Source organism: Amblyomma mixtum, chromosome 2 (assembly GCF_055824585.1).
Source record: "Amblyomma mixtum isolate Tamu chromosome 2, ASM5582458v1, whole genome shotgun sequence".
Taxonomy (NCBI): domain Eukaryota; kingdom Metazoa; phylum Arthropoda; class Arachnida; order Ixodida; family Ixodidae; genus Amblyomma; species Amblyomma mixtum.
This window is the reverse complement of record NC_143013.1, coordinates 295,587,067-295,656,122: the sequence shown is the minus strand read 5'-3', so window position 1 is coordinate 295,656,122 and position 69,056 is coordinate 295,587,067. Positions and strand designations below refer to the sequence as shown.

Sequence of the window (69,056 nt, the reverse complement as noted above, 5' to 3'; positions counted from 1 at the left end):
AATATAAGTAGAGATCGGGTGGTCTTTGGCGAGTGCAATGCTACCCAGTGTTGATGCGCTCCGAGGGAGACCTAGGCATGTGCGAAGGGCCTGACCCTGCACTGACTGGAGGGCACGCATGTTAGTTTTGCACGTGTTTGAGAGTACAGGTGTACTGTATACCGCAAGCATCCCACAAATAGAGCTCTGTACAACTCCAGCATTGACTGGACCGAGGAGCCCCATGATTTTCCTCCCAGAAATCGAAGTAAATGAGCGATAGATGTTATTTTTTTTTTTAGTGGAGTGCAATGCGGGCTCCATGATAAATTGCGGTCGATCAGGATCCCTAGGAAACGATGAGATTTGCTGTAAGAAATGACTTGACCGTCGATGCGTACCGGATATGGAGTCATACATTTACGTGTAAATGCCACTAGCGCGCACTTTTCCGGTGAAACGCTGAGACCTTTCTTCTGGAGATAGGAAGAAGTGATCGATGCTGCCCGCTGAAGTCTTGCCCGCACCTGGGGACGCGTCACAGAGGAGGCCCAAATGCAGATATCATCGGCGTACATACACACCTGGACGGTGTTGGGGAGGTTCTCAGGGAGGGCGATGAGAGTCACATTAAACAATGTAGGGCTAAGGACACCACCCTGGGGCACGCCACGGTAGGTGTAATGCGCAGGCGTCGGGCCATCATCACATTGGATAAAAAATGATCTTTTGGACAGATAGCTCTCTATCCACGCAAACATCCGACCACCGATGCCCACAGTTTCCAGCGCATCAAGGATGGCCTCATGGGTCACGTTGTCGTAGGCACCTTTTACATCCAGAAAGAGTGCCACTGACAAACGTTTCAAGTGCTTCTGTTGTTGAACCGTGGATACGAGGTCAACGACGTTGTCAATAGAGGAGCGACCCCGCCTGAAGCCGGCCATAGCGTCGGGGTATATTTTGTAGTGTTCGAGGTACCACTCAAGGCGCGACAAAATCATTTTCTCCATGACCTTTCCTACGCAACTGGCCAAAGCTATTGGCCTATACGATGAGAGCTCGAGTGGAGATTTCCCTGGTTTTAGTAGGGGTATCAATCGACTCGATCTCCATTCTTGAGGAACAGCACCGTCGAGCCAAGAGTCGTTGTAACGTTTGAGGGGCTCTTCTCGCGCGTCGTGGCCAAGGTGGGACAGCGCAGCATATGTGATTCCATCTGGCCCTGGTGAAGACGAACGCCGACATCCTGCAAGAGCAGCGTCGAGTTCCTCGCGAGAAAAAAGGACATCCATGGCTGAGACCCGTGAGGCAGGAGGAACACGCCGAGAACTCGAAGCAGTTGGTACACCAGCAATTTTTCTGCAGTAGTCCGTTGCTACTTCAGACTGCTGTCGATCTTGACAGACAGCCAACGCATAGAATGGTTGTCTTTGTTGCGGAAGCGTACGAAAGCCCCGCACAGTACGCCATATGAGGGACATGGGCTTGCGGGGATCCAAGTGCTGACAAAAGGACCTCCAGCGCTGGTTCGCCAGCTGATCCAATCTTCGTTTGATTTTTTTCTGCGTACGTCTCGCCTCCCGTAGATCATTTAAGCACTTGGTTCGTCTGTATCGCTTTTCTGCTCGCCGCCGAAGAGCACGCAGGCGTTCTAGTTCAATATCGAAATCACTGCGTATTCTTGAGGACGTGATGTGACATCTCGCAACGTTCATAGCATTAGCTATAGTGTGCTCCAGCCTGCCAGTGAGGGCTTCTTTGCTCGTCTCCTCCATATGTTTTCGAAATACTGCCCAGTCGATTCGCGCGAGTTGGGCTGGGGTGGACGCAACAAGGCCGTTTATTTTGAGGTAGGTAGGAATGTGGTCACTTCCATGGGTCTCCACATCACAAAACCAGCGAACACTCCGGTGCAACGACCTTGAAACTAATGTCAGGTCCAGGCTGCTGCTGTAGTGACAGCCGCGCAGGTATGTCGGACTGCCGTCATTCATAACATACAGATCATTGTCGGAAGCAAATAACGCCAGACACCTTCCTTTGGCGTTAATTCTGGTGCTTCCCCATAGCAAATGGTGGGCGTTAAAATCGCCAGTAATGATCCAAGGAGCACGGGTTTCTTCCATGATGGCCTTCAGCCTTTCGCAGTCTAATTGAGAGGAGGGTGACACATATGCTGCAATCAGTGTGAATTCTAGCGTTTTGGCCTTGATTAAGAAACACGCGTATTGATTATCATTGTGAGGTGGAACTGGACAGCAAACATACGTCATGTCAGTGCGGAGGTATACCAAGACTTGGCTGCGCTCCCCGCATGTAGGGGCGAAGAAAGATTCGTACCCGGAGAGCCTGATTGCTCCTGATAATTTGGGCTCGCAGATTACCAATATCGGGAAGTAGTTAGTGAATACGTAAGGACGAAAACTTGACATTCGCGACCTCAGACCTCTTGCGTTCCATTGGAAGATCGTGGCGCCTCTGACTTCCTCACGAAAGGTGGGAATGTGGCCAGCCATTATGGATTAAAGTCCTTGAAGTGCTGAACCCAGGGAGTCCAGCACTAGTAAAACGCTTCGAGCAGTTGGGGATTGCAGAGCCTGTAGGAGAGGCCGAATTGCGTTGACCACGGTCTTTAAAATCACAAGGGTTTGGCGGTCTTGCTCCGGGAGCCCGTCTGCAGCGGCCGACGTGCTCAGCGATGGGAGCTTACGTGGAGGGGCCTCAGGAGGACATAATGGCGGAAGCGCTGGCCAAGGATCGGAACCTGATGACATCTGGCCACCCTTGTCCACAGAGGGTGGACGGAGCACACTGGGGCGAGGAGGAACAGGAGGTGGAGGAGGGTGAGCAGGAGGCGCCAACAGCGCGTCGTTGCGGCTGTCATTGGCAGCAGCCTGTCTGGATTTCCTCTTGCGTCGGGCACGTCTCTTGCGAACGATCGCGGCGGCTTCGCGGTGCGTCGAGTTGTCTCGGACCATTTGTCTTAGGACAGCACGCTCTGCTTTTAGCCGCGGGCTGTCTCTAGATGAGGCGTCATGGGGACCGTTGCAGTTTGAACACCTGAGAATTTGTGCTGTGCATGTCTCAGAATCATGAGGCTCGGCACACCGGGAACACACACTCGCGTTGCCGCAGACTCCGCTAACATGGCCCAGTTTCATACAATTGGTGCATTGTAGGGGCTCTGGTATGAATGGCCGTACTGCGTGACGAAAAAGGCCTACCTTCACATGTGACGGAAGGCTGTCGCCTTTGAAGACAATCTTGACACAGCGAGATTTCCCAAGACGTGAAACTCGGAGAATCACGGTGCCTTCGTTTCCTGGCTTCACAAGTATGGGCAGATCTTCTTGCGTGATCGTCTCATCGACGTCATAGATGACGCCAGAAGAAACGTCCTCGCCGAGCGGGATAACTGTACGGACCGACATGCCTCCGAGTTCAGTAATGGCCCGCAGTGATTCGAGTGCTGGCGCATGATGGACGTCAACAGCAACAACGTTTTTGCGCGAGTTCACGCGAACGTCTTTAATACCTCCATTGTAAAGTCCGCCCATACATACCGAATCCGAGACGATGTTTCAAGTGCCAGCGCTTTGGACACAGCATGTTGGCCTGCCGAGGCAAACCCACTTGTGTCACATGCGCAGAAGACGCACATACAGAAGAAAGATGCGAACGCACACCAAAGTGCATCAACTGCAATGGCGCACATGGCGCGTACTCCAGGTCATGCCCAGTCTGGAAAACAGAAAAACAAATCATAACTTTGAAGACCACAGAAAACCTGTCCTACCTTGAAGCAAAAAAACGCGTCTCTTTCCAACAGAAAGGGACATACTCTGAAGCGGTGACGCGGGGACCGCCGCCGCCTTCAGTTTCTGTCGGCACACAGGTCGATCCGAAGGACCTGGGGTCGACAACCAAGTCCCCACCACAGAAGTCGGTGACACAGTCCACAGGGCTGAAAATTTCGCGGGAAGACCACGCGATCCTCGCCGGAGGCCCTCAGGCCCCACTTTCAGCAGCGGCATCCTCGGCGACAGACACCCAGAACAGCTCTGCTGAACTGGACCTGTTGCCCCACCCCTCTAAGAAGGCAACTGCTGACCCAAGAGACTCTGCCCCTGGAGCAGAGCATGGTTCACTGGTGCCAACAAAAAAGACGAATGCGAAGGCCACGGGCCATCGCAAACAAGAAAAATCCTCCACGTCCACCGTGGAGGAGACGGATGTCAGCGAAAGTCCGCTGACATCTAAAACACAAGTATCCGCGGATTCTCCGCGGAAATCCGGCGCCACGAAAGTGGCGATGGATACAACTCCTTGTTCGCCACCGCTGCAGCGGCGGCGAGACTCCCTAGAGAAAAAAGGGAAACCACGAATCACTGCCCCTGAGAATAGGTAACTTTCCCCAATCCCCAACTTATCACAATGGCGTATCTAATACAATGGAACTGTAGAGGTCTACACAGAAACCACACAGACATAACCGATATGCTCAAAACAATGGCACCTACAGCTGTGTGCCTGCAAGAAACGAACCTTGGGCCACAGCACACAAACATCTTAAAAAAATATAATATTTTCCGGAAAGACCGAGTACAAGCTAGCCGACTCTCAGGAGGCGTCGCTATCATAACGCAAAGCGATGTCCCTGCAAGAGAGGTATCATTAAAGACGAACTTAGAAGCGGTCGCAGTAAACATCATTAGCCATAAAACAATAACAATATGATCTGTGTACATACCACCACACAACACAATAGCCATGCATGACCTAGAAGAACTTCTGGAACAGTTGCCAGAGCCATATGTAATAATAGGGTATTTTAACGCACACTCCTCATTCTGGGGAAGTGAGCATACTGATTCCAGGGGTCAGCTCATCGAGGATTTTATTCTTTCGAATAACATATGTTTAATGAATACGGGAAAAGCCACGTACTGCTGCCCCAGCTCTGGAAAAATGACCTGCCTCGATTTAGCATTTACATCACCATCTGTTTTTAATGATTTTATTTGGGATGTTTTAGATGTCCCCCGGGGAAGTGATCACTTACCTACGGTTTTAAAACTAACATCAGCTACATTCATCCTCCCTACGAAGCCACGGCGATGGAAAATTCACCTCGCCGATTGGGCACTTTTCAGAACGAAGGCCACACTAGAAAAAGAATATGCCGAAACCCTTACTATAGAAGAACTAAATGAAAAATTTGTCACATGCTTAATATCTGCAGCAATAGAAGCCATCCCACAAACGTCTGAAATTTCACGAAAAACACATAAAGTTTGGTGGTCAAATGAATGCTCAATGGCTAAAAAGCAGCAAAACAAGGCTTGGGGCAACCTTCGCAGATATCCCACTGCAGAAAACTTGCTCATCTTCAAAAGGGCTAGAGCCAAAGCACGATACATTAGACGCAGCGCAGAAAGGGCATCATGGCAAGAGTGCATATCCTCCATAAACAGCTCAATATCATCAAAGAAAATGTGGGAGCAGGTGCGGAAATTCACAGGAAATTTCACTCCATTCACATTTCCAATGCTAACAACACCCGGTACTCAAACAACATTAGAAGAGCAGGCCAACATATTGGGTGAGCATTTTTCCACAGTTTCAAGCGCATCCAACTACACACACACACATTTCAAAAGCACAAAGCAATAGTAGAAAAACAAAGCCTGCCCTTTGGAACATGCATACATGAAGACTACAATCAGCTTATTACCATGCAGGAACTAAACACAGTACTAACATCCGGTAAAATGACAGCACCAGGCCCAGACAATATACATTATGCCATGCTTGCTCACCTCTCTGAGGCTGCCATAGAGGCTCTCCTAAAATTTTTCAATATAATATGGATGAGTGGAGAAATCCCCCAAGCATGGAAAGAAGCAATCATAGTACCCTTTCTAAAACCTGGCAAACCACAAACTAGTCCCACCAGTTACAGGCCAATAGCACTAACTAGCTGTATAGCAAAATCATTCGAAAGCATTCTAAACATCAGACTAACCTTCATACTTCAGTCCCAGCAACTTTTAGATATACACCAGTGCGGTTTTAAAAAGACATGTTCCACAACCGATCACCTTGTACGCTTTGAGAACACAGTCCGGGAAGCGTTCATCCACAGCCAACACTGTATCGGAGTCTTCTTTGATCTGGAGAAGGCTTACGATACCACGTGGAGGTTCGGTATCCTCCGTGACCTAGCGGACCTAGGTATCCGCGGCAGGATGCTGAGCTGTTTGAGCGACTTCCTGACCAATCGAACGTTCAGAGTCCGCCTAGGCGCAACCTTCTCCAAGACTTTTATCCAAGAAACTGGAGTGCCCCAAGGGTGCATCCTCAGCACGACCTTATTTGTCATCAAAATGAACTCCATAGGAAAAGTAATCCCAAAATCGATAATGTACTCAGTTTACGTAGACGACCTCCAAATAGCATGCACGTCTTCCAGCATACCTACCTGTGAGCGGCAAATACAAATAACAATAAATAAACTGGCTACCTGGGCAGATAGAAACGGATTTAGATTTTCCCCTCAGAAAACAGTAGCGGTTCTGTTCTCTTTGAGACCAGGCCTACAGGCCGACCCCACACTATATTTAAACCAAACCCCACTACCTGTCAAACAAGAGCATAAATTCCTAGGGATAACTTTCGATAAAAAGCTCACTTTCTTGCCACATATAAACAGCTTAAAGAAAAAAGCTTCCCTGGCCTTCAATGTGCTGAAAATACTATCAAGAAAACGCTGGGGGTCTGATAGAGCTTCCCTGTTACATATATATCGTTCTCTGGTTCGCTCTAAGTTAGACTATGGGTCCATAGTATATGGTTCAGCAAGACCGTCCTACATAAAACGCCTGGATCCTGTCCACAATCTTGGTTTAAGGTTGTCTTCCGGTGCTTACAGAACTTCACCAATAGCAAGTCTGTATGTGGAAACTAATGAACCTTCCTTAGAAGATCGAAGAACAGCACTAACTTGTACATACATCCTCAAAATCCTTTCTCAGCCCAAACATCTCTGTTACCCAATTGTCACGAAATGCCCATCCCGAATACTCTTCAACAACAAGCCCCATGCGATTAAGCCGTTGCTCTTGCGCTTCGAAGAAAAATGTCAAACTCTGAACATACTAAACGAAATCAAAAATATTGCCCCAAGACACGAAGCGCTACCACCGTGGTACACTCTCCCCACAGTGTGTGACGTCACACTAACACGCCTCAGGAAAACCTGTACACCACACGACCATATAATACAAGAATATCTAGCACTACAAGAAAAAAAAATTCAGGGGGCACTTTGACTGTCTAAAGTGCGTAGAGGCGAAAGCGTTTTCCGCACCACTTTGACTGCTTCTGTGGCACTTGTGGCGTCACATGTAATTGAGTACTAATTACTAAGTGACGACAAATCACTAATTAATGGTTAATTACTGATTTGTGCCTGAATACTAATTAACTGCTAATTAATGACGCTTAAGCTTCGCCTTTAGGAGTGGAACGCGACAGCGTGTTGTAGCGCTGCCAGGGAGTCCACGGAACGCCGCCACCCGTTCGGCGCGATGCCTTGCCCTTTGAACGATTTTTGAGGAAAGGAAATGGCGCAGTGATTCTCCGTCATCTCGGTGAACACCTGAACCGCACCGTAGAGGAAGGGAGGACGTGGGAGTGAAACAAGACAGAGGGCCCGTAATGAAGAAAATGAAAATTGTATTTGAGGAAAGGGAATTACGCAGTAACTGTCTCACACATTTCGGTGGACACCCGTCAAAATTCAGGGGGGCACTTTTTTGACCTAAAGTGCGGTCACTGATGTGTGGTTAAGATGTTAAGCTTCGCCTCTAAGAGTGGAACGCGACAGCGTCTTGCAACGCTTCCAGTAGTCCATAGAATGCCATCACCCATTCGGTTCTATGCCTCACTCGTCGGTAAATTGGATTTTGAGGAAAGGAAATGTATCTGTCTCTCATATCTCGGTGGACACCTAAACATCGCCTTAAGGGAAGGGAGGAGGATGGGAGTGAGCGAATACACCGTATTCACTAGACGCACCTTTGTTCTTCCCAAACCATCGAGCTGGCATGGCGGAGTGGATAGCATGCTCGTATCGCACTCCGAAGACCGGGGTTCGATTCCCGAGCTCGACCAATTTCTTACTCGGTTTCATTTCTTTATATGGCCTGACTAGAAAAGTTAATTAGGCTAATTGAGTAATTAAGCAATTAACTAAGCTCAGTCCCACTTACTTGGAGCATCACTATACGATCCCTTTAATTGGTTGCATGGTTACTAGCCAAAGTACAATTGGCCCCGTTTTAAATTCGCGCACTGTGACGTCACGACCGTTTCGACCAACTGAAAAGCGTGACATTTCTGTCGACAACTGCTGCTTACAACAATGAGACATTAAAGGCTTTCGCCTTAAAAATACAGAAATTACACGTCATTTTATACTGACGGGTCAAAAACTCATGCTCATGTAGGAAGCGCAGTAATACAAGGAGAAAATAAAAATGCAGTACGACTGCCGTCTTGTGCTACAGTTTTCACCGCTGAGTGTTATGCCATTTGTGTTGCGGTACAGAAAATAACAAATGAAAACATCAAAAACAGCGTCATTTATACAGATTCACTGAGCGTTCTTACAGCATTAAAATCCAAAAATGCCACGGAGCCACTGATAGGAAGCATCATACACAACATAGTAAAGATCACAACACAAAAACATGTTATAAAATTCTGCTGGGTTCCCAGTCAGGTTGGCATTAGGGATAATGAGAGAGCCGACATGTGTGCTGCACAAGCCGGAACCATGGAAATAAAACATGTGAATTTGCCTCCTAGGGATTACATGAAGTTAGTACGTAGCAAACTAAGAGCCAAATGGCAAGCCTCTTGGGAAAATGAAGGAAACAACAAGCTGTATACTGTAAAGCCCATTTTAAAAGAATGGAAATCATACCGCCATAAAGAGCGTTTTATCGAAGTAATTTTATGTCGTTTACGCATAGGTCACACACACATCACCCATAACTTCTTATTAACAAAAAAAGACAGACCTCTGTGTGAAATGTGTGGTGAGGAGCTCACAGTAAATCACATCTTAATTGCTTGTTCGCATCTCGAAGTACTTAGAAAAAAGTTTTTTACGGCATTTTACAATGAACACATTCCATTTCATCCCACATTGCTTTTAGGCGAGCAAACACTTGTCGAGTTTTCACTTGTTTGTAAGTTTCTAAAGAAAGCCAATGTTTTAAATCTATTATAATGTAACCTCTGTACACTTGACTTAACATCATCTAACCTTGTGTTTGGCGCATGATAGCCATAGTTGCTTATGCGCCATAAAACCCCATATAACGTAACGTAAGCTTAAAGGGCAGCTGCACCACTTTTTGAGAATTTCGCGATGTTCAAGGATTCAAATCTATATAGGCTGTAGGTAAAGCATGCCAAGTTTTTTTGCACTAGCATTTAAAATGATCACGTAATCGACGATTGAATTTTGCGCTTCTCCTCAAAGCACCAAAGGAGTGGGGGGAAGTTTAGCGTGACGTCACAGAAGGTATGATTTCAAGTTACCGCTGCCGTCAGCCACACACTAGCGTTCCTTGTTGAATGCTGCCTAACAACGTTCGGAGGGCATTGCCTTTGACGACGTTGGTTTTTTCCTTCAAATTGGGCGTGTATGCATTGAAAATGTACCGATACCTTCGATGACGTCATCATGCCCCCCCCCCCCCCCCCCCCCCCCTTGGCGTTGTGCTCTGCGGAGAAGCCCGAAGGCCGTCGCGATTTGAATCGGCGATTACTTCACCATTTCAAATGCTAGCCCAAAAGGACTACGCATGCTTTACCTGCAAGTTTCACACATCCGACCCATTTAAGCTCATCGATTTCTGAAACCAATGCAGTTGCCCTTTAACGACAACCGGTTATTTTGCTTTCGTATTACATGCCGTGCCGAAGGCCATTTTCTCCTCTTGATTTCGACTGGGATGTCCTTAACCAGCGTTTGTTCTTTCACCCACTCCGCCCGCTTCCGATCTCTTAACGTTACACCTATGATTTTTCTTTCCATAGCTCGATTCGTCGTCCTTAGCTTAAGCTGAACCCTTTTCGTTAGCCTCCATGTTTCTGCCTCATAGGTGAGTACCTGTAATATACATCCGTTGTATACTTTTCTCTTGAGGGATATTGGTAAACTACCATTCATGATATCTGAGAGAGCCTGTCATATGCGGTCCACCCCATTCTTATTCTTTCAGTTAATTCATTTCATTTATTGTTTTCTTAAACGCCTGAAGGCATTACATAAGGGGGGACGTATTGTTGAAACGGCGTAAGGCGATGTGAACATGCATAACAAACAGGAAATCAAACGTGCACACTCACATGGCAAGGGCTCCAACCATGACAGGATTCGACAACAGGTGATACACCACTCTTGAAAGACAGATTAAACAATATTTGCTGCAAAGTGCGCTTATGCGACCAGGATCTGTATGAGATGAATTTTTATTTTCTCCCGGAATGTTTTGTGATCAGTGCATGAAACGATGTCGTTAGGCTGTGAATTCGAGTGTTCTCGCGTTGGCAAAGAATGGGTTGTTGTAAGCATTCGTGCGGGCACCCTATTCGTGCTATCGGGTTTCCGTGACTGAGCCGTAAGGACGTTCGTAGTGACGTGGTTCGTAGTGAGTGTGTCGTGTTCTCGTGCTATGACAAATGTATTGAGTAATCATAGGCGGGAAACGACAGGGCGTGACTCGGAGGGACTGCTTGAGGGCGGTGACGCCGGTTTCTCTTGAGTAACATGAAGTAATGAACCGAGCTGCACGATTTTGGATCGATTCCAAATCGACGGTGAGATATGATTGCCATGGGTGCCAGATGGATGATGCACACTATAATTTTGGCCGTACAAATGTTTCGTACGCCAGCTGTTTTATGTTAGGGGATGCAGATTTCAGATTACTTCTCTGGCAGCCAAGTGTGAGTGAAGTATCGGAGCAAATAGTTGTAATGTGGGTGACCCATGAAAATGATGGTGCGAGATGTACACCGAGGTGATTATAAGATATTGCAGCGGTGATCGGCACTGATGAGATACTGTTAGTGTGCACATGCGATATGGTGGGTTTGTGAGTGAAGGAAAATGATGTGCATTCAGATAGATGTAATGGCGCTCGCCATTTTTCGCACCATGATGCAATAACGTCAAGGTCCTGTTGCAAAATAAGGTTATCAGTCGGGATATTTATTGCATTATAAATGGCGAATCATGCGCGAAGACTCGTAATTTGCATTGAATGTTAGAGGGTAGGTCGTTAATGTATATTAAGAAAAGTAATGGTGATAGGCCGGCCCCTTGAGGGACACGTGATGTTACATCTCGTAAGTGTGACTACTGTAGATGTCATTTGCGGATTTGAACTTCGAGCGCTCTTTTAAAAAAATGTTCAAGCCAGCATAATTAGATTGGTAGGAATCCCAAGGCACGAAAGTTTCGCAAACAGACGATGATGAGATACGCATTCGAATGTCTTTGAAAAAGTCTAAAAAGATTGCATCTGTCTGGAGGTTATGGTCCATGTCCTTAAGTATGTGTTGGGTGAACACGGCCAGCTGTGTTTCACGTGAAAGCGATTTCCTGAAGCTATAGTGATGCGGATAAAAGAGGTTAATTAAATCTAGGTGGGACATTGAGTTTGATGCTATAATGTTCCCTAGAAGTTTAGAATTTATGCTAGTAGGGGATATTATATGATAGCTGGGCATGCGCAATCACCTGTTTTGAAGATGGGAACAATATGGGCTATCGTACCATCATCAGGAATACTTCCCGTGTGCAATGATGGGGTAGATATTAAACGTCTAATCTAATCTAATCGAGCCGATTAGATTAGATTAGATAGATGTCTATAGGGTAGAGGATACACCAGAATTTGATGGGATTTGTTCTGAGAATAGATATAACAAGCCAGGAGATAAAAATTTGTCTTCCCTTTCATGATCCGGAATAGCGGTCACTACGTGACCTAGGTAGACGTATTGCCTTACCAGAGTACACATTTCTTCCCTCCTTTATTACTTCTACTTCGGCGAGGTTCGGGTGTCTATCGAGACGTCAGGAAGTTAGAGCGGCATTTCCGTTCCTCAAAAACGAATGTTTTTATGCTGCGGAAAAGGTAACACTGGAAACTAGGCAGTTTTTTCGTGTAAGCTGGCCCTTGAGTCCGTGAAGTGTGCTGGGAAATCCGCGAGCGGCAGAAGGCCGAGTGTGCACTTGAGCACAAATCCGCTAATGCCAATCAGCTTTCGCAGATTAATGCGCTAAGCCGGCAAGCTTAGCGCTAGGAACCTTTCAATCGAAAGCCTTACTAGCTCAATTACGATAAAAACGGGCGGCGTATATTTCTTTATTCAGTTCCGATACTCCCATGGCCCACAGGGCATTATTGATTTCAGCGATACATAGAAACAAAAAATTCATTGGTTACAGGAGGGCATAACGCATACAGCAAAAAAAAAAAACACTACTGTGACACAATGAAAGATAATCAAGAGGAAGAAATGGGCTGGGGCAGGGCATGTAATGCGAAGGCAAGATAACCGCTGGTTCTTAAGGGTAACGGAGTGGATTCCAACAGAAAGCAAACGTAGCAGGGGACGGCAGAAAGTTAGGTGGGCGGATGAGATTAAGAAGTTTGCGGGGATACAGTGGCGCCAACTGACAAACGACAGGGTTAATTGGAGAGACATGGCAGAGGCCTTTGCCCTGCAGTGGGTGTAGTCAGGCTGATGATGAACTGGCGGAAATATGTCAGTCGATAAACCGAAGCACGAGAATGAATACATATGCCAAGAGGAAAAAATTCACACAAGGAGGCAAATTGATATGAGAAATATAATAACGCCATTTGTGCAAATGTTGAACACTCAGATGGGCACGTTATAGAAGGCTATAATGTAACAGAATGCATGGGTACAACCAAATGAAACGCAGAATAGAAAAATTCAAAAATGACTATGGTAAGCAATCATATACTGACATCTTCCTCTTGAACTCTTCAATCTCATTTCCGAGTACAACTTGTGGTGGAAGGTGGTTCCACGCCGACGATGCATTTGGAATGAAAGAATTAATGCATATTGTTGTACAGCACCGGGGAACGCCAACTTTGCATGATCGATCAATGTGGGATGAACCATATGTGCGTCGTCAGTGCATCTCGAAGAATTCAATTCATCCTGTAAATTTTGAAGAAACAGACACATGAGTGATACTGCCCTGCTAAGGAAAAGAGGGGTTAGGGACAATTATTTTTTTTTATTTCTGTGACCCTCGACAGCCCGTCATAGTTACGGGTGATAAGACGGGCAGCTCGGCTCTGTACTGCTTCCAGGTCATCAATAACATCATCAGCCTGACTATGGCCACTGCAGGGAAAAGGCCTCTCCCATGTCTCTCCAATTAATTCAAATAATCATAAATTACTTAGGTATTCTCCATTAACTCTTATCCCCAACTGCTCCCACTTCAGGCCCCAGAATACCTCCTGTAAACAGGCAGTGAATAGCATAGGCGAGATCATGTCTCCCTGCCGGACACCCTTCCGTATTGGAATTTTATTGCTGACTTTATGGAGGACTATGGTAGATGTGCAATCGTTATAATTATCTTCCAATGTTTTCACATAAAACTCTTCTACACCCTTAATCCGCAATGCCTGAATGACAGCTGAGTTTTCTACCGAGTCGAATGCTTTCTCGTAATCGATGAACGCTATATATAGGGGCTGGTTATATTCTGCGCATTTCTCTATCACCTGATTGAGAGCGTGAATATGGTCTACCGTCCAGTATCCTTTACGGAAGCCTGCCTGATCATTTGGTTGATTGGCCCCGCCGCGGTGGCTCAGTGGTTACGGCGCTCGACTGCTGACCCGAAAGACGCGGGTTCGAATTTCGATGAAGGCGAAATTCTAGAGGCGCGTGTACCGTGCGATGTCACAGCACATTAAAGAACCCCAGGTGATCGAGATCTCCGTAGCCCTTCACTACGGCGTCCCTCATAGCCTGAGTCGCTTTGGGACGTCAAACCCCAATAAACCAAACCAACAATTTGGTTGATGTAAGTCTATGGTTGTCCTGACCCTATTAGCATAACAGAGTTAGCATATTCGAATTTAGCACGGACACGTGACTTGTACACAAGAAGCTTGACAGGTGCCGGTGCTAAATAAAAATTAAATTTCAGATGTCCAAGCATGCGGTTAGAATGACGCCGAGATGTATGTAAGATGTTAGGGGTGTCAGAATAGAAAAAGAAGTAAAATAGGAAACATAGCATGAATTTCTGCGACGCAAATGTGCATTACATTACACATAGCCGCGTTAAGCGTCATTTGCCATTGCGAACACCAATTAGAGAAAGGTATTAGCTTTGCTTGGAGTGATGGAACGTCATTAGTATTGTTTAATTCACTGTAGACCACACAGTCGTCTGCAAAGAGTCCTATTGAAGATGTTACATTTTTAGGGAAGTCGGTAATGTATAGAAATGCATTAGTGTGTGTGCAGTGGCACATGGTACGAAAACTCCCAACAATGGCAAGAAGAATAGGGTAGCGTCAAAACAGAAGCTTGAAAGAACGCGAACATTAATTCATAGAAAAGGAGACGTCAAGGACTTGAAAAATTACAGGCTGGTCAGTTTACTGTCCGTTGCCTATAAGGTATTTACTGAAGTAATCGCTAATAGTAGGTATAACCTTAGATTTCAGTCAACTGAATGATCAAGCAGGCTTTTGAAAAGAACACTTCACACAGACCATATTCATACTATTGATCAGGTGATAGAGAAATGAGCAGAATATAACCAAACCCTATATATACCGGGTGTCCCAGCTAAATGTAACCAAACTTTTAAAAAAGGCGAAGTGTCATAGTCTAGTGAAACCAACTGAGAGTTGTTCATAAGTCGCGTGGCCTAGTCTTGAGTATTTCTTCGCCCTTCAAAGTTAATTAATTAGATAAGTTTAATTAGCTAACTTTTTAATTATTGACTTCAGGAAGAAAGTGTCAATACAAAAGTTTTAGATCACCTCGAAAAACCGCTAGTAGTGCTGTTTCTGTCAAGTTACGATTTACGTAGATTCATTTATTGGTATTAAAAGAAAGTTGTCACGTGACCAGCTGCTCGCTCACTTCTCTGCCCCAATGTGCACCCAAAGTCTCATCGAGGAGAGGACTTCAGAAAAAATGGATTTTATTCTTTAAGGCGCGTCTTGGGACGTTGAAGTGGCACAGTTGTCATGTGGAAGCTTTTCCTTATTGTGCGGGTTATGGTTAAAGGCTGGTAAAGAAACTGCTTTACGTAAATATTGACACATGCCTTCCTTAGAAGATGAGGAAGAACGCAACGGGGCATTGGAGAAAGACGAAGTGACTCTGCTCCGTCTCGTGCTGACCTGACTGGCTGCCGGTGTTCCTCGGCGCAGGAGACTTCTTTGTAACGTTACGTTACAATATTACTTTGCTGGAAATGTCTCAGTAAGCTGTTTCTCAAAGCGATCTACAACTTCTCCACTGACACCGTGTTCCTCAAGTCAATAATTAAAAAGTTAGTTAATTAAGCTTAACTAATTCGTCAACCTTGAAGAACGAAAAAATACTGCAGACTAGGTCACGCGACTATAAACAGCCCTCATTTGGTTTCAGACGGCTAGGCCACCGTGTGTTTTTTAAAAGCTTGGTTACATTTAGCTGGGACATCTGGTATATCGCGTTAATTGATTACGAGAAAGCGTTTGACTGAGTGGAAATCTCAGCTGTCGTGCAGCAATTGTGGATTAAGGGTGTAGAAGAGTGTTATGTGAAAATATTGGAAGATATCTATAACAACTGCACAGCTACCGCATTCCTCTATAAGGTCAGCAATAAAATTCCAATAAGGAAGTGTGTGAGGCAGGGAGACACGATTCCGCAAATTCTATTCACCGCCTGTTTGCACGAGGTATTCCGATGCCTGATTTGGGAACAGTTGGGGATAAGACAGGGTTAATTTGAGGGACATGGCAGAGGCCTTTGCCTTGCAGTAGGCGTAGTCAGGTTGATGATGAGGATGTATGAGACCAAAAATGGCTCAGAATACGGTTCTGTGAGCAGGACGTTAAAATTCGAGAATCGTAAGTCATTAGCATACATAAATCAGGCGGTCATTCCAGGCGAACTCAGTGTCAAGTAAGGCATCCGAACATTTAACAGATGAGCCATACGGAACCAGCGAGCGAGTGCAACAGTAGTGGAAGAGTTAAACTTTCTTCAAATGATTGTGGAAAGAGATAAGCTGTTTTAGAGACGTTTACACTAACTGCATTTTGCATTTGGGAGCTTGCGTCTGAGAAGCGGTAACCTTGAGACAAGACAATCATATCGTCTGCGTAAAACCAAAGTAGTGATGAACAGTCTAGCAAGCGAACAGCAGTTCACAATTTGTAGCGGTGTGCTGTAAGTGGTAATTGAGTATGTGCACTTAGGGCAGGTAGTAGCTGCTGATGAAAGGGAAAGAAAAATAACTCGAAGAATAAGAATGGGGTGGAGCGCATATGGCAGGTCCTCTGAGATCATCAACGGCAATTCACCATTTGATACCGCAACAAAAAACCGTTCAGCTTAAGTTAAGGACAACGCGGCGAGCCATGGAAAGAAAAATGATAGGTGTGAAGTTAAGACCCTTGAAGCAGGAAGAGTGGGTGAGGGAACAAATGCGGGTTAATAACATCCTAGTTGGAATCACAAGGAACAAATGGGCTTGAGGAGAGCATGCAATTCGAAGGCAGGATAACCGGTGGTCCTTAAGGGTAATGGAATGGATTTCAAGAGGAGGCAAGCGTAGCAGTGGGCGGTGGTCGCAACTGGCAAAGGACAGGGTTAATTGGAGCGACATGAGAAATGCATTTGCCCTGCAGGGGGCGCAGTCAGACTGGTGATGATGATCAAGCGCCCTTACGACGCACACAGCAAGCCAAGCACCGCGCCTTGATACAATAATATATGTGTCGTAAAGACTGGAAGACGTCTATAGCAGCTGCACAGCTACCATAGTCCTCCATAAAGTCAGCAATAAAATTCTAATAAAGAAGGGCGTCAGGTAGGCAGACATGATTTCGCCAATGCTATTCACGGCCTGTTTACAGGAGGTATTCCCAGACCTGGTTTGGGAACAGTTGGGGATAACTGTAAATGGAGTGTATGCAAGTAGTATTCGATCCACAGATGTCACTGCCTTCCTAAGTCACCCAGGAGATGAAGTGAAAAGCATGATCAATGAGTTAGACAGTCAGTGTAGAACGGGTCATGAGTGGATAATAACTAGAAGAATAAGAATGGGGTGGAGCGCTTATGGCAGGTTTTCTCAGATTATGAATGGCGGTTTACGAATATCCCAATTGGTACAAGGCGCAAGGGTGGACAGGACGAACGAAGAACGAACACGGACAAGGGGGGGGGGGGGGGGGGGGGGGTAAATGAAAAAAGAAAAAAACTTTATTGTAAGAGAAATTCGGGGCACACCCCAGGGTCCCCGCACGACACCACTGCACTCAAGTGTTATGATCCTAAGGTCGATAACACTGGCAGCCCAGCCGGGTCTCCCAGTCCTCCCATGTCTTGAGGTTCTCTAGGTCCCACGGGGGAGGGTCCGCCGGGCAGAGGCGAAGGGTTCTGAGCATAGGGAAGGAGTGAAGGGAGAGAGTGTGTAGTCTGTACCAGAGTGTTGCTTGTTTGTTATCTAGGGAGGGGTGGAAAGGGGGCAGAACTGGCGTGAGGCCCTGTAGGCCTACGTCAGCACGCTGAACGAGTGCATGCGCTTCTCCGTGAATCCCCGATCCGAGACCACCTGAGCCCGGTCTAAAGAACCTCGGGCTAAATGGTTGGCGGCCTCGTATCCGGGATTCCCGGAGTACGCAGGCACCCATATCAGCTCCATTTGGCGGGGTGGGGGTGCATCGGGCGAGTCCAGTATGCCAAAAGCAGGGACTTAGACTCGGTATCGAGCAGAATTTAGAATCGCAGTTTTAGAGTCACTTAAAATGTACCGGGCTTTCGTGCGGGTGATATCAAGCGCAGTGGCGGCTTCCTCTGCAGCTTCTGGGGAGGTGTCTGGAGGGAGAGGTAGTGTGAGGAGGCCACCACACCCGCTGTCGCTTCATCATCCGTGCAGGCAGCGCCCACCCATACGGCGTCTGGCTCGGAGCCGTACGCTCGATGGAGTGCCATCGCACGTGTTCTGCGGCGTTGGTCATAGTGGGACGAGTGCATATTCCTCGGAGCTTCTTTCGCTGTTACTTGAGACAATGGGACGGTCGGGACGGTTTGGTTTGTGAATTTTCGAGAGGAGGTAGAACCGTGCGGGGACTGGTCTGGCCGGTGTCATTGCTGTAAACATATCCTGGGACATCTTTTGTTTTTGAAGGAGAGATGTTATCTGATTGTTAACTTCGACTTCGAAGTCTCCTATGGGGTCGCCAGTGAGTTCAGTGTAAAAGTGTTTATTTTGGAATTGTCAGAAACCTTCCTTTAATTAATCGGTCTTGTCCTTAACAACGATAGCGTCGCCTTGGTCCACAGGCTTGAAGACTTGAGGGGTTGTTGTGGGCTGCTTTTGGTTTAGATTTTGAATATGATGATAGGAAATGCTATTGAATACCAGTGATGTATACATATATAAATGTTTACCTCTGTGTTTGGCTGGAATCCATGATTTGCCGGGTGTCCCTGGTACGTTCATTTCACGGTCTGTTTCGCGGTTTTGGAAACACTCACGCAGGCGTAAGTTCCATGCGAACTTATCTGGATCCTGGTATAATTGGAACTGACTAAATTTTTCCCGTCATGGGGTAGAAGGTTAGACACGTAGAGAGGAACTCATTCCGATGATTTGAGTGCCAGGCTGGATACGTTCACCATGTTATCAGATCTAATGGAAGACTCGCTATTAATAGTCGCGCAGTTCTTCTCAGGGCTGACGTGTTTCTAGTAGGAGGCAGGGAACGGGGCACTGTTGTGACACCAGCCTGCCTGGGTTTCCTAAGTACTTTCGTTCTTCGAATTTCTTTTCCTTAATTATTTCTGTCGCCGTGAGATCCGGTTAGCGACGGGTATGCTCCAATTCGATTGTTTTTCGTTGACTGTGCCGTATAAGTAGGTCAGCAATGCATACTGAACGGTTGCGTAGAATACCTCTCCACTCAGGCTTCTCGTCGGCATTAAGAGCGGGGTTAGTTGCAACCGCAAACCGTTTGGTACGTTTCCCTCTCATCATCATCATCGCTCATTCTTGTCTTCGGAGGCGTGGCCGCCATTCTTGCAGATTGTGAATAAGGGTATTTCACCTAAGACTCTGCACAGTTTTTAAGAATATGCTCTAAGCAAGAGGAGGGCTTCTACCCGACAGCACCTCGTGCCGGCAATAATTGGGGGTTGCATAAAAAAAAAAGAAATCGTGTCATGCCAGCCGTTTGCCGCGGAATGTTCCGGATGGTGTCATAGGATTCAGCGCGTCGTGCAGCATAAACTCACTATTATTACTATTAGTATTGATCGATTAAGTAGTTGAAACAATTTAAAAAAATGTAAAATCTGTTCAAAGGTGCCAAACTGACCAGAATGGAAAGCCTAACCAACTATACCGGGTGTTTTTTTTAGAAGGCCCAAAATTTAAAAAAAAGGTAAATTGCTTTAGATTTATTTTAGCGCTGGGGCTATACTGGAGGCTACGGCGGGCGCCAGGCAAGAGGAAAACTGCTTTAATTAGTTCGCTGATTAACTAAATATGTTAATTAACATTTCTAATTTTTGTTTTAGGGGCTATGTTGTATTCGCAGAATTGGAGATCGTCCTCTAAACAGTCAACCGAGGAAAAACAATTTCAATTAAAAATTTTACACGCACGTTAAGAGGCGCGAAAAATTCAGCCTGGTAGGCATCTTCACACCGTAACGCAGCGGCGGGAGCGCCTCTGACGTAGTTCACTGCGCACTGCGCTATCGCTGCTTATCTCGCTTCGCTCCGCGGCCTCTCGGAATGCCGCGCTGGAACAAAAACGCGTTGGGCGCATTTGTTTTTCAGTCCCGGACTGTCCGGGACGACTTGCGGACTCGAGTCCGGTATTTGTTTTTCTCGGGCAGCCCGAAAGCTCCGCCCACCTGCTTGCATCGCCATAGCAACGCGTTCGTTTTTAGCCTATGGCAGTCCGCGGGCTGCTGAGGGCTGCTGAGAAGGCAGCAGACGATAGCTGCGCGCCGCGCTGGCAGCCATATTAAGTTAGACTCCGTGTGCATTTTGAGTGCTTTTCGTGTTCCTGGAGGTCGATATCATGCGTTAAACCTTCACATGAGCTCCGTAGCTCCTCTCTCAGCCATCGCAAGACTTTTTGTTCTTGCATCTTCGTTTATTTTCTTGAAATCCACCGCACACGGACGCGCGTTCGGAGCTGCGAGCGCGTATTGTTAGCTCGTGTCGTCAAGAGGTTCATGTTCGCTTGTTTTGCCACATGCTGTCTGTACGCTTACCTGAAAGCATCGCAGGTGAACCACTCGTATACTGGAGCAGCTATAGAGCTTGTTGTCAACATTTTTGCGGAGGCTTTCGTCTATCCGCCTTTCCGCAACGAGTTGGGCTACTTTGTGCGAACTTCGCCGCAAGCAGTAGAGGCGAGCATACCTCCGAAGCTGAGTTCTGTAATGCACCTACGCTAAGCTGACAGTACAGTCTTTAAATCGGCTCAGTATCATGACCGAGCGCACGGCGTTGCTTCGGCGTCGTAGTGGCCGTGGCTTGCATCGTCTGCTAGCAGATGACAGCGTCCTTGTACGGTAACCGAGGGGGAGCCCGGCTCTGGCGCCGTGTTCGAAAGCAGCCTATGGCAAGTAGGTCATGTGACCATGACGGTTTTCCTGTCCGAGCGGAAGCCCAGACCTGCCAGCAAGTAGTCCGGGACTGGAAAAACAAATGCGGCCATTGACACAAAGTGCAGGGCGGAGCGAGCTACGTCACAGGCGCTCACAGACGCTGTGTTACAGTGTGAAGCTGCCTACCAGGGTGACTTTTTCTCGCTTCGTTACGCGCGCAAAAAAGTTTTGCATGAAAATCTTTTTTCTTGGCTGGACTGTTTGGAAGACGATCTCCAATTCTGCCAATACAACATATCCCCTAAAATAAAAGTTAATTAGCGTATTCAGTTAATCAGCGAACTAATTAAAGTAGCTTGCCTCTTACCTGCTGTCCGCCGTAGCCCTCGGTATAGCCCCAGGGTTAAAATAAATCTAAAGGAATTTACCTTTGTTTAAAAATTTTGAACCTCTCAAAAAAAAAAAAAACACCCGGCATGCTATCGCGCCACCTTCAAGGTGGAGCTCAAGTGTCCTCTGAAATATTTTATTCGGCATCGGAGTGTTAGCTTTCAGTATCAACCAGCATGCTGCTGCAGGTACCGTAGAAGTCCGCAATAGCAACCAAACACTGACAAGAAATCCGAAAGGCACCACGAACACTTTTTTTTTATTGGACGTTTTGTTTATCATGAACGTTCATGGAACGAAACGTCCAGTAAAAAAAAAAAGAGCGTGTGTACGTGGTGTCTCTCGGACATCTCATCAGTGTGTGGTTGCTGTGGACTTCTGCGGTGCCTGCAGCAGCGTGCGCACTCCTCCCGCGAATGCGGAATGATGAGAGGAAAAAAAAAAGAACCGTCCTCCCACGGGAACACCTCCGCAGGAGCAACGGGCATCCGCCCTCTGGATACTCGGGGGACAGCGAGAAGAAGAGCTGTGCTTTTAAGCACAGATCCTCCCCTTGTCCTCCACACACGGCGGCCGAGCTGTGACGCTGGTGGGACCACCAGGCACCGTTTTTTTTTCTACAGCGATCCGCTGTGCCGGCGCTGGGAATCGAACCAACGTCGGTGGGGATATTCGCCCAAGCATTGCCAACTGGCGCGCTAACCACTCGGCTACCGTGCGGCTCTGGCTTTTGACGGCGTCGGCGAGTGCTGATAGAAGGGAAGCGAAGCAGGCCGAAACTGAGCATGCGCGGGGGATCGGGCGTGCCAGCAGAAACATGCTACGCGTCGAACGTGGAGCGGCCGCACTAGTGTGGAAGTGCGATACCGCGTGGGGCACCAGCCCCGTCATGGTATTTCGTCCGTGCAGATGAAAGAGAGTTGGAAATGCGAAAGCCGCAACCTGAAACTGGATTGGTGCCATGTAAGCGTTGATGGGACCAACATGGCACGGAGTACATCGCTGTACACATTCAGCCAAAGCGTTGAAGCACTGTGTACTGTTTATTAAATGTAATACAGATTTCTGGCCCTTGCAGCCGGACCGAAGCGGAAAAAATATCGCGAGCAATGAACGCTGACACGTAATCGTGTTGCACTAACCCAAAGAGGCAACAAAACAGGAAAAGGGCAAATTGGTCGAAAGAGACCAGTTACACTGTCCAGTGTCTGAAATGGAAAGTGAACAGTCTGTACTGAATATATGGGACACATCACATCGTCTATAGTGTCTGAAATGGAAAATGAACAACGTATACTGATTGAAAGAGACCAGTTACACAGTCTAGTGTCTGAAATGGAAAATGAACAGTGTATACTGAAAACATGAAACCCATCCCACTGTCTAGTACCTGAAATAGAAAATGAACAGTCTATACCGAATACATGAAACCCATCCCACTGTCTAGTACCTGAAATGGAAAATGAACAGTCTATACCGAATACATGAAACCCATCACACTGTCTAGTACCTGAAATGGAAAATGAACAGTGTATACTGAACGAAAGAGACCAGTTACACAGCCTAGTGTCTGAAATGGAAAATGAACAGTGTATACTGAACGAAAGAGGCCAGTTACACAGCCTAGTGTCGAAAATGGAAAATAAAGAGTGTATACCGAATACATGAAACCCATCACACTGTCTAGTACCTGAAATGGAAAATGAAGAGTGTATACTGAACGAATGAGACCAGTTACACAGTCTAGTGTCTGAAATGGAAAATGAACAGTGTATACTGAACGAAAGAGACCAGTTACACAGCCTAGTGTCTGAAATGGCAAATGAACAGTGTATACTGAACGAAAGTGACCAGTTACACAGCCTAGTGTCTGAAATAGAAAATGAACAGTGTATACTGAACGAAAGAGACTAGTTACACAGTCTAGTGTCTGAAATGGAAAATAAAGAGTGTATACCGAATACATGATATCCATTACACAGTCTAGTACCTGAAATGGAAAATGAACAGTGTATACTGAACGAAAGAGACCAGTTACGCAGTCTAGTGTCTGAAATGCAAAATAAAGAGTGTATACCGAATACATGATATCCATTACACTCTCTAGTACCTGAAATGGAAAATAAACAGTGCATACTGAACGAAAGAGACCAGTTACACAGTCTAGTGTCTCAAATGGAAAATAAAGAGTGTATACCGAATACATGATATCCATTACACTCTCTAGTACCTGAAATGGAAAATAAACAGTGCATACTGAACGAAAGAGACCAGTTACACAGTCTAGTGTCTCAAATGGAAAATAAAGAGTGTATACCGAATACATGATATCCATTACACTGTCTAGTGTCTCAAATGGAAAATAAAGAGTGTATACCGAATACATGATATCCATTACACTGTCTAGTGTCTCAAATGGAAAATAAAGAGTGTATACCGAATACATGATATCCATTACACTGTCTAGTGTCTCAAATGGAAAATAAAGAGTGTATACCGAATACATGATATCCATTACACTGTCTAGTGTCTCAAATGGTAAATAAAGAGTGTATACCGAATACATGATATCCATTACACTGTCTAGTGTCTCAAATGGAAAATGAACAGTGTATAATGAATAAATGAAACCCATTACACTCTGTCTAGCACCTGATAATCCTACGAACTCCTGCGAATTTGAAGTGGTCTCTCGCGATGGCACTGCCGTTGCAACCTTGTGTTCCTTGAAGTAACTTATATCCTGCTGTCCCTTCGTGAAGGTGTGAAAGAGCACTCCACGCTGGGTAGTGGCCCCACCACGACCAATGTCCACGCACCTCCTTGTCTTCGGCCTGGGACTGAAATCTCCGCTCCTCCCATCCGTGCCACTGCCTGCGAGGGTGGAGATTACATATGGTCGTTACAACTCCGATGACGCATTCCTCATTCAATGCACGTGACACTGCCATTATTAGTACGGCAGCATCTCTGTGCGGTAGGCCACGCACATGCCAGAAAATGTCTGCCATTCACGAATCATTAATTACCAGGAGGTTACATACGTTTCGCTCACAGAAACAACGCTCCTTTGCGCGCGCCATTACCGACAGGTCCCTTCCCGACCTGTCAATCTCACCGATACGGGGCACCAGGAATCCCAAATGTGACAACCCTCCAACGCTTTTGCGTCCTACTGTATACGTACGCTAAAGCATCCCACAAGTTTTTGGCTTGCGCTTCTACACCTACAACAAAGCCGTTCCCGGCCATCTTGCCTCGCCGCGCGGCCACCTTTTTCACCGCCGAACAATCGCACCGGTCGTGTTTCAAGTTGCGGCTTTGGCATTCCGACCTTTCTTTTATCTGCACGGACGAACCACCATGACGGGGCTGGTGCCCCACGCGCTATCACACTTCCGCCCTAGTGCGGCCGCTCCACGCCCGATGGCGAGATAACCGCATCCCCCGCGCATGCTCGCTTTCGGTCTTCTTCGCTTCCTTTCTATCAGCACTCGCGGACGCCGACAAGAACCAGAGCCGCACGGTAGCCGAGTGGTCAGCGCGCCAGTTGGCAATGCTTGGGCGAATATCCCCACCGACCTTGGTTCGATTCCCAGCGCAGGCACAGCGGATCGCTGTCGAAAAAACTGCGCCTGGTGATCCCACCAGCGTCACAACTCGGCCGCCGTGTGTGGAGGACAAGGGGAGGATCTGTGCTTTTTCGCACAGCTCTTCTTCTCGCTGTCCCCCGGGTATCCAGAGGGCGGATGCCCGATGCTCCTGCGGAGGTTTCCCCGGGGGAGGAAGTTTCTTTTCTTCTTTCCCATCGTTCCGAATTCGAGGGAGGAGTGCGCACGCTGCTGCAGGCACCGCAGAAGTCCGCAGCAACCACACACTGACGAGACGTCCGAGAGACACCACGTACACACGCTATTTTTTTTTTTTACTGGACGTTTTGTTCCATGAACGTTCATGAAAAACAAAACGTCCAGCAAACAAAAAAAGAAAGGTACGTGTTGCCTTTCGGATGTCTGGCCGGTGTTTGGTTGCTATTGCGGACTTCTACGGTACCTGCAGCAGCATGTTGATACTGAAATGCATCCGAAAACGCTACGTACGGTTTTTTTTTAATGCACTCATATCCTGATGTTCCATAAAAAAAAAAGAGAAAAAGGGCGTACGCAGTGTGATTCGTATTTCTGCCCAGTGTGTGCTTGCTGCGGTCTTTCAGGCACCTGCAGCAGCGTGCCCTTTCGTATCATAATATCTAGCACATTCATGAAAGTACGCACAATACAGCGGCTGCACTCCTCATTGTCTCTCTCTGCACTGTCAACATCTTCGTGTCTTGTATTGTTGCTGTATTAGCGCGCGCACTGCACAACGTAAAATTCGCTAGCTCTAGTTATTGCTTTGCCAGCTGGTCCATATCGCCTTGCTACAACTGAGCAACGTAAGGTGCAGGCTGCAGACAATCATTGGAATTTACTCTCCTTGTGCGAATGGCTCACCACTTCCAATTATCACAGTCCGTTGCAACTGCCGAATCGATGGCCACTTGCCACAAAAGTCTGCGAGAATCCGGTAAGTGGAAGCGTTAACACTTAGCGAGTCTTCTCTAATTACTGGCCTCCGTCTTGAATGCGCTACGTAGTTCTACATTGTGCAGTTCACGCGGTGCTACAGCAATATTGCATGTCACAAACATGGGGAAAGTGCAGAGAGAGTCGATGAGGACCGCAGCCACTGTAAACAATTTCCTTTTATGATGATCATTTTATATCGTTATACTAATAGGCATGCCGCTGCAAATACCATAATAGACCGCAGCGAGCACACATCAGAAAGACACTAGGCAGACCTTTTTTCTTTTTTTACGGGACATCAGGATATGAGAGGATGCTAAAACACTTATCCAGGAACAAAAAACCAGACGCGTACGTCGCGTTTCCGGATGTCCGGTCGATGTACGCTCGCAGCTGTCCTCCAGCACCGTGCCAATCAACGTCCTGCGGTCGCAATCAGTAGTTCCCCGCTGAATTTACTCATGCAGCGCAGTCGTCTCGCGTACACCGTATCTTTGGTTTGGCCCGTGGAAACCCGTTTTTCTCGCGCCGACATTCCGCCGCTTCGATTTTGCAGTTTCTGCATGTTTTAGCCTCCATAGCAACTACTTCGCTCTAGAGAAGCCTGCAGGCAGTGGTGCGCAGCTGCCGGGAAACTAGCAAAACGCGACCGCGAAGGATGTATATAGTGAGTGTTCAACTTCAGACTTTGCACATCTTTTTTTCTTCTAAAATAGGCTTTCTGTGTTCGAAAAGCACTTTTTTCGCACTGTCGGCGGTGTAGTACATCAGAATGCAGCTACTACGTGCTATCTAGCAAGACGATAAACCAATATTCAATAGCTATCTTCTAAACTGTTACTGTTACAAACCTTGATTATTAAAGGTGCAGTGCAGAAAAATCTGAACACGTTCCGAGCATTGTTAGAAACTGCGACTTATTGTCTTGTGTGGCCGATTTCTCTAATTCAATCGAATTAACGTCCGGCTCCCGCCATTATTTTTTGACTTCTCCCCCGTACGCTGGGCGTAGTCGACCAATGCGTGGAGTGCCTTCAGCCAGTCCCGTGGAAGCTTTGCTTTCGCTTTATTTTGTCTTTTTGGTTTCCGCGAATAAATAGTTTCATTCGCAGATAATATAGTCGCAAAATAGGCCCGCAGAAATAAAAATACGCGCGGACTATTTGCTACTATACTCCGTCTCACAACATGTTTGCAGCACTACGAAAGGTAGAGCTCTCTCGTCCAATCAGGATGGCGCGCACTACATTAGTGTGTTCCTACGCGCCTGTGGCTCGTTCCATATAAAAGAAGGCGTACTGCTAATTAGCTTCTTTGTACATCTAGCAGGGGGCGCTTGATGTCTGTTTGTTTTTGTACAGGCAGACGCCCGTTCCAGACGCACTGGCCCCACTTTTTCTTTTTTTTCGGTCGCCACCTGTTTGTATCATTTCCTCGGTTGTCACGTCACAGTTATTTTCAATGTTCCTGCTATGTGTAAATGAATTTATTTATTCCAGCATGGCCACTACACTATTAAGGAAATGCAAGGGTCAAATGCAGGCCGGGGCAGCTGAATGTCGATGTTGGCGAAATGTAAAACCCCATGCGCTGAGTTAAAGTCAACGCACAAGCGGTCAAAATTAATCCGGAGCCGTCTGCTACGGTGTCTGCAATATCTCATGAGAGACGCTGCGAGGGCACTCCGACTTTCGCGCGTACGTTAGCACATTAATGGGGCTCATCACAACTCCACTCAACTCTGCTGGTTTGTGTCGTCGTCCAGGTTGACAACAATAGATGGTCCTTGGTCAACAGCATCGTCAATGACACGGTCCAGTTTCCTCATCCCATCTTCCTCACTAATAGCATGCTGCACGTAATTCTTCCATTTCTCAGTAGTCACTTGCATGATGCCTTGCCAAACCAGAGGCTCCACGTCTTAGAGTTTAAGCGTCTTGTTTTGACTGGCGACGAAGCCCTTGACATCGCTCCAAACAAACTATCGGGTTCGATTGTCAGTGGTAGGGTGGCAAGCGCACATCGAGACGGCCAGCAGCTTCGGCGCTGCAGTCCACACGGTATCGGTCCCCACCTGCGTTCACGTTGTTGCCAAGCTTCATGAGCTCGGCCTTCACCATGTCGCTACTCCACGCGACCCGTTTTCCAGGCAGCCCAGTCTATGTCTTTTTTTGAGGCTAGTCATCCGCCGCACTTTATCCTGCTTCACAGAATGATATGGCGCGTTGTCCATCGCTGTAACGCAGCCGGCTTCTTCAGGGACAACATTCGGCCCGCCTTCAACGTCTGCGTTGTCCACTGGTAAAGCGTTCGCTCGCTCACCTGAGTGAGTTTTTCCCTCCTCTTGGTGAGCGCATTCGTACTTGAACTGCCCCCGTTCTCGACACGCAGCACTTCAAGAAGCCAACTGCGATGGTCTGCTTAGAAAAACAGCGCACTGTCGGTGTAGGGCACACTGACGACACAACCGACTCGGCCGGCGCCATGTTGGAAAATGGCGATGCATCACTACCTCGCAGCAAGCCTCCGCAGAGCTGTGTTCGTACGGGCTTTGTCTGTTAACTTCACCAGTGATTGAAGCACTCTATACCACCTAAATCTACCAGTCCACATTATGGTTTGGTTTGGTTTATGGGGTTTAACGTCCCAAAGCGACTAAGGCTATGAGAGACGCCGTAGTGGAGGTTTCCGGATATTTCGACCACCTGGGGTTCTTTAACGTGCACTGACATCGCACAGTACACGGGACTCGAATTTCTCCTCCAAAGAAATTCAGCCGCCGCGGCCGGGATCGAACCCACGTCTTTCGGGCCAGCAGCCGAGCACCATAGCCACTGAGCCACCGCGGCGGCTTAGTCCACATTATGCTTTCAATTGCTGTGCTCATTGTTTGATTAATAGTCCTACACTGCTCAAATATTCGAGGGACTATTTTTTGTGTTCCTGCAGCCCTGATTGGACGAGAGTTCTCTGCCTTCCGTAGTGCTGCAAACACCTTGTGAGACGAAGCATACGTATTACTCCGCCGATGGCACAGCGGCAAGCCGCCACGGCACTGGGTGGCGCGTTGGTCGGCTCCGCCCACCGTATGGGGAGAATTCAAAAAAAAAAAAAGGTGGGAGCCGGACGTTAATTTGATTTAATTAGGGAAATCGACCACACAGGCCAATAAATCGCAGTTTCTAAGAATGCGAGAAACGTGTAGATTGAGTTCCCGCGGCAAAAAGACGAGTTCAGATTTCGCTTCACTGCACCTTTAAGAGGCCTGCAGCCCACAGTAGCATCCAAAGTTTTTACAATAATAACGGCTACCCTCAGCGCTGTGGCACAACAAACGTTGTCTGTTTCGACGTCTTACGTGCACTAGGGAGTTTGCTGTGCCTCCAAGCTTCTTGAAAGAGCGTGCATTTTGCCTCGATGTAGCCACGTAACTCGTCGAAATAGCCAAGATTTGTTGGCCCACACCGTCGAGGGTAAGCGTATTTTCGAAATTATAAAAACTGATGTAGAAATTACGATAAGCTACAGGGGTCTCAATAACTAAGCAGCCTACTAGTAATAGTTAAAAAGACAGCTAATGAGTATTTGTTAATCAGCCTGCTATTTAGAATGTGTTAGCTGTATTCTGATGTAATACTCAGCTGACAATTCTAAGCCGAAAAAAGTTCTAACTCATTACTTTTATTTTTAAGAAATCCTGTACTGTCTTCGGGGACACACCCTAATGGCCTAGCCTTCTAAAACATTTTCTGCGTACGGTCGTCCACACACCTGCTGAGAGCACTTGCATCATTTAGCTCGGGCCTAGGACCGGAACCAGACCGGGGGAGGTTTCGCAATACATTCCGGCCTGTATGTCTCCGCAGCAGTCAATGCAAAAACTGTGCTCATTTCTTTTTCTTTTTTTATTACAATTATAACGTTCATCCTGCCTTCGACTTCGAATTGCTCACGCAAGGCAACCCTCGGAATATAACATCAGTCTCTCGTACTTTTCATAACACTCACTCTTCACCGAAAGCACACTTGTGCAGTTTTCGAGAATTCAGTTCGGAGCTGACACTTACACTCACCCGATTATTCGGGCCAGTTGCTATAGCATTTTCGAAATGTAAACGTTACCTTTGACAGAACGAGCACTCGGTTTCCATCACTTATTCTTCAGGCGGGAAAATCATTTGTGGCACGGTGTTAGTAACAACTTTACTTTCAAGCAAAAAATGAAGTGAAATCAGCTCTTTCCCGGTTGTTGGTTGGGTGGACGATTAGGTTTTCCGTGATTTGCTGAGGGTGTTGTCCAGAGGGGGGGGGGGGGGGGGGGGGGGGGGCTTGGGATGTATCTGCCTGTGTTTGTGGAGAATAGCCAGCAGTACAACGGGCTTCAGACAGTTCTTGTAGAGTGTTACGGACCCACATACGGAGGAGCCTGTTGGTTGAAGTCCCTTGAGGCGGATTTAGGCCCGATTTGTCATCAGCATCAGCCTGACTACGCCCACTGCAGGACAAAGGCCGCTCCCATGTCTCTCCAATTTACCCTGTCCTTTCCCAGCTGCGGCCACCGTATTACTACACATTTCTTGATCTCATCCTCCCACTTAACTTTCTGCAACCCCCTGCTACGCTTGCCTTCTCTTAGAATCCACTCCGTTACCCATCAGGGCCAGCGGTTATCTTGCCTTCGCATTACATGCCCATTTCTGCCTCTTGATTTCGACTAGAATGTCATTAACCCGCGTTTGTTCTCTCGCCCGCTTCCGATTTGTTAACGTCACGCCTATTATTTTTCTTTCCATAGCTCGCTGCGTTGTCTTTAAGCTGAACCCTCTTTGTTAGCCGCCGCGGAGGCTCAGTGGCTATGGTGCTCAGCTGCTAGCCCGAAAGACGCGGGTTCGATCCCGGCCGCGGTGGTTGAATTTCTTTGGAGGAGAAATTCGAGGCCCGTGTACTGTGCGATGTCAGTGCACGTTAAAGAACCCCAGGTGGTCGAAATTTCCGGAGCCCTTCACTACGGCGTCTCTCATAGCCTTAGTCGCTTTGGGACGTTAAACACCATAAACAAAACCAAACCTCTTTGTTACCCTCCACGCTTCTGCCCCATAGGTGAGTACCGGTAAGATACATTGGTTGTAGACTTCTCTCTTGAGGGGTATTGGTAAACTGCCATATGCGCTTCACCTCATTCTTATTCTTCTAGTTAGTTCCCTCTCATGATCATGATCGGCTGTCACTACCTGCCCTAAACAGCCATATTTTCTTCCTTGACGGTTGAGTATAACTCATTGATCATACTTTGCAGTTCATACCCTGATCGACTTAGCAAGGCAATATTGACACATGCCTTCCTTAGAAGATGAGGAAGAACGCAACGGGCCATTGGAGAAAGACGAAGTGACTCTGCTCCGTCTCGTGCTGACCTGACTGGCTGCCGGTGTTCCTCGGCGCAGGAGACTTCTTTGTAACGTTACGTTACAAATCTGGTGGAGGCAGTGCCGGGTACGCTTCCAGCGCATAATCTACCTCTCACTACGAAGCTTACTCCGGTACATCAGCGCCTCGGCCGCCGCCTACTTGGAGAGCCCCCGGAATTTGGACCACTTCCGGCCGCTACCAGGTCGACGCAGCCTCGGGCCCCTGTAACACCTGCGGCAATGACATCTGAGAGTAGGGCTCCCACGCAAGACAACAGTATCAATACCGCAGCTCCAGCAATGGAGCCGCAGAGTCCTCCTCGCTACACCCCTGCGCCAACCTATCAGCGACCCCGTAAGAGTCAAGTATGGCGGGCCCGCGACCGTCGGCCCCTCTGCTTCCATTGCGGTGAAGCAGGTCACCTCTACCGGGCGTGCCCGTACCGCCGCGTCGGCCTGCGCGGTTTCGCACCGGACGACCCCTGCCCTCAAAATGGCGAGCGGCCTACTGAAATCGAAAGCCACCTTGCTGCGCAACAGCATCCTGTTACGTCCGGCTACCAAGAACGTCGGTCTACGTCCCCAACAAGTTACCGTTCCTCAAGTCCGAGCTATCCCCGACGCCGACGCTCTCCCAGCCCTCGCCGGGAAAACTAATGTCAGCGGCCTTCGGAGGCAGGGTCGCTGATGTCGCGAAATGTGAAGATCCTCCGTCCTCGTCACGCCGACTCGACGAGATTTCGCTGGGGTCAGGTAGCAACAGCATCCGACGGGCTACCTTCGACCGATACGACGACATTCCGCTTGGGACAGGTGGCGACAGCATCCGACACACTACCTCCGATTTGCGCGTAAAGATTGATGGAGCCGATGTAACGGCGTTACTAGACACCGGTGCAGATTACTCGGTAATGAGCCACGGTCTCGCCCGCGAATTGAAGAAAGTTTTGACGCACTGGTCCGGCCCGAAAATTCGCACGGCGGGAAGTCACTTGATTACCCCTGTTGGCAAGTGCACAGCGCGTGTCGGCATCCGGGGTTTTGTGTATGTCGGAGAATTCGTCGTACTTCGCGAGTGTTCCAAAGACTTGATCCTTGGCCTAGACTTCCTGCAGACTAACGGCGCTGTCATTGACCTGAAAGAAGCGCGTGTGACGTTCTCGACGAAACGGGCCGTGGAGCGCATTGAAATCGAGGATCCGGAACTCAACGTTCTGCGTATTGTCGACGATGATGTGAGGGTGCCAGCACGGTCTAGTGTGCTTGTTCTTGTGCGTCATGACTTGTTTCACGACTACGAGGGCATCGCGGATGGGCACCTCCCGCTACTTCTCGAGAAGGAGATAGCCGTTGCTCGAGGACTCGTTCAACTCCATAACGGTTGTGCTACTGTCCTCCTGACGAATTTTGCTAAGGAGATGCGGCACCTCGCCAAGGAAACGGCTGTTGCCTTCCTTCACGACGTTACTGCCTCGCCTCGTTTATGCACCGCCGGGGCCAACCCTCAAGAGGAGGCTACATCTTGCCGTCTCCTTCAAACCGTTAAAATTAGCCCGGACTTGACGCCCGATCAAAGGAATCTTCTTTCGGCTCTTCTGACTGATTTCGCAGACTGCTTCGCCACTGGCTCCAAGGTCGGTCGTACTCCTGTCGCCAAGCACCGCATCATAACCGATGAGGCCACGTTACCGGTATGCCAACGCCCGTACCGGGTTTCTCCTAAGGAACGTGAAGCCATTCAAACGCAAGTGAATGAGATGCTTGCGGACGACGTAATCCAGCCTTCGACGAGCCATGGGCGTCGCCAGTAGTCCTCGTCAAGAAGAAAGATGGCACCCTGAGATTCTGTGTCGATTACCGGAAACTAAACAACGTGACCAAAAAGGACGTCTATCCGCTCCCCAGGATTGATGATGCTCTCGACCGTCTACGCGATGCCAGGTACTTCTCCTCATTAGACCTCAAAAGCGGATACTGGCAAATCGAGGTGGATCAGAGAGACCGAGAGAAGACTGCATTTGTGACGCCCGACGGCCTATACGAGTTTAAGGTGCTTCCGTTTGGTCTTTGCTCTGCGCCGGCCACGTTCCAACGTATGATGGACACGGTTTTATCAGGTCTGAAGTGGCAGTCGTGCTTAGTGTACTTAGATGATGTCGTCGTTTTCTCGCCTACTTTCGAGCAACACCTGGACCGGTTGCGCATTGTGCTTCAAGCACTCAAAGGCGCACAATTAACGATCAAGCCGGAGAAATGCCATTTCGCTTTCAAAGAACTTCGCTTTCTCGGCCATGTTGTCAGTGCACAGGGCGTTCTCCCTGATCCGGACAAGACTACCGCAGTGTCAAGTTTTCCACGTCCCAGCGATAAAAAGGCACTTCGGCGATTTCTGGGCCTTTGCTCTTACTACCGACGCTTCGTCCAAGATTTCTCCAAGATAGCTGAACCATTGACAGCACTAACCAGAGAAGACATACCCTTCCTGTGGGGAGGCGATCAAGAACAAGCTTTCCAGGAGCTCCGAAGCCGCCTCCACAGGCCCCCCATACTCGCCCATTTCGATGAAAACGCAGCAACTGACGTCCACACTGATGCCAGCAACGTTGGCCTTGGGGCTGTACTTATCCAGTGGCAAGATGGCGTAGAACGAGTTATAGCTTACGCGAGTCGAACACTATCCCGATCGGAGACGAACTATTCAACGACCGAGAAGGAGTGTCTTGCGGTGATCTGGGCCATAAGCAAGTTTCGACCATACCTGTATGGACGACCCTTCCGTATTGTCAGCGACCATCATTCGCTGTGCTGGCTGGCCAGCCTCAAAGACCCGTCTGGACGCTTGGCTCGATGGAGCCTTCGTCTTCAAGAGTATAATGTTACCGTTGTTTATAAGTCGGGACTTAAACACCAAGACGCAGATTGCTTATCACGCGCGCCCTTAGACTCCGCTGCAGTGGAAAACGCCGACGATTTTCCCTTCATTGGGGCCATTACTCAATCTCATATGGCTGACCTTCAACGCAAGGACCAGGAGCTGGCGCCGCTCATCGAGTATCTAGAAGGCCGCGGTGGTCGGGTACCGCCTGTTTTTCGTCGTGGCTTGCAGTCATACACTTTACGAAGTGGGGTTCTCTACAAGCGCAATTTTGAAAGATCACAAGAGACATTCCTGCTCGTAGTACCTATGGACCTACGGCCTGACATCTTGAGCGCTTGTCACGACGAACCATCCGCCGGCCACTTGGGAGTTAGTCGCACGTTTGCCAGAATTCGGGCGAAGTATTATTGGCCGAAATTATTACCTTCAGTACGATCCTATGTTAAAACCTGCCGTGACTGTCAACGTCGAAAATCTCCCCCCATGAAACCAGCCGGATTTCTTCAACCTATTGCTCCACCGAAAACTCCTTTCCAACAAGTGGGAATGGATCTTCTTGGCCCTTTTCCAAAGTCAACTAATGGAAAGCGTTGGATTGTGGTCGCGACGGATTACCTGACCCGGTATTCTGAGACCGCGTCGCTCACAAATGGAACTGCCACCGAAGTCGCCGCATTCTTTGTTCACGACGTCGTATTGCGCCATGGCGCCCCGGCTATTATTATTACCGACCGTGGGGCAGCTTTTACGGCCCGCCTGACTAAGGCAGTGCTGAATCTTACACACACTAGCCATAGACAGGCCACGGCGTACCACCCGCAGACTAACGGCCTGGTGGAACGGCTAAACAGAACTAAGGCCGACATGCTGTCCATGTACGTGGATATAGAGCATAAGACCTGGGATCAAATTCTCCCATACGCCACGTTCGCATACAATACGGCACTTCAAGAGACGACGCGGATTACTCCCTTCGAGCTTGTCTTCGGCCGCCGAGTGACCACTCCCCTGGATACGATGTTGCCCGTATACCCCGACTGCGAAAGTGAACTTGATATGGACGTCGCTAGTTTTGCTCAGCGTGCAGAAGAAGCGCGGCAGCTGGCACGGCAGCGCATATACATACAACAGCAACTAGACGCTGATCGCTACAACCAGGGACGGCGCTTCGTTTCCTACGAGCCTGGAGACTATGTATGGATTTGGACACCCGTTCGCAATCGCGGACTGTCTGAAAAATTACTGCGCCGGTACTTCGGACCATACCGTGTCCTCCGCCGCATCAGTGACGTTACTTACGAAGTAGAATCTGCCACCCGAGACCCCTCAAGCCGCAGACGACGCAAGCTCACTGACGTTGTACACGTCGTCCGAATGAAACCCTACCACGGCCGCCCTGCTGACCGATCTGGAGACGGATAGTACCCCGTTTTGTGTTGTGCTCCTCCTGTACCAACCAAGCCCACTATCTGTCAGCCCGTAGCTCACCAGTATGCTCCTAGTCGGCCGCATCGAGGCGATGCTGCAAACGAGGGGGGCAATGACACATGCCTTCCTTAGAAGATGAGGAAGAACGCAACGGGCCATTGGAGAAAGACGAAGTGACTCTGCTCCGTCTCGTGCTGACCTGACTGGCTGCCGGTGTTCCTCGGCGCAGGAGACTTCTTTGTAACGTTACGTTACAATATCATCAGCGAATCGCAGATTACTAAGGTATTCTCCGCTAAATCTTATCCCCATCTGTTCACATTCCGGGCCCCGGAATACCTCCTGTAAACATGCGGTTAATAGCATAGGCGAGATCGTCTCTCCTTGTCTTATTAGCACGTTTACTCTTTCCTCTTCTATCTTTGTGAGGTGGAATATAGGGCAGTGAGTATACCATTCTGCTAATCACGAATGCTTGTTTGGCATTTTTTTGATTAGCCTGATGCTTTGATGTGTCATGACCGTGTGTTTGGACAAACGTTCCCAGATGCGGAGTTTCTGTACCTCCGATACTGGGAGGCCGTCGACCGTCACTTGTATAGAGGGTTTTCCCTTTTTGTGACGGCCCGCAGTCGGGTGGAGCAGCAGGATTCGGTCAGCGAGTGTGCAAGGCCTATACAGGCCACGCAGTCCGTACCGCTTCCGCTTGGAGGCTTTCCCCCATTTCGCCGGCATTTTGCCGTGGTCGTCTGCGTAGGAGTGGGATCCGCTCTAATTTTCGGCCCATGGGTATGGGAGTGGTGTCGAAGAGTAGTGGAGATAAAACTCAGCCTTGAGATGTGCCCCTGCTTTCTAGAGCTAACGAGGGGGATTGTGTGGACCCAAACCATATCTCCGCCGTCCTGTTACTCATAAAGGCGGTTAAATACGCGTGTGTTCTAGCCCCTACACCTCAGTAAGATAGTGCGTTTAGTTTGGTTTCGTGCGTCTGCCGTGTCTCAGGTGTAGAATTTCTTCTGAGTAGGGGTGTGCGAATATTCGAAATTTTCGAATATAATTCAAATATTATTTTTTTATTAATCGTGTTCGATTCGAAGTCCACATATTCGTGTTGTTTCGATTATTCGACACGACGTGAATATTCGTGTCTAGCCGAATATTCTACTGCGAGCACCGGCGTTCATTTCGGTCCGCAAGTCCTATCGACAGAGACATAACAACATGGCGGCGCCCAGAGCAATGCGTAACGTTGGGTTCTAGGCACTACAGTTGGGCCATGCAGTAGCTGACTGCACTGGTGAACTTTTTTGTGGCTATACCTGCGAAGCTGGTATAGTCAGAGCAGTGCACGAAATACCTCGCAATACGAGCCAGTTCAGTGCCAATTGAGAGGGCATTTTCTGTAGCTGGAGAAGTTGTTTCAGCTAGAAGGGAACTACTTCTGCCTGACCAAGTAGAGCAGCCGACAACCTTTTATGTTCATCCCAGCAACGCGCTTTTGTGCTTATGGCAAGCTAGCCTTGATCAATGCTGTGTCCTAGCCACCTTCTCTGATATTTTTACTCTTCTAAGAACAGTGCTCGAGACTGATACTTTTTGTGCAGCCACACGCACCTTTCGTGCTCATTTCATCACTGATAGTTGAACTGTGATGTTCTTGGGTGCTCAAATAAATGTTTTGTAGTGGTTAAATGTGTCTGTCCTTGATTATTCATATTCGATTCGTATTCGAAAAATTTGATATTCGCACACCCCTACTTCTGAGATTTGAAGCATCACGTCCTGCGTCGTGTACAGTTTGCTTCTAAATCCCAGCCTCGCATGGGGGAAGAGGCTGTGTTTTTGCATGTGGGTTTGGAAACGGCCGAGGATAGCGTGTTCGTACAGTTTTCCTAGGCACGAGGTGACCGACATGGAACGGAGGCTTGCCAATTGAACTGGTTTACCTGGTTTTAGAATAAAGGTGACCTTAGCGTAGGTCCATTCCGGGAGGGGGTGCCCCTCTCCAGTGTTCATCGAAAAGCTTGGTTACGGCTTGAACCAAATTTTCGTCCAGGTTCAGTAATGTTTTGTTGGTGATTTTATCCGCGCCCGGCGCCGACATGGTGCGCAGCTTGTGCATACCTACTCTCACTTCCCTTGTCGATATGTCTTCGTCAAACACGGGGTTCAGAGGGCTTGAGTATTTGAGGGGTAGGCTTCTAGCTGTGGTTGTGAGATACCCGTCTTTTAAGTTTTGGATCAAAGCGCTGTCTTCCACATTTAATTTCTTGGCGCTGCGATTTACGTTACGTTGTTGGGAGTCTTTAGTGTTTTATGCTTCTAAGAGGCAACGTAGAAGCTTCCACGTGTTTTTCAGTTCCAGATTTGCAACCGCATAGAAGCAAATCCAGATTTGCTTCCATGCAGTTGCAAATCTGGTCCCACTGTTGACGGGTTAGGTGTACTGCGTGTGCTTCAATCTTTTTTCCTAAGGCTGCTATCCTTACTTTAAGAGACCGTGTTTGTTTTTCAGCCATCTTTTTTGCATACTGGAGTGTGTTTCCCACATGTGGACAAGTCTGCTGTCCACGATTTTCGTTTCCCGATTACTCGGGATGTGGCACTTCCGACGTCCTATGTGAGTGCATTCACCCAGTTTGCAAGGTTCTCTATCTCAGTAGTGGATTTCTTCCGGAGATTCCTGAATTTATCCCAGTCTCTGATTTTTAGTGTCTCTTTTACAGAGGGAGAGATTGACTTCAGTGCGGAAGTTGTTTGAATGTTGTAGTCGTCGCTGCCTAGGGATGTCTGCGTGTTGGTTCACAAACACTGTGCGATGTTTTTCGTGATCGTGGGATTGGGTTGGGGTTTAGCTGCGCGCTGTTGTGTATCGTTAACGGGTTAGGGCCTCATTTTGCATTAATGTCCAGTGTTGCGATTCTTTTCTGCACTTTTGCTTGTAGCCCCAGCTTACGTTTCTTGCGTTAAAATCTCCTCGGGTTCTTCGCGCGGTTGTTTAGCACTTTTGTATTAACCGCAAGCGGAGGGGGCGAAGGGGGGAGGGGGGGGGGGGGGGGGGCTCCGCTGCTTTTTGGCGCGCTGTACGTGTTGAGGATGAACAAGCTGGGGCTTCTTCTGCTTTGGGACGGAGGGGGAGATGCAACGGTTTGTCTGATGTTGCCATCAGACCTCGGGATGCATCGGGCACTTGGTGTGTGTGTAGTGTTTTATGGCGCACAGGCAACTAAGGCCATCATGCGCCAAGCATACGGTGTTACGAAAATTTTTCCGCTGAATTTTATAGAAAACTGAAGAATCATCGGTGGTGTAGGGGGCCTAAAACGTTAGTGCGACCTAGTGATCACATAGGAAAGAATTTCTAGAAATGGCTAATAGTAAAACCTTTAAAGGGGGTTGGAAACCTCAGCAGCTATCCTTGTTGTCTTGTTTTGTTAGCTGGAATTGGTCCGTAAGGTGTGTGTGGCCTATTCGGAGATGACAGAGAACCACTTGCTTGAAACGTTCCTGCTGCACACATGACTTCCATTCACCCTAAAGCTATCTTTACCAAGCGCAGTTTGCTAATTACTTCGTTTTTCCAAGGCGAATGCCCTTTTTTTTGTTAATTTACGTTGTACTAAATTCGTGCAATCCTTAAATAGTATACATTGTTTATTTTGTCTTCCCACAAGCTTCAGCAGCGCACAAATCTGCTCTGTCGTTGCCTTTCATTCTGACATGACTGGGGACCCAGCATAATTTTGTCTTTTGCCATGTTGTGAATGGTGTCACCCAGTGACGGAGTGATTGCACTTCTAGAGTGAAGAGATGTCAGTACCATTAGGGGGCCTGTGTAAATAATACTGTTCGTGAGATTCTCGTTTACTATTTTTCCTGCAGCTGCACAAATGTCAGGACAGCGCCCGTCCTGTGTTTTTCGTGTTCCTTCTGTCCTCGTTCCGTAGCGCTGTTGTGAATCTATTTGTCAGGTAATGTGTCCTGTATATTGAGATTCTGGCATATCTCTTCGAATCGCAATACCAGTGGCCAGGTAGCTTGCGGTTTGTGGGTAAATAATATTCAACAACGACATTTCGCCACAACTGGATAGTATATATGTTTTGGTAGCGATTCTTCTGTATTCAAGGGAGGTTTCATTTATTTCTGCACAGAGGTTGACTATGGGAGTTGTTCTGTATGCGCCACATGAGAGCGCTAGGCCTCAGTTTTGTACTCGATCTAATTTTTACGGCATGGCAGACCTGCCCAACCGTACAGTGAACCCATTAATAAGGAACGTACCAAACTGACAGTTGCAGGCGGAGTGCTCAGGCGGTCGCATTTATGATAAGGACATCAGCTTTATCTTGTTGTGTTTTGATGAGCAAGTGGTAGGAAAGGTGATAACTCAATCGGCTGGTGATTCGGGCGTCTGTCATGTTAAGGGTTCCCCTCTTCGACAGGCCGTGATTGCATATAGCAAATCTGCGAATTAAGCCTGCCGTTAATTTCGGTTTCCTTGTCTAGGAGTTCTATATGAGGGTGGCACCCAAAGTGTCTTGTATATATAGAGGCCAAGGATTCCGAGTCTGTTGGCCAGGGGTGTGTCGCAGTGTATGCGTAGAACCCGAGGAAGTTGTCTGATCACGTGGAGTGATCATTTGAATGGAAAACATTTAAGGCCCATAAAGGTCAGTTTCGAAGTGATAATATCAATTGTATATTGTAAAGTATTTTATGCCTCTCCTATGGAGCCTTTTGTCGTCCATGAAGTGGTGTCGTAGGTGTATAGTGCCGCGCGGAGGTCAGGTATGATAGTGGGCTAACGCTATTTTCAGTAGGAGGGAGCAGAGAACTGCACCTTGTGGAGTGTCATCTTTATTAACCCTCCCAATCCAGAACACTCCACAAGGTGCAGTTCCTGGCTAAACAACTCACCAACATACCTGAGCTGGATGGGGACGGATGGTATAGTGCTGGCTGGAAAACATGTTCAAAGAGTTTTTTCACGCAACTGATGAGGAAGACAGGGCAAAGGTTTCGGAGGATGACTGCCTTGCTGGGTTTGGGAATAAAAGTGATGTGTGCATGTTTCCAGGTGGAGGGCAGCGCTCCATCAGTTCCTAAAGTGAGGTGTCGTCAAGGTTGCGGAGGACCCTGTGTGTCATGTGGTCTGGTCCGGGGGTTGTTGGGCGGCGTATGGTAATCAGTGATCGTTCGACTTCATCAAGGGTGTTGTCCTTGTCGAGGTTCGGATTAGGCCGAGGGGGCCCAGGACAAGTGATTCCGTCCCAATCGATAGAATTGTTTTCGCAGTGCATATGTCTTGTAGAGTTCGGTTGATGTCAGTGCCCTTTTTGTAGATCAAGGTAGCGAGACGGTTCTCGCAATCACAAAGAGAACAAGGAAGAGGAAAGCCTCAGGGTGCTTGCCAGCGTTTCGGCAAGAAGACTTCGTATGGCCCAGGTGAACAGAAGCCCCCTTCCCCTTCCTTGTTCACTTTGTGTCTTTTGTAGATCAGATTGAATAATCTTCTTGACTAGTTTGCTGGGGGTGTGTAAAGCTTGCTCAATCCTACTCGCCCAGGGAGCTGGTTCTGGCGCAAGATGAGAGCCAAGTTTGTCTCGCTCTCAGAGGAGTTGAGTGCTTTGGGTTATTGGAGTTTAACGTGCCAAAGCGACTCAGGCTATGAGGGACGCCGTAGTGAAGGGCTCCGGAAATTTCGACCACCTGGGGTTCTTTAATGTGCACTGACATATCACGGAAGAGAAGAGTGGGGAAGAAATAGTTTGGTTTTGAATGTATGGGTAGTGATAAAGATGGGGAGGTTGCTGCCGAGATAATCTGCTAAGACACCCTGTGGCTTAACCAAGACGTGCGGGCTTGCATATGTAAGCAAGGTCACCGAGGGCCCGCATGTAACACGTGCCGATTCTTGCGGGTGTGTTTAGGTTTGTGTCGGTGTACTGTTGATAACTGGTAAGGTTTAAGGAGTGAGGATGGCTGTGTGATGTGTGGGTGCTGTCACCGAATAACATTTAAATGGGTTATGACTGCGTTTTTCAGACTCATTTTGTTCGCTATGACTCTCGGAACAACTGGGCATGAGGTCATTTGGTGCAACGAGTAATTTGTAATTGAATTTTTAAAACTTGTGCTGTACCGTGTGGTAGTCAGGTAAGACTAACGCGCTCGCGATTCATGACGCCGTGAACCAACGCTCACGTTCTTTCTCTCAACTTAACGAGTGAACTGCGCACTCCTCGTAACGAGCGTAGGGGAGTGGGTGGCTCGCTGTTCGGGATAGGAGTGCTGAGGGTAAAGGGGGGGAGTGACGGCAGGGGGACAAAGGCAACAGAGGTCCGTGTCCTTCCCTTTTCTGTCTACTGCCGATCTCGGCGGCTTAACTGTAATGTGTCAAGGTGATTTTGCATCGGTTTTTCACCAGACGGCGGCGCTGTCGGGGGAGGGGCTTAGAGTCAACTTCAAATTGCAATTTTTAGCTAAAATGCCCACGTAGAGCCCTGCTTCTTTTTTTAAGTATGCATAACAACGGTCGTGGCTAGAACGCAGCGATTTGTTGGGAGATCGTAAATGACCCCTTTAATGTACAGGTTGCTTGTTCCTGCGTAACTGCGTTTGGTGTGGAATTCTTCTGTCTGAATGTATTGTTCGACTCCTTGGTGAGTGGTATATGGTTTAAGTGACGGTGGAGATGAGCCTGTTGGTTGTGAATGGCCTCTTAGGGGGGGGGGGGGGGGGGGGGGTACGCTTTCTGGACGACGTATACCTTCGTGCGTGTCCTACTGACATGCACTGACGGATGACTATGTGAGCAGCCTATCCGTCAAGCTCGCCAAGACAGCACAGGCATAGCTGTGTGTGCCCACCCTCCGCCATTCCTAGAAAAGCTTTTCCCGCCAAAAAAATAAAACGGTTGAAAGTAATCGCTCGTTCTGTTTGTCGTCTCTCTGCTTCAGGCCTTCCTGTCAAGGTTATCGCTTCACTTCAAGAATCACACACAAGCATGATTGCTCTCTCAGTATACCAAAAACAGGTTTCCTTGTGATACTTCATATATATCACGGCTGCAACACCGCTGTCGCTGTATGCATGAGGAGCACATACTATAGACATATAAAAAAACTGCGCTTTCCGCAGTCCTGTTGCTACTCGCCCCACTGTCAGAGTTTGTGCTTCGTCTACAGACCATTCAGTAAACTGTGCTGCATTCTTGCGCGGCCTGAAATAAATGATGTGCTCACCGTGTGCTTGTCTTCGGTGAGCTCTGCCATCCGAAGCTGCACTTGGAGCTACGTGGAGAACACGTCCAGCACCTCCAGGCATCCAACGCCGCGCTCGTAAACAGTCGTGTCCTGCGCAAATTCGTTACGGGGTCTTCAAACAGCAGCCCTGATGTCACACTTTTCCAGAGCACATGGTTAGCGCGGTGCGAGCAACGGCGAGCCCCTACTGCAGCTGCGTCGGTGCGTCTTTCCAGTAATGCAAGTTTGGATAGCTTCGTGGCTTGTATACTATAAGTAGCACTTGAGAGAAAACGCTCGTTCTGTCGTCGTCTCTCTGCCCCAGGTAGTTTTGTGAAAATTAGTCATTCCATTGCAAAAATCACACTGAAGAGCATGATTGGTCCATCATTAATACACCAAAAATGGTTGCCTTGTGAAAGTTCATAAACATATGGTTACAACACAAGTGTGACAGTACGGGGAGCGCATACTAAACGCATCCAAGAAAAGATGTCAGGGTTTTAACTTGGTTAAACCTACTAGTGCGAAAGCTCTAGTTTTTGCCTATACCAAGTATTCTTTGGTCCCAATAGGCTAAGGTCAAATTTCGGGTGTGGCCCGGGTCATACTTTGGAAATGCCTCAATTCAAATTTGGAGGTCGCCATCGTGTTTGGCTTGGTCAATTATGGTTGGACATAGATTTTGGTACAAAGTTGAGTGAAACCGTGGGTAGGGTGTGTGCCTCATGTAGGGCATTTTTGGTCAAAGAGAAATACGCTCTGTTTAGCGTTTGACCTTTCGCCACATCCGTGCGCAGTGCGCATTTGAAAGGAGGGGTACATAAGGCGCGCTTCCCCAGAGAACAGGCGCAGACACTCGCCATAGAAGGAGAAGAAAAAGCAACAGTCGGACGGCACAGAAACACCCTGGCCAATCCCCCGCCATGGGTATGTGCCATTAAGCCTGAGGACATCGTCATCATCATCAACACTGATCCAGAAGGGGTAGCTTGGGAGTTGGCTGAAAAGCAGCGAGAGCTTTTCGCTTTGAGATATCCAGGCTTAACCTTAGCTAAGCCACAGCCAAATTTTTTAGTCGGTGTTTCGCACTAAAATTTCACTCTACGCTGTCCTGCTTTTACTCGTCCGACTGTACGTGCTCGTGCTTCGTCTACAGACCGTATAGCTGTGGGTGCGGCATTCTCGCGCGGGCTGAAATGAGTGAGCTGCTCACCGTGTGCCTGTCCTCGGCGACGGTGAGCTCTGTGCCGTCCGAAGCCGCACTTGGAGAACGCGTCCAGCACCTTCAGTCATCCAACGCCGCTTTTGCATACAGTCGTGACCTGCGCAAGTTCATTAGGGGGGGCTTGACACAGCAGCCTCTTGGCAGCCATGACGTCACACTTTTTCACAGCACGCGGTTAGCCCGGTGTCACCTACGGCGCGCCCCTGCTGCAGCTGCATCGATGCGTCCTTCAAGTAGCGGAAGCACGGATAGCACAGTCACCTGGTGTACTATATGGTAGCTGGCCACTTCAATCTGCTGCATTGCAATATGTAGTTTTGTGACCGGCGAAACAGGACGCAGGGGGTATTTGCTCGGATAAAAATTGTTGCAAAAGTTAGAGTGTGCCTCCACCGTGTAACACATCGTGTGTGGCGCTGACGAGCTGTGATACCCTTTCGAAAGGATAGCAATCTCTAGAGGGCATGGGTCAGTGCGGCACAGCTATCTCGATCGACATAAGACACTTTCCGAAAACGACTTTCTTTGCTTGGACCATTTCGTCAACGTCGGCTGCAGGACAAGTCTCACACTGTTGAGGACCCTCGGAAAACATCTTGAAACGAGAGCACTTCAAACCTGATGCTGGGCCTTCCAATTTCTCAAGAATATTCGACTAGTTGTACGCTTCGGAAGAATAGATGGAAAGAAGTGCATGCTATTTCATCCATTAGTGGGGCACAAGCGAAAGCCCTGTGAACCAGCGTTGATTCCTCTCCCGCAGGGGACACTGCAGTGGCCGATGATTTATCATTGGACACGTCTCGGAATCCTCTCAATGTCCATCACACTTGGCTAGCAGCCTACTTCCTTGATAGGGAATGTTTTGCATACCATGCTAATGAAACTAAATAGGACGACCATTGGTCAGATGACTTCGCAACTCTTTGGCCACCGTGCACGATCACATATGTTCCATTCGCTAAATACGCAACATACCCCGGCTAAATATACATGTATGCTGTGAGGGCCTACTTTTGCGACAGTTTTGCTTTGGATGCAGTGCTTTAAATGCCCACAACGTGCTTTCGACGATTGACGCCTCTCGCGGCGATTGTTTTTAGCAGGGTCACCACCTCGAAAAAGCGTTGGCGTATTCTGCTCGAGCTGAGAAAGGTAAATCCCAAATTTTTCTCCGTGTAAGCATGCCATGTGCAAATTTTATTTATTTTAAGCTGGAAGACAGGTTTGGAAGCGGCACCCGGCTTATTTCTCCTGGGCTGGCGGGGTTTGTAATCGCCTCTATGCAGGTGGCGGGAATGAATCGCCATTCGATGTTGCAAGCGTTCTTGAAAGGAAAAAAAAATCACAAGTCACAAAATCACAAATCAATCTAGTGCTTGCGGGTCGATGGTCATGTCATTATGTATTGAAAAAAAAAAAACAACAGATAGCCCTAGAAAAAATTACTGGCTGTGCTCCAGGAAGAAGGGTGGCAAAGCGCTGAGGGGAAGTCGTGTTAGTTACCTCCTGCGATGCTTGCTCAAAACGAGGCTCAACAAGCGTTGAAAATCAGTGACGGCGTCAAGGGTACGCGACGGGCAGCGGCAAAAATAGTCACGCAGGCACCATGTCTACGTAAAAATTAATTCTCCGCTCCTCCCCAGTAAAAAATTTTCTGCCCGCGTTCCCAGTTAAGTATTATTAAGGAGAATATTTTTTACCTATTTGAGGACTTAAAAGCGTCGCAGTCCTGCTATCACGGAAATAGTTAGATAACGTGATCACATCAACGGAGCAGGACGCTGCTGATTGGTTTATGATTTGGTTTTATGGGGTTCAACGTCCCAAAGCGACTCAGGCTATGGGGGATGCCGTAGTGAAGGGCTCCGGAAATTGCGACCACCTGGGGTTCTTTAGCGTGCACTGACATCGCACAGCACACAGGCCTCTAGAATTTCGCCTCCATCGAAATTCAGCCGCCGCGGCCGGGATCGAACCCGCGTCATTCGGGCCAGCAGCTGAGCGCCGTAACCACTGAGCCACCGCGGCGGGGCAGGACGCTGCTGAGTACGCTCAGCATTTTGTGTGCAGTAAAATTTGTTCAAAGTGCTTACATTATACTGGTACTATAATTTGGAGAACACTATTGAGTACGCGCTGTATTTGGTCTGCATAGTAATATTTGTTCATTGTGTCTAGAATACATTGCCACTATAATTTGGCTACTACACTCTAATCACAGTAACCCATAAAGCTACCTATATAGGAGTTACACACAATAAATGCGTCTAAAATAAGCGTTACAGGTCGAGTGTTCTTGATGTTTTGATTATTCTTGACCGATGCATAGGTTACAACGACTCAAGAGGTGCGTTTTATAAGTTACTGCTGAAGGAGCTGCCTTGTAACCCATAGAAAAAAATGCCCAAAACCAGTTTTTTTTTTGGTTTTGTAACCGATAAAACGCACCTCTCAGATTACGGTAACCTATAATCGGCGCGGCGATCCCGTTGAAACGTAAAAAAAAAAATTGTTTCTTTTTCAAGGCCACTGCGTGCTTTTCCCGCCATGCGACGCCTCCCGACAAGACGGAAAGCGGGGAAGCCGGGTCGGCTGTTTTCTCGCTGCCGCCATCTTTTACCACTTGCATTTGCATTGCGGAGCCCGCGAAACGAGTATTCTTTTGTGCGCACCGCTGCAAAGCAAAAAGCGTGTTAGCATGTGCATCGTATATGCGGAATGAAGTAGAAGCTTATCCTGCGCGTCGTGTTATGGCACGTTTTAAATGATAATTCCAGCGACATAAGCTCGGTGCATGATTTTTAGCAAGGAAGCATAAAGTAGTTGTGTTATTCTAAGGTTAAATATCGTCCAATTAGGCCCTTTAACAAGGATTGGAAATGTTGGATTGGACTTCTTGCATGTTACGTCCATAGAATGCGGAGAGAATTGGATCTCAGCTTCTTAAAGAAAGGCCCGAGGTAGCGAAAAGATGCCAGCGGCACGGATGACATCAATTTCGACATCATGCGGGCATTGGAGCTGTCAAGCGCGGGGCTATACCGAGCAGGCACGCGCGCGCACTCAAGAGTCCACGTGACGGCGCAAGAGTTCGTTCTCACTTCTGTGCGTAGCCTCTTCGTGGGAGCTTCGCTACTCTGACCGCCTTTCGCTTGCGGCAGCACGGTTGGCGCGGGCCGCGTGCGCAGCTCTCAGAGAGAGGAGGAGAAAGAGGAGGAGAATAACTGCGAAGGCGCTCGCCAAAGATGCGTCATCTCGTTTCGCGAGTGGACGGTGGGATAGAAGTCAAGCTGGCGGCCAGCAGCACGGACATCGTGCGCGGGCGGTGCAGTGAAGATAACTGCGAGTGCCCGCAGTACATGGTTTTGCCGGAATCGAAACTGAAGTGCGAGTACTGCGGACACTGCCCGGCAGCGCACGGGAAGATGAACGAGATCGGTGAGTACCTTTACGTGGATTTTTACCTGGTGGTTATTTATGTTGTTGTAGCAAGCTTGTTTGCACATGAACAAAGGGGGAAATTGAGCGCCTTAGTAGAACTGTGTGTAGCGCATCTCTTGCTTTGCTTGCGTGCCTTATTGTGCGCTAAGTGCGACTTCTTGAGTAATCCTTTCGGATGAAAGGGAGCTCAGCAGCTCGACAGGGAACGCATGTGCAGGATTCCTGTTGTTCTATTTTCACACTTGTCATAGTGACTGCGCCGCCTTTGACTGCGAGTATCGTGTATGTTACGAATGGCGCAATGCTGCCAGCCCAATGTCGACTTAATTGAGCCTCATGTTTCGGTAGCAGAACCTTCTTCTGCAGGTGTCTTTATGATAGGCTGCACTATGGAGCACTAATTTGTGTTGGAGGAACAGTCGGTGAAGGAATATCCGATCCCGTAGGCAATGTAATGTCGGGCGAACACATGGCGCGAGGCGCCGTTACTATGCATTACTTGGTCCAGCGCTTTCCATTCATCATGCCGGCCGGCGTACAATGCGTGTTTCCCGTGTCTATTCGCTGGTTCGAAGTCGCCGCCGTAATTTCCATTGCCTCAAGGCGTGAGGGTGCGTCAACAGCCTTGCTAAAGTTTAGATTGCTGAATGAGATTTAAAGAAGAATTGTGCAATTGATGTGCACCTTGTGCTTCCAATATCCTTTAAAAATCTGCATAACAGCAGAGATGAAGCAGTGAAACGAGTGTACGATAAATCTTTCTCGCCTGTATGTCGCAACCATGACTCTTAGAGCACCATTAAACTGCTTCGTATGGGAGCCGGTAACTCTCTTCTGTGTTAAGTACCTCTTACTTTTTTTTTTTTTTAGGCGGCACTGCCGGCAGGTGAAGTGCAAGTGACGGCGCCTCACATCTACACTTGCACGGACGGAACGTTTGTTTTTGCTGGCAGCCTAAACGAAGTCATCAGAGTCTGCTCAGGTGGCCTGCAGCGTGCATTAATTATTTGTCTTCTCATCTATTACGTGAAGAACTTGGAGTATCCCTCTTCTTTTTCACAAATTCATTTTCTGATGCAAAAAATAGTGCTGCCGGGGGAAATTATTCCTAGGGGCCTTGTTTCAGCGCACCTGAGGAAGTTCCTGACTGTTTTGAATAAGATATTGTAAAGCTGTGGAGCTTGCCGCGAAGGTTCGTTAGTAATCTTTACAGAGCCAAAGTCTGGCCCGTTCTCACTATGTATATTATTTTAAAGCAGTGTGGTTCAATAAAACAAATTGTGCCTCATACCATTTATTCCTTTTTACATGTGCACAACAGCGGCTTAACATTGAAGCGCGCATTTTACTACTGCGCCGTACAGTTATCTTCAACTTGGACGGGTCGAAGACTTATTTGTTGAAACTAACCCGCCATAGTGGTTCGAACCTCCATGGGACCTCGGCTACTGAGCCAGAGGTCTTATGTTCGAACCGAGCCGCGTTTCGGAGGAGAAACGCAAGGGCGGCAGTGTGCATGAATGCATAAATTGAAAGAAGAAAATGAGAGTTGACATGTAACCTGTGAAGTACTGAGATAGGATGAAGGTTGCGACGTAACTTGCAAATATTCACAGCTGACGGTAAGATTGAGGGTTACCGCTTAACCTTTAAATTTCTCAAAAATGAGAGCAACGCTGAGGGTTACAGCGTAACCTGCATCCAGTTCATGGCCGACACCAAATTCAAAGGCACAGTGTAACTGGTAAAACGTATGCGGTACGCTGTAACTCTGAAAATTATCGGTGCACAAATTTGTGAAAGTGCGCACCTATATTAAGGGTTACCGGGATTAGAGTGTAAGATGTGTCGCCATAAAGGCTGCGACAGCAGTTCCAAGAATGTGGAGCTCTCGATCTAGAGTCGGCATATTTACTCTACGCAGGAGTACACTGGCTTCAGGACCCCTACCCCGCCTGCTGCCTGGATCCCGGACAACACGACTGCTGACTATGATCCTCAGTGGAACATGGTTGACGAAGAGAAAGTGGAAAACCTGCTGGAGCATCTGGCGTTGCTGGTCTGAAAGCCCTCGTGGCTGGACGGTTCCGGAGGCTATTCCCTACATCGCGGAAATTCCAAGCTGCACAGGATGCGTCGAAGAATTCACTGCACAGCTAACTGACAGGGAAGGTTTGTTTATGTTTACTGAGGACTACCTAACAAATGTCATGGGTATGAGCTTAGGGATGGCTCTCAAGGTATGCAATGTGGTGAGGTCACTGATAGAAAACCCGGCATAGGTTTCGCGACTAGTTTAACATCATCTGCATGAAGACATGACCACCGACCTTATGGAGCAGGACACCAGCAATACTTCATGTGTGACCCATGGAGACTGGGATGCAGCAGGACATCAGCATGCCTTCATGTCTAATCTCGGAGATTGGAGGGCTACAAAATTCTCACCATTTGCACTGTGTCAGCGTTGCGCCTTGAGTGAATGTGTCTCATGCAGCGTGTCAGCTCTCGCTCCACCATTTTCGCCAAAATGAACAGGTTTGTTTTGCATTTGTCTCCTTTCTGGCACTGCTCGTCGATATTGGCTAGAATACCCATTCCCAGAGCAACTGGAACTCAGTCACCAGCTGCCATATCTGATAACGAAGCAGTGTTGGGAATAACGCAGGGTTACTGGCAATGGGTGCTTGGTACTAGGTCGCTGGATACTGGGAGGTAAGTGCAGCATTTATGAAACATCGAGGTCTGTGCTCATTAAAGAGACAGTATATTAATTACTGACTGAAACACGTGTCATGAGATTATCGAAAAAAAAGTACCATGATGTAAGAGTGGAGCAGTGCCATATCGGAGGAAACAAAATTATATAATTTTAATTTGGCATTGAAAAACGCCTAAGAGCTATGAAGCCTTTCCATTATTGGTGTACCCACCACGTGACCGTATCTCCGAGATGTGCACTGTTTGGAGCGGTAACCACGGTCTTCTAGAACGTCAGTGTCCACACGACGGACCGGAGCACGGGAGAAAAGGTCACGTGAGTGATGTGCCGAGTGCGACAACACACCGAGGGAAGGAAAATTCTACGAACTGCTCTCCTCTTCGCTCATCTCGCGCTGCCCTCTATTCGCGAGCAAACTCAGCGTAAGGGGGCACTGTGATGTCTGGCGGCTCACAACAACGTGACAGCCCGTTGAAAAGGGGTGTGAGCGTGGACGTGATCATCGTCATCATAAATATATTGCTACACTGGGCAAGATGATGTATTTGCAAAGGTCCGTACGTGGTCTGTGGATGTGTCCATGCATATAACTGGTCGCTTTGAAAATGTATTGCTGTTCCTGGCTTGCGATGAAATTCGCGCTGGTTTGTGGAAAGCGGTCACGTTTTTGACGGTGAGCGCTTAATTCTGACGTGCTCTAGAATCCCCATGGGCACTGAAGCCGAAGTTGTGACATTATTTGCGTGACAGATCCGCATATGAGATAGCGGTCTGACTGAGAGATGCATTTACGGAGTCAACAGTAGAGTAACCAAGGTGTTCCAGCTGTGTCCCCGAGAGATGGAAGTACGTCAGGACGGTGTTCATTCATTCCCACAGATAAGGACCTCGGTGATTTTGCTATCAATGAGCATGAAAGCCAAGGCGCCGCGCTCGCCAGATGTTCTTTCACTCTTCGCGCTCTCTTATGTGCCGCGTTGTTGCCGCTAAATTTTTCGTTGCAATTAGCAGTAGAAAAAATTCTTCGAGTCGAATGCTAATTATGCTCTCAGTAGCGAATATGAAGCTACCTTTGGCGAAAAGGACAGCAAATAATTCAGAGGCACTTTGACTGTCTAAAGCATAGTGTCGAACCGGAACCGAACCTGAACCCGAAACAGGAACAGAACCCGAATTTTCACCCGAAACCGTAGCTGAACCGAACCCAAAGCCTTGCCATTACCGGTGTACCCACCACGTGATCGTATCTCCATGAAGGTGGGCCCAGACGTGCGGACCGAATCGCGGATGGTACGCGCGCGTCAGCGCGGTTATCGTGACACGTGCATCCGGGAGTCGGTCTGAACGTCGGGCATTCACACGAACGCAGCGGACAATCCGCGCATACTCTCGCCCACAGCGGGCTTGCGCTGTTAGCGTGGCTTCGAAAACTCAGCTGCCGAGAGTTTAAACATGAACGCCGAACGAAAACGTCGTCTCGCCGCACTGGTTGTCGCCATTAAAGCGTCTGAGGGCGAGAAGGAAGCTTTCGCGTCTAAAACGGTTATGTTGGACAAAGTCAAGGTTGGAAAAACAGTGTTTGGCCATGCAGGACCTGCTGTACGAGGACCTACTTGAATGCGACCCGGAGAGTACAAACGCTTGCTGCGGCTTAGTCCAGAGCAGTTTTACCAGATACTGGCTCACAGAGCTCCTTCTCTCCATATTCACTCAAATAAGCAGAAACAACAAAGCTAAGCGGGTATTTACGCACACGCTCAAATACACAGTACGATCGACGCAGTGAGAGAAATGCGAAAAGGAGGACACACAATGCTGCACTCGAGCTGCAAATGCGGCGAAAAGCGCACCAAAACGAAAGGCGCCAGCACGGAGCAAAGCCGACTTCATTCAGGATAGCTAGCCAGACGAGCGCACCTAGAAGCAAAAACAATCCCGGTCCGCCGACAAGCCCTCGGACTGAAAAAGGCGCTGGCCTTTTTCATTCGGTCCGCGGTCCGCGCCCAGAAAAGTGCACGCCGCCGGCTCAAGGTCGCTCAGAGCAGGGACGTTCACGTTACGTGGCACGCGGACAGCGCTGACGCGCCCGGACCATCCGCGATCCGGTCCGCTCGTGTGCGGATGCTGCGGATGCAGAGGGAGTTGGAACTGGTCCAGAACGTCAGGGCGATGCAGGAGCAATACGTCTACGCCGATCCCGGAGCTTCGAATGCGGAGCGAGTGGAAAGGATTGTCCGACAGAGCCACCCCACGTTTGCTCTCTATTTGCGGAAGAAGTCACTGCGGCGACTTGAACGAGCTAGCTGTGGCAGCGCGTCGGGTAGAAGCCGAAATCTCGGCAGCCTGCGCCGCCGCTCTACGCGCTCTATCACACCAAAAGAGTCCTAGATTTTTCGTGCAGGACTAACGCATTTAAAAATTCCTTTCCTTGCGCACTATTTGCGATTGGAATTGTTATCCGCCGATACGGTCAACTGTACAACGGTTTCGTGATTCCTCTGCGCCCTTGTGCCTCCCCCCATCAAAATGCATTCATGTGGTAAACAGTATCTTGTGTCTTTGTTCTGATTTATCATTCAACGTCCTGTATCTAATTGTTTGCTGTTTCTGAATTTGTTGATTTGTATTGTCCACTCCTGCCTAAGTCCTGTATCTTAGGCCTGTAAAATAAGTAAAAAAATTTTTACCAGCACTTCTGACAGATACTCTCGGCTTGTATGCTGACACGCGAGTTTACGGCTACTTTTTCGGTTTGTCAAGCAAGAGAAGCGGTATTTTCCGTAAAATAATATTTATATTGCATTTGAACGACATTTCCGAGATAACTCATTAGCAGTGTTTATACTCGGTAAGATTTTTGAATGCCTTGGTAGCGTTACCGTCATCGTGGCTTTTGTGAAATTAAGTGATTTAACTAAGTGATCTAACAGTCCTTGAATTTACGGTGCCTCGCCATAATTGAAATGTGCTGTAAATGCGAAGCAAAAAAAAAAGACATGCGTGTAGCCTTTGGCAAATTTACAAATATGTGTAATTCTTTAGGTGCTTGGCTCAAATAGTACTTTGCATCTTTCTTTACAGAAGTCTTTTTGCAGCAATGCTGTCAGCTGCTTACTGCTGCATTTCACACCATCCGGTCATGTGGTGATATTGGTGTTTTTTGAGACTGAGATCTTCTAGAAGGGATTGTATATATTTGAGGTGTTTGGCAAGTGGTGGCCCCAAAATTAATGCGTACAGTTAATAAATCTCACAGAAAGGTCCAGGGATCTAGAAGCAGCTGCAGTTAGTGAAAAAAAAATGGTTCTAGGAAAAAGCTAAAATACTAATTGACCAAGATGATTGGCCTACAATCAAAGAAACTGCTTGGATTTAACGTGGTGTTAGAGTGAAGGCCTTATGATGGTCAAGGCATTTCCAATTGTTGCCCATGCTTGGCCTTCCTTAGAATGGCCAATGGTTGGCCTGTCACCACATCTAAACACAAACTTTGATTGGTGTCCAGCATATCGCCAATTATGGAAGCGTTGGCCACTGATGATTTGCCCTGCTGAAAAAAGTTGTACGATGCAACAAACTCATAGAGTTCGTCACACAAATATCATAGAATTATCATACAAATCATAGAAAATTATCATACAAATGTCATACATTTCTGTAAAGTCGTGCAATCATCAAAAAGATGTCACAGAATATTATACGAATTGTGTAATATTTTATGAGGAAGCCTCTATGAGGTTATTGCATCATAGATTTTTTTCAGCAGGGTGAAACCGCAGTTTCCAGCGCGGTGCACACAGCTACCGTTGCAACATTCCGAGCTGCTTTTCTTCTCTTTTGTCGATTTTCTGACGGGGATCCTGTCTGAGGCAAAGTGTTCGAAGGACTGAAGGGGCAATAAATGAAACGTGCTTTGTCTTGCTGCAACCTATACTTTCATTTCAGTGTCAGAGTTAGGTTTGGGGTTTGGAATAACGGAATAAAGTTTTTTCTTTACAAATTAGGACTATTTCAAATGTTTATAGTTTCCCTCTTTGCGCGCAATCTGGCGGTCCATTCTTTTTGGTATGCAAGCCCTCGAGCAGCTGCTCGAAGACCCTATGAACCCAGCAACGGAAGAAGCAACAGTGCCTGCATTCGTGTAATAGTGTTTCCCTCTTGGCATGTGCACAAATAAATAGAAGTATGCGCTGCATATTGTCGTTGTCTTGATTAGTATAACAAAGCATTTCCCGCTGCCCAAGGCTGCAGGGCAGTAATACGTCAATTGTAAGTATTCAAGTTGCACTATTTTCCCTATTCAGACAGTACAGCTGTAACGGAGGGTGCTTTGTTAAGCACGCATAGCTCGTAGTGACGCTTTGTACTTTCAGTTACTCTTTGTAGCAGGCAACGTCTTTTTCTGCGAGAATGTCTCCGAACCTAGCACCACACTGACACCTGATGATGAAATAAAACTCATTGGTTAATAGACTGCAAACAACAGAAATTGAAAAATGAGAAAAGAACTTCCTACTGCTGGCTGGAGACTGAGAAAGAAACTTCAGTAGCGTTTGTAATTTACTAAGACGACCATGTTCAGGAAATTAATAGAAAATGCCATTCATAGAATTCCTCATCAACGCATGTTGCGCTTACCAATAACAGAGCTCCTGTTGCGCATAAAACGTAGCATATTTTGCATTACGTCCGTGGACATCAGCTGGCTAGTTTCTGACTCCGTGCACTAGTATACGTTGTTTGTGCTTTCTACGTGACGTAGGGTGCCTATTTATATTCCTTTTCGTCGCGATTTAAACATCCACGGTTGTTCTCTGTGCGAACGGAGCGACCAACGAATGCCATGACGCCAATGCCGGAACTTGCTTTCAATTTCCCAATACAAGTTTTAGCGCTCGGTAAGTCCTTTTAATGCGTTATGCTCGCTTCAGCAGTTTTGGTCCAGCATGTCTACGTTGACGCACCTGTGGGGCATCTAGGGTTTTTTTTTTTCCAGAAACCCATAGCGCCAAAGGCATTATAGTTGGGCTACAGGAAACAAACAAAAAAAAGAGTGCAGCTTCACAAGAGTGACAAGAAAGCATTATTTCATGTAACCCACAACACATCTTGAACGCACCTCTGCCATACAAGTTTCTATGCTTTCTGTAACATTGAAAGCCATCTGACTATACTTAATCAGCAACTTCACTACCTAACCATTATCCCGTGACCAGATTAACTGACGGCCTAACCATATCAACGAATACACCAATTTCATAAACCTTTTTTTTAATGCATCGGAAATTAATTTTGAGAAAAGAAATCACCGCTTCATTATGCTGACTTTCACATGACCGGTGCGACCTGGCTTTTATTACCGTGGTACACGTATTTCTTGCCGTTTATGAAGCATCGTGCGTGAGATTGACTTCTTCGACACTGATTTTCGCGAAACTTCCTACACTTTATTTTTCCTTGCGTACCCCTTCCCAAAAATCCTCTTAAATGCTAACTTTGCTTTCTTTTTGTTAATTAGCAATCCTTAAAATCTGCTTTTCAGCGTAGGAAGCGAAAATATTAATCGAAGGACGATCTCTGCAAGATCTGGACTTGTCCAACCTACGAGCACTTTCATTTTTACCGATTCAACACACTTTTGATTTACACGTATAACTGCGACAGATATAACGAACGCTCGGCTATTAAGGCGAAAGCCTTTAATGCCCCATACTGTTGTTAGCAGACGCGTCGGCAGCCGTGTCGACAGACGCGTCGGCAGGAATGTCGACAGACGCGTCGGCAGATTCGTCCGCCTTTCGGCGTCACTGCTTAATAGGCTCAAGGTTCCAGCATTAATAAAGGCGCATCTAGTGAATGCATAGGCTTTATAAATAAAATAAAAGGAGTAAAGTCAAGAAAAGGAAAATAAAAACTAAAAATAAGATGTGAAAATAAAAATAAAAACAATAAAATTAAGAATAGGAGCAAAAAATAAATAAAAAACAAGATATGAAAAATAAAAAGTAAATAAAAACAAACAGTGGCCAGGAAACGCTTTCGCCTTGCAGCACTTTAGTGAGCCAAAGGGCCCCCTGATTTTTTCTGCATAATGCACTGAGCTAGAAGTGTTTGCCTAGTGCATCTGCTTGGTGCCGAAATGTACCGCCAGCAGTGATAACAAGAGGTAATGTACGTGCACTATGCCCTCGAAGTGCTTTTAGTGTACAGTACACTTTATGCGTATCTGCGTAAGAATTTACACAGCAGAGAAACGACTGCTAACTTTCCCGCTTGGATACATCGAGTACGCTTGCATTTGCTTTAGCTCGCTTAAAGTTCAAGTTGCCAACCGTAGAATTATAGCGAAACTTTTACAACGAATTATTTTCGTTCTCACGAGCTCTTCTGCAGTGTGCATCCTGCCCTGCTCTACGTTTGCTTTGTATTTCAACTGGTGTCTTTGAGATGGATTTCTGTGCAGCGCCTATAATACGCAGTGCGACCAAGAATTGAAATTCATCTATACCTAGTTATGAAATTGATGAAGATGACAATGGAGCATCTTTCGATCAGCAATCCGTTCTTTAAACATACTAGGATTATTTACCTTCGGGTTTATATTTTATGCGCATTTTAGAGATATGGGAAAGAGGTCACTTCTATAGAGATTATCTACAACAGCCCTCACAGTAGCTGCCAATAGCAAGGTCTATCGCAGCGCGTTAGCTGTGTGCTGCATTAAAGCATGTTGGTTCTCTTCTATAGAATATGCATGACCCAGATAACAATATGAATTTTTCGACTAGCGCAACTCGAGAATCGGTTCTAATACCTCCCCACAGTGGGTGGTGTGCGTGAATATCGCCGACCAACAGGAACGGCTCCGGAAGCTGGTAAATGAGTTTTTCAAGTTAGTCAATGGAAAGTTGATGATGTGGTGGTATGTATAGGCAACATACGGTTATTACTCTACTACATGTTAGTGCTCGTATTGCCACTGCCTCTAAATCTGAGAGGCAATTGAATTCTGAAAAACAACAGCAACGACACCTGATGAGGAGGTACTTCCTTGCCAGTCCTTCCGGTACACTACATATTTTTCCAGAAAGTTTCGTTGAGTTTACCGTAGGCAAACTATGTTTGGTTGATACTCCGCGAGTATTTCGATGCCAACCAGCTTCTTTGTAGCCCTCGGCAGTTCCAGTGCATAATGCTTTCGACAGCCATAGTTGTAAGCGAGGACGCGAAAACTAGCCGCAGTTATTCACATATAGCCGCATTTATTATCCTGCTAAATTGACAGATGTCTTCGGTTTGAGACGGTCTTGGAAAATCCGCCTCTATTTGGGGGACTCCTTCAGCGTCTCCGACGCTGAGAAGCCTGGTATTACCTCCACTGGAGACGCGGAAGCAGATGTGGATTCGTCAAGAGGGAGAGACTCTCTCTCGCGTGCCTGTATTTTCTCAGAGCTCTGTGAAAAGTTGACCTCTGGGACAGGGAATGTTGGCGATGGTGTACTGCGTGCCCAGACGGCGCCCGCCTCTGCACGCTGCGTCAGCGTAGGATCTTCCGGAGAGAAGCTAGAGCTTCGTCCGGGCTTCAGAAAACGTTTTTTCTGTAACCTTTATCTGGATTACTTTTTTTTCTCTTTCTGGAACGCCTGACGTGTTCGTGAATGCGCAGCGTGTGTCCTGTGACAGTTGGGACATTCTGCTTGACCGGCACTGCAGTTATCAGTCAGGCGCTCATGGGCACCGCTCTTCGCATTGATGAGATTTCCACGGCATGTTTTGGATCCGTGTCCGTACTCATCGTAGTTGAAAAATCTTCTCGGGTTTGGGATATAGGGACAGTGGATGATTCCGATTTCACAGTATCTGGTAGACGGCACCGTTCAAATGTTAAGGCGATATCGGACGCCTCTTCCTCGCTTCGCCTCATAGTGATGCGGCGAAGGGCAATCGCACCTTGATCTCGGAAGCATTTCAGGAGATCAGACCCTGTTTCGCGGGTCAGATGACATTCTGATATACCACCTTGTACAGTGTTTAGATTCCGTTTGAGGGGTGACTGTCACCAGAAGGTGAGCAAACTGCTTTTGCTTGAGAGGATGTCAGAGTGATCTTCCTGCGAAACTTCAACCAGAAGGTCATCGGATGAAAGTGTTTTTGCTTTGTAATTTTTTCCTATCATTCTTTCAAGGGTTCTAGCAATAACAAAGACAGACACTGCAGGAACTTTGTCGTTATCTACTAGGGAGTGAGAATAACCGCATTTACAATGATTGCACCGGTATTGATAAAAACACTTATCTAAAGCAGCCGTATTACATTTCGGAGAGACTAGACAACACGAAAAAGATGAAGAGTTATCAATGCCGCATTAATGTATTTAAGTATTCGTTTTTCCTACCACAATTCTGGACTGGAATAAGCTTCCGATTGATGTGGTTTGTGCACCTGGTTTCCAAACTGCTGTTGAAATGATAACCTGGTGTATTTCTTCCAGGTCTCGTGCGTTTACCAGCGCTTTGCCGATGTGTTACCATTCATACTACTTGTGAACTCCTTTAGTCTTCTCTTAGTATGCTGTGTTATCCTTGCTGACATGTTTCCCAATATCTTCTGTGCATGTGTTATTGTATGTAGTAATATCCCCCCATAATGCCTCATGGGCGCTGTAGGTACTTGCAATAAATAATTAAAAAATATCAAGAAACGAGGAAAGTAGTCACAGTGCGCTCGATTTCTAGTGGAGCCTTCTACGGTGCAGTTCCTTTTCAGGAATTCATCAGGCTTTTTGGAGGAAGAGGTACTCATGCGATATAGGTATGCTGACGGTTCCTGAAAGGTCGCCTGTGTTGCCCATTCTTATTTACAGAAAGGTCCCGGAGCCCCTGACTCGTAAACAGACGGGGAGCCCGTCGGCGGGAACTTGACCATGGCTCCGACCGCCGCCGTTCATGGTTTCTAACATTCACCTTAAAAACTATCGCCACGGTGCGGATGACAGCTTCCGTATAAGGGGGCTAAGGGTCCGTGGTGGCACCAAGCACCATCACCTTGAGACTCAAGGTGCCGTTGCGGTGATGGGAGCGAGATGCTAAAGCCCCGTGCACGTTAAAGAACAACAAACAAACAAAATAATGTATGAATGAGGCAAGATGAACAACTAGATGGGAACTTTCACTCGTAAAAGCGATTGGAAGCGGCAGCATAAAATACCGAGGAAGTAATTTGTGAGGGTAATGAAACAGAACGAAGTTACTCAAATTTAACTTGATTATGACCAAATGTTTCGGAGAATCCCCCAAGGTGGAGTAGATTTGTAATAAGGGAGTAATTACTCATTGAGGTCCAAGCTTGCCGTCCTGGTTAGCTCAAATGGTAGAGCGACTGCTCCGGTGTAGCGGTGGTCCCCGGACCAGGACGAATTTTTCTTTAACTACGAAGTTTCTGAGAAAGCTGTATAGCTTTCCTTTGTAGCCGTACGGCTGCGCTCGGGTGGACGTCAATGAGTAATTACTCCCTTATTAACTTGATTATGTTAGCTTATGTCGATTATATAAGCTGGATGATTGTCCTCTGCCGTTGGCGCATCTTCCTGACTGCCTTCAGGCTCGCCTAGCTTATTTCTGTCTCAAAACCTGCTTTGTACGAACTATTCAAAGCTATCCTCAACTTCCGATTGGGAAGATATAGATTTGGGCACCTCTGTTTTTTTTCCACATCCATGCCGGTATTCCGAATTGGGTCTAAAAACTACAACGAGAAAACCAAAGGAATGTTCAACACTCTAGCAAGGGAACAGCGGTTTGAAATTGGTGGCGAGGTGCTGGAAGTAGTAAGGGAATACGTCTACTTAGGGCAGGTAGTAACCGCAGATCGGGATCGTGAGAGGGAAATAACTAGAAGAATAAGAATGGGACAGAGCGCATATGGCAGGTTCCGTGTGGTCATGAATGGCAGTTTACAAATATCCCTCAAAAGAAAAGTATACAACACTTGTATCTTACCGGCACTCACCTACGGGGCAGAAACGCGGAGGCTAGCGAAAAGGGTTCAGTTCAAGTTAATGACAACGCAGTGAGCTACGGAAAGAATAATTGTAGTGTAACGTTAAGAGGCCGGAAGTGGGCAGAGAGGGTGAGGGGATAAATGCGGGTTAATAACAACCTAGTCGAAATCGAGAGGAAGAAATGGGCTTGGGCAGGGCATGTTACGCAAATGGAAGATAATCGCTGGTCCTTAAAGGTAACGGAGCGGATTCTAAGAGACGGCAAGCGTAGCAGTGGACGCAGTAAGTTAGGTGGGCGGATCAGATCAATAAGTTAGCGGGGATACTGTGGCCGCAGCTGGCAAAGGACAGGGTTAACTGTAGAGACATAGCAGAGGCATTTGTCCTGAAGTGGGCGTAGTCAGGCTGATGATGATGATGATGCCGGTAGCACGACTGAACGATATTCTTTCTCGTGACGTCTCACTTATCTAACTCGGCCACTCTGAAGACCCAGTGCTTTCTCCTCTGCCTACACTGCCCCGGAGATCATAGAGCCAACGATCCATAAAAACCATAAGCAGACTGAATGAATCTATATACAACGCATCAAAATGCGCAACCAGCACCAGACTCCACTTTATTGCAGCACACCCAGCAACGCAACGCCACCCGATTACCATCTAGAATAGCCATCGCAAACAGCGAAGACGCCGCCGTCTCAGAAGCACAGGACAAGCAGCCTAACGCACCACTGTCATAGCCAATGGCATCGGCAAATGCTGCTGACATCCTGCAACGATGTGCCTCGAGCAAAGGCCCTGTGCGCAGCCTAGCATCTAGAAAAACTGACACAGCTACGCCGACTGGTAAGCCAAGCACTCCTTCTTCCATGTTACAACCACACACTACTACTACCATTTACGCAGCTCCACAATATCAACAACATATCCAACACATACCGTCAATGCTAGAATCTGATATGAACAAAACAGAGATCCCGTTAACGTGCTTTGAAAAGACTGAACAGACTTCACCGCCTGACTGACACTGCAAAGAAACTTGACTCAGCCAACGAACGCGACGAAACACGCCAGAGCATGCTTGAACGCCTTCTCCCAAATGAAAACTTTAGCTGCGAAAACATGGCGTACATTTCTCAGTCGCAAAAGAGGCAAGGAGAACACCTAGGAAACACGAAACATTTTCCGCACAAGCTCATACCGCTATAATGCTGGCACGCAGGACGTATTTCTCATACTACAAAGCACGCTTCTGCAGCCAAAGACAGCACAGACACAGGCACTTTTCGCAGCAGACATAAAAAAGACCCTCGATAATGTTACACATGATCTCATACTCAAGTCCGTTCAAGACACACGATGCGGCCCCAACATGTACAATTACATACGCAGTTTTCTCAAAGGTAGGGTAGCCCTTTTCAAGGCAGCGCCGTCTCTCTCTCCTCCCCAGTCAACATTAGCCGTGGACCACCTCAAGGATCCATTATATCTCCAACCCTCATTAATATATGCCTGAGAGCTCTATCCACGATCTGAAACCGTCATCCCACATTCTACGCCGTTACCTTGTGGAACGAATCCGGATGTCCAGGGGACGTTGAAAGGACCCTCCAGGAAAGCATACACACCATAGTGGATCACTTCCACGTAACCGGATTCAAACCGTCAGCAGAATAGTCGGAATTCCTCCTGGTGAATCGAATGCAATACCAAAACAAAACCACCGCCCTGTTACAACTCACCCTACTCGGCAGACAGGTACCAAAGGTGACAGCGTGTAGAATACTCGGACTCCTAATACACGATTACGACAATACAAACTGCAACCTTGTACAATTTCAAAAAAGTTTTCCTATTCGTACCGCACAGTGCGTGAGCCACATGACTGAAGGAGCACGAAACATTAACAACAACGGTTTATGGGGTTTGAGGTCCCAAAGCGACTAAGGCTATGAGAGACGCCGTAGTGGAGGGCTCCGGAAATTTCGACCACCTGGGGTCACGGAAAACAAACCATACGGTGCGGTTGATGCAGCGCCCAAACGCACTTCTTCGAACTACTTCTTATGAAACGATACTCGAGCAATGAACTTCACAGGATGAGAACGCAAGACAGTTGAAGCCAGGGCTACTGCGCTGCGAACGGAAATTCAGTGACCGCGAGTGGCATCATGCCTATGCAGCTCCAGGCTAATGACTGGTTATCAGGAAGTGAAAGCCGCGGTCATTGTCTCACGCCTCGATGGACACCTCAACCACGCCGTAGGGGAAGGTGGGAGTGAAAAAAGTAAATTAGCTGTGGTTTAACTACTGCTCAACCTAGTTAGAGAGTGAAAGCTCTAGTGTATCGAGTAACTAGAAGCGGCTTGGCGTCAGTAACGCTGAGAACGTTCCGGACAACTACCAGCACGGGAGCTCGTCGAAGAGGCTGCGTCTTCGTTCCCGTCCACGTCAGCGCCGTCTGCGGCGAGATCAGTCCCGGTAGGCACCTTTTCAACGCGCAGAGTGACGTTATGCTAGGTCACGTGACTTGCACTCTGTTATAGGGTACATGACGTCATCCATTCACCCATTGTTATTCTTACATTTTGCTAAATTTTTCAAAGTCAAGCAGAAGGTCACATCGTGTTTAGCACTTGTAGTTATCCACTGCTATAGAAACATATCAACTCATTAAATGTTGCAATTAAATTGTATAATTAATGTTAATTAGGCAAAACTTCATCTTTACAATGATGCATTACATGTGGACATTGTTTACTCCAATGTATTGTCATTACTATACTATGACGTCATCATGGTCAACCACAGTAACTAGTACACGCCTAGATGCAATAAGACTAGCGATCCTGCGGCGCTACTCCGCGGCCAAACGCGGAGCTCGGCGCTGCGACCACCTGTTTCCAGACGCATATCCGTTGTTTAGGCAGAGAGAGAAACAACTTTATTGCCATAAATTGGAGGGATTTAGGGCAGGTGGGCTTGGTGTGGCCCCCAGGTGGGGGCGACTTCCTGGGCCCATGAAATGAGTGCCAGTTGGATGCTCTTGTCTAGCCTTTTGAGGAGTTGGTTCCATCCTTCTTCGGAGGGAGCTGGCAGTAAGGTTCGAGGGGGCGGATTTCCCGCGCAACCCCAGAGGATGTGTGCCTGGGTGGCGATTTCTCCCTGGTAACAATTTTGGCAGACGGGGTCATATTCCCCGTCTGTGATGAGTGAAAGTCTAGAATGGCTAAGGATGGAGTGCGTCTGCAACCTGCGGAGCAAGCTGGCTTGCGCACGCCGTTGCTAACCGCCTGCTACTCCTCTCAGGCTCCGGCGCCGTTAAGCTTTTGTTATAAAAGACTGCCGAGATCTCACACACCTTATCCGACGGATCCTTAGCAAAAAAGTGTACGACGCCATAGCGTAGTGTGTTAGGCTTTCCACTCTGAGCAGTTTGACACGTTTAAACGCAGGGCAGTCTCCCATGCCTCTCAGGTGGGTGTGGGGGAAGGTGAGGATTCTGAGCACATGGCCACACCATGTCAAAGCTATCGTATATCTCCCCACAGTGCGGGCAGCGCCCATCTATGTACGGATCAAAGTGTTTGGCGATGGCAGAACAGAGAAGAGTTCCTGTCTGCACTGCAGGTGCCGTGGAGTTCGCTCCTCCGCTTTGCTCAGCCCCTTGGCAGGTGTTGGGTAGAGACGGTGGCTGTCGCAGTAATGAATTAAGATTTCGCGGGACCGCAGAAGCGCTTTATGAGCTACTCAGCCAGGAGAGCTAGAATGAGGAGCCCGGTGTGTGATCGCTCGGGCGGCCGCATCAGCGGCCTCAATGCCTCGTAGACCCTGGTGGCCAGGAGCCCAGATTACATTTGAACGAGTTGGATCGGCGAGAGCCCGTCTTACAATTTGGGAGGCAAGAGGTGATATTTCCACTGCAAGATAGCGTTCACAGGCCCGGCGAATGTCTGTGCTAACCGTTCTCGATTTTGGATCGGTGGCAGCGAGAGCTATTGCTATTTCCTCCGCTCGCGTTGAATTCGGGGCCCTAAACGATAGGCCATCGACATTCACTCCCCGGGGGACTACGACAGCCGTGCAGAATCCCGCGGCCGACGGCCCTGTGATGTCTGCGTAGTAGACGCCCTGTTTAGATCCATATTGCCTCTCAAGCGTGCGAACCCGGGCTTGTAGTCTGCCTTTATGTGAAGTCATGTCCATGTTAAGCGGGAGCGGAGCGACACAGAGCATATGGCGCCACAGCATCGGCCTCTTTTGATGACGTCGACAATGCTGTCTCATGCCCGTTAGTGCCAACTTCAATGTACACACTGTCGAGGCACAAGTGGATACTGTCCTCATTAGGGTCCACGGTAACGTGAAAGTTATCACCCTTAACATTAACCGCTAAGTCGGAATCGCGTAAAGGCCACGGCCACGAGATGCGAGGTGATGAACGCGTCCCTGTTAGCGAGGTAATGGACGTTAAATTTTTCCTTTCCGTTCTTTTGAAAAACAAAAAAGTGTATAAACGTAGACGAGCCATGTGAATAAGCCCGGAATGCAAAAATGAGAAGGTAATGAAATAGCGCTCCGATGATCTGTGCTGCAGCGGCTACGTGGATGTTCACGGCCGCTAGAAATCATTACAGCGCCGGGCAGCATCGCCATGGCCACTGTGTTCACTCGCGCAAAGCGCCGTAGCGCGGCGGCCGCAAGACATGGACGCAGCGGGCAAAGCGAACGCCGCACTAGGTGTTCACCAGTGTTGTAGGCGTTACCGAAAAAAAGTAACTAAATACGTTACTCGTTACACTAACAAAAAAAGAACGCGTTACGGCCCTACGTTACCTACAAAAAAAGGTAACGCATTTCCGTTACCGTTACCGAAAAAAAGTATCGCACGTTACTTTGCCGTTACTCCATGGCCATAAATTTTAATCAGTGGTTCCTCGCTGTAAGAACTCAAGATAACAATTTTATAAAGCTCATACTTCATATAATTCCAACTTCACAAAGAAAACATAGCTGAACTGAACAAATTTACAGTAATTCTGGTGTGCTTCTGCTTACGAAATTACGTGGAAATTGTGTAGCAATAACGAAATGCTTTAATGTCATAGTTCAGAAAAATATATTTGCGCACATAAACAATTTTTTTTTACTTGAACCTGCATAATTATTGCAAAAATTCTGAGTGTTTGCGTCAAGGTGTTCAAGGTCAGCTTCGCTCGCAAAACTTAGCCGCAGTTGCAGATAGAAACAACTGGTTGACTGCAATCCCTTTTTCTGTGCTGTATCATTGTACTTTTTCTATGGCTCTCTTGGGGCCAACTTGAAGTGAACTGGCGACATTCATGAGTTTGCTCACATGAGGGAACTGCTTCCACCAAGAATGCGAGAGTGTCGCCTGGGAACGATACATTTTGGTTGAAAAACAAGCTTACGCAGAAACTCACTTAAAGATTTCTCCAAATGGTTCATTGGTGGCTTGGCATGCGACCACTCTTTAGAGAGTTGTGTGTGTGGGTGGTTTGGGGGTGAATACAAGTGGGTGACTGCGTGTTCGTGCTTTCTTTTTTAGTTGAGTGCGTCGTCAAGGGCAGGTGTTTTCTGGCATGCATGCGAGCCGCAACAAGGGTCGTCGAGAGCACCGGTAGATTTTGTTTATTTGCACCATCATTTTCGGCGTTTTTTTTTTTTTGAAAAAGAGGCGGAGGGGAACAATTGAAATAAAAAGTAACTAGCAACGTGACACGTCACGTTACCGAAAAATGTTAACGTAAGTACGTTGCCCGTTACAGGTCCGAAATGGTAACGAGTACGTTACTAAGTTACCGAAAAAAAGTAACGCGTTACCGGTAACGCCGTTACTTGTAACGCGTTACCGACAACACTGGTGTTCACTGGTTACCGATGACCACCCGAGGGCGAGCGGCATCGATTTCTCGCCCTCTATCCTCGGCGCAAGCGAGCGGCAGTATCCTCCGGAGCTGCTTGTGGCCCATTCAGAGCGGCCTGAAGCATCCTTAAGTCCGTTCACTTGGACTGCATACGACCCGCATACCTTACGGCACGGTTCGGGTGTCCACCGAGATGTGAGAAAAGCACTGCGCCATTTCCTTTCCCGAAAAGCGAACCAACCAAGCGCATGCCACTGCATGGTCGCGACGCCGAATGCACGCGCCGAACACAATGTTGTACACAGTCCGAAGATGATTGCTCGAGGCCTAATCTAAAGTACTCTAACGCGGTTCAATATCGCAGGAAGACTGACCAATACGCGGGAGCTTAGCTAGACGCTGGACCATCACCCCACGGTCCGCACTATCCTGCAGCGCCATTTTTACTGAAGAGCTTAAGTGAACATGAAAGCAGAAAAAATTTGGTGCAGTTTGGCCTAATCGACAGCGAACCCTCATGTTTCGTTATACTGTACAGCCGACGCCGATGAATATCCAGCAGGAAAGGTGCGCTTCTAAGCCGAGTAGTGGACCCCCTGGCATTCCAGGAAAACCAGAAATTCGGGTAGACGAAGGCGAGATTCCTCCTTGCCCAAGAAAAATTTGGATTGCACGAGCGATCCATACTGCGTGGCAAGGAAGCAAACCCGTTGGGGTGTGCATTTTTGACAAAGGCTCTACACCTTCGCGAACAGTCCCGAAAAAAGCGTAATCACCTGCGAAGAACTGCGATACCTTGCCAGCCTCCTGGTTTCTTCTGGCGGGTGCATGAAAGGCGTGGCAGAATGACAACGCAAAGGCCGCACGTTGGCAGCGATGAATAGGAATGCCGAGGGTGAAGATAAACGCCACTAAGCTTCTCTGTAATCTTATGATTCCCAACAGCGTTGGCAGTCCATCGCATCTGCGATAACATGCATGAATGCAGTTCTGCTTCTTGAGGCGACCGAACTCAAAAGGAATAAAAAAAAATTACGAGTCCAAAAATCTTTTCTAACGCGACGATTCAATGCCACCTTGCGCGACATAGGATACGGTCGTGTGTGCAACCGCCAAACTCTTGGAAATTTCACGACAAGGACTTCACTGGGACAACGTCGCGAAGGCTCTCTGCGTGCGCATACTAATTATTGGATGATAATTGCGATGCGTGCTCAGTGGCGTGCACTTAGAATGAAACATCAGATTTAGGCAGGTAGTCAGCAGTAACATCAGTACGCTCAAGTCTCGGCGAAACAAAGACCCTGCTTCTCAACATATGCGCGCTATTGCGAGCGATATGCAAGAGTGGTTTGGTTTGGTTTATGGGGTTTAACGTCCCAAAGCGACTAAGGCTATGAGAGACGCCGTAGTGGAGGGCTCCGGAAATTTCGACCACCTGGGGTTCTTTAACGTGCACTGACATCGCACAGTACACGGGCCTCTAGAATTTCTCCTCCAAAGAAATTCCAGCCGCCGCGGCCGGGATCGAACCCGCGTCTTTTGGGTCAGCAGCCGAGCACCATAGCCACTGAGCCACCGCGGCGGCGATATGCAAGAGTGAGTAACAGAACGCATGCAGATGCGACTCAAGCGAGCGCCGGTGGTTGAACTTAAAATTGAAGGCTTCTTCGATGTGGATGAAAATGGATTTCGAAAACACAATCTTTTCTCCCTCAGTACCGGATAACAAAATGACTTCTTCACACAGTTAAAGCCTGTTTCACATGCATGCAAGCGAAAACGCTCGCGATTTCTGTCCCCGAAGCAGAAAAACGTGTTTCGAGCGGCCGCGACAGCTACAGGGGCCAATGTGACGATGTTCCGAGAAGTACGAAAGTTTTCGCGGCGTCGCGCCGCTCATTCGCTTGAAACATCCTTAACCATCCCGGTGTTAACACCGGCAAGAACAACAGTGCTTCTAAATTGAAAACCTGGAGTACTCGCTGAGTGAAGAACTACGGCGCTTACTTCCATCCGTGCTTTCTAGAAGAGGCGAGCCGTGATCGCGTCAAGGCCTGAGTGTCACTTCTACATCGGCCACAGCCACGCGACCACCCTCAGCGGCATATGACTGTATCTGTCACTTTCTTTCACCAGTGCTTCTGCGATTTGGGCAACAAATCTCACGGAGTAAATATAGGTCGTTACGGGTTCTTCGCGTGAGCACTAAAAGCATTTTCTACGCTAATAAAATTCTCGATTGTTGCAAGACTCGCGTATTCAGCAATGCCAATTACAGAACTGACCAGATGCCATCGCACTTACCGCTCTTGCTGCTGAGGTTGAAGCTTTGGGGAAGGCTTAGTTCACGCAAACCGATCGTGTTCACACATTGAAGATATCACGCCAACAACACCGCACTTCGAAGACAAGCCGGCACTGGCACGTTGGCAAGAGTTCTTTCTTCCGCCGCAGAACAGAATATCCACCGTGAATGGCGACGGTCAGGCGAACAGCTCACACGAACACGACGTTGTCAGGCGCCGGTGGTAGCTGGAGCTTCAGAATTTTTCAAGCCATAACTTGACAGAAATGACAAACAGGGGCTGGGGTCACATTACGACGAGATGCATAAAGGGCGCATTAGTCCAATAATTAATGCCAGTTTCGAACTACGTCACAAGTAATTAACGAAATGACATCCGTACACCGCTGTAACGGCGAACCGCCGCCTTGTCTCGGCCAGGTAGGCTTAGGCCTAGTTTCGCTAATTCTCGTCCGCCGGGCGGGAACAAGCGGGAGGCCTGATAGCAGAGTTGATAGCGCGTGCTGCAGCTGAGGCCGCAGCGACTCTTTTGTTTTTGTGTTTTTTAGGTTTCAGACTGCACTGTTTTATCTCGGTTTGAAGCTCACGTTCAGTCGCGCTCGACTGCTTTGCTTT

General features: G+C 47.8%; 1 protein-coding gene across 1 annotated transcript; it reads right to left on the bottom strand.

The window, feature by feature from the left end:
* Positions 1 to 17,636: 17,636 nt before the first annotated feature.
* On the bottom strand, positions 17,637 to 68,839 carry LOC149364568 (uncharacterized). Its single transcript, XM_089567514.1, has 4 exons — positions 68,441 to 68,839; positions 44,066 to 44,174; positions 42,850 to 42,960; positions 17,637 to 17,742 (listed from the first exon to the last, which is right to left on the bottom strand). The coding sequence occupies exons 2-4, from the start codon at positions 44,161 to 44,163 to the stop codon at positions 17,637 to 17,639; spliced, it is 315 nt and encodes a 104-aa protein (XP_089423640.1). The 5' UTR covers positions 44,164 to 44,174; positions 68,441 to 68,839.
* Between the last annotated feature and the right edge of the window lie 217 nt (positions 68,840 to 69,056).

Bases quoted from the DNA above. Each gene is read 5' to 3' on its own strand.
- LOC149364568 (XM_089567514.1), bottom strand. From the start codon at position 44,163: ATGCAAAAGCGGCGTTGGATGACTGAAGGTGCTGGACGCGTTCTCCAA. The intron at 42,961-44,065 runs GTGAGCAGCTCA...GAATTTGCGCAG, and splicing joins TCGCCGAGGACAGGCACACG to GACACGACTGTTTACGAGCG. The intron at 17,743-42,849 runs GTGAGCACATCA...CCCTATGCTCAG, and splicing joins TCACCGAAGACAAGCACACG to AACCCTTCGCCTCTGCCCGG.